Below are 72,089 nucleotides of genomic sequence, written 5' to 3'. Positions count from 1 at the left end.
TAGCTGTGATTTGTCCTGCCCTGTACTCTGAGGAACTTCTTTGGCTGTTTGCAATAGCATGATGAGTCATGCATTTCACAAGCATTTTTTGAAAAGGGGAAACACCTCCCGGCTTGAAATGTGACTCTCCTATGAAAAGAGACAGTGTCCAAGCTCCAAACAACTCATCCACTGACCGTGTTTCTTCGCCTTTCCTGACTGATTCTATTTTGAAGACTAGTTTGAACTGTTAGAAGCCTGAAATCCAATCGTGTTATAAATCAAAAAGTCAAATTCTCTTTGGGCTTATGTTTGAGCAAATAAAATAATGCCTTCTCTAATCTAAGGATCAGGTCACAGGGCAAAAGAAACATAACCTGCTTTGTGACTTCAGAGAGAAATGCGCTGAAACCGAGCTTTAAAAAAAAAAAAAAAAAAGGACAAAAAACTAGCTTTGTCTGTACCTTGTGAAATGATGACATGAAGATGGTTGGAATGCAGCTCCCCTCACCATAATCGTCATTATTAGCAATAGATTCCTAATGCATCATTTTTCCATAATAGTATCTCCACTGTTGTTTGAGTCTTGAGGTTCTGAAGGCATTGGCAGGTTGTACCTCAGGCACTTTCCTCTCACAAAGAAAAAGCCCTCAGGTTCCCAGTACTTATATTCTACTTGGGATTTCTTGTATGACTCTGAATTAATGTCTGCATCCTTATTCTTAAATCTGACTGAGGTTGGGCATTTTCTCCCAAGAGACAAAAGTGCAAGATTCAGGCAGATGTGGTATTAGCTGTTTTGGGTTAGATGACTCAGCCCCAGTTTGTGGATTTCCCAAGATGCTTTATGAAACTCTGTTGAAAATATCTTGTGTGATCTTGTAGCAAATTAAACAAAAGACAAACCACCAAGTGCCTGCCTGTTTGAATAGCCTAACCACAAAAACCGTGAATCACCGTGACCTATTGTGGAGGAGGAGAAGCTGGGGTTCACCAGTTAAATTGTAACGTTCAAACTCCTGCTCACCACATTCCTTGTGGGCTTAAATAAAAGAATGAAGGAGGGTTGGCTACCATTTTAATCGCCCTCAGGGTCATTACACTAAATATTTGTAAAGCTTTTAGGAAGTCTGCCCTGCTGAGCTGACTACACCAAGAGGTAGCCTTTGGCCAATTTTTGTTTTAAATATATTGGAGGATAGAGGATACATGTTTGTTTTTTTATTTTGTTTTAATCTTAGGAGATATCTCATCATTCTCATATATTCTCTCTGATAATGAAAAACGATTCCTATGGTTTTGTTGTTGTTGTTGTTCAGTTCTTCCGGACTGCACATGCCTGCATCTCTTTGCTGACTTACTCTGGGAGCAGAACAGTAAGCGGCGGAATCTGTTTTTCACCAGCCATGATCACTGGCCGGCTTTCCCGGCATTCTTCATGCAGATGGAATTTCAAACACACCCACTATTTCTCCCCTTCTTGTTGGTGTTGCTGTTGTCCTCGGGTGTTTTCCTCTGGGCTGAAGAGGAGGGGTGCTCTGTGCTCTCACTGTCTCCAGGGAACCACCATCACAAAGGATGCACAGCCCTGCCCAGCCTAGTTCTGGGGCTGATCCAACAGAAGACACAAACTTGCTCATTCACACACTGGACGACTTCCTTTTCTGAACAATGGGTCCCTCCCTCCCACTGGGAATGTGATTCTCCGGTGTCTGGGAAATGTCCTGTCCCCAGGTGGGTTTTGAAGTGAGCAATATTTTGTTGAGGAATCACAGTGACAGTATTATTTGCTCATCCTCATGAAGATGGTATTGCTGCTGCTAGTACTATTTCTCATTATGGAAGGGGAATTTCTGTCTTTAGAGAATTCCTGACTTAGAAGGAATGCACAGACTGAGAGAAACTTTACCACACACTGAGAGGAGGCGGGCAACTGTGTGTTTTGCCAAACACCATCTAGAATTTCCTGTTTTCCAAGCCTTAGATGTAACTTTACCTTTTAAGGTCAAGTTGTTTCTGTTCCTGGGATTCTGGAACTTTCTATTCTTGGTTCCTCTAAGTACCCGTGAAAGATATTCGAGGTGCATCTAATAAAAAGTTCAAAATTGCTTTTATAACACAATTCTTGGTGATCTAGACTCAGTGAACCTGAAACCATCTGAACTTAATTTCCATTTAAGTATTTGTCAGCTTACCACAACACTGAAAAAACCTCAGACAACAGTTTAAAGAATTTTATTTTATCCTTAAACAGAGAAAAAGAATTTTGGACACTTAATAGGCTGTGAGCAATTTAAAAAATTATACTAAACATCTTATATTTAAAATGACAAGTCAATAAAAAACAAAATAATTTTCATTTCATATAATTTTAAGACATGTATGAATGTTAGAATATATAATATGCATACATACTATATAATATAACACTTTAATATCACAGAGGGGAAAACAACAAATAGGTATTTTTATATCATAGAGAACATTTCTAATGGCTCTTCAAAGATTATATATATATATATATATATATATATATATATAATTATCTCTGAATAGAAAAATAAAGACAAACACTCAATGACATAAAACTGGATACTAGAGAAATTTCTAAAGAAGCCTGTCTCAAGTCTACAACCTGCTACTCCTTCGAGTCTACAACCAACTTAGTAGAAATGTAGCCTTTAAAGCAAGACTATCTACTTTTAAAATTTCCTTCATCACACTCAGAATCTAAAATAGAAATACTGCACACTTTCTCTGAAAAAATCACTCTCTAATTATTCTGAAAAATATGCAGACATGTCAGCTACTGTTATAGCAGTACAGCCGTGTTAAAGCTGGTGGTAATCTTCTGGCCACTTCCCTGCTTAAAAAGGGAGATTCAAACACTGTGACAATGCCATTAGCTGCAGTGACATGGAATTCTCCCATTTGCATTCTGTCATTCTTGTCTCCTGCATGGATCCTAGTGAAAGCTATAATCAGCTTTTACAGGAACCCTATTTATATACACTGGTATCTCTCCTGTTGAGTTTTTATTCCTAAAGTTTGCTTCTTGCTGGAGTTGAATTGTTAAAAGCAACATTAAAAAAGACTTTCTGCCTTAAATTTCAGCTTGCTGCTGCTGCATGCTGTACTCATGGGGCCAGCAGTACCTTTTTCTCTTTCCATCTCTGTCTTATAAGTATCAGATTGCTTTATATCTGTGTGTCCAGGAGAAAGTCTGTTGTGAGGAGGTTGTTTCCAAAAGTGCGTATCAGCTTAATAACTATAAGACTATAGTATTTGTCACTTCACCTGCTGATGACAGAATTAGAATTTGAAAAGTAAATCTTTGTTAACTTTTGAATTCATCCCATACTAGTGAGATATACAAACCAATCCCAGTCAGCTTCATAGCTCAGTTGTCATTCTATCTTCATGTTGCTTAGAAAAGGTAGTGTAGTGATGCTAACTGCAAGGTCAGTGTAGATAAGGGAGGAGGAATAGACATCTGTCCAAATGGGCAGGCAGACATACAGTAGAGTGAATGAGCAGTTAAGCAGCCATCAACAATGTTCTCTTTCCCAAGAGACACAGAAATTCATTTGTGAAGTTTCTATGTGTCACACTTTCCTTGTTGATGAAATGTTGATAATCATTTGCCTTAACAAATCCTGGAGAGGTGTCAAAAGAAACCCATGAGCTAATGGCTATGAAAGCACTTCTTGAAAATGCTGTGTGAACACAATGTTGTCACTGTTCGTGTGTGAGATCGGGGAGACAACAACCAGTCTCAAATACCAGTTTGATTTAACCTTCAATTAGAACTTCATTTCAAAGATATTAATAATTTCTGATCATTAAATGCACACACACACACATACATGACTAAAACATTTTTAGAAAAAGGTAAAATCATCTGAAGAAGACCAAAAGTTTTACCTTTGGTTGTTAAGAAACAAAAGAGTCAGAAAGAAACCTTTTGTCCCTCTCCCTTTTCCTGCTCAAAAGATTGAGATAGAAAAATGTGCTCCAGGAAGGAAATCTCAACATATTCACCTTAGTCTAATTTATATTAACTATGGTAGATAGGAAGGCATCAAGCAGGAGCCTGGTAACCAGATCACCCTGTGTCACACTAAAGCAAAAATTTGCTATGTATGTTCCTCTCTCCCTCAGTCACCTGTAAATCACCCGTTCTTACTTCCAAAATATAAGACTTTGTTCCTTCCTTTTTCTCCTTTGTCAAAAATTATATGTACCCAGTGTTACTTCACTGTCTTTGGAATTTTCATGCTTATGTGAATTCCCCATACACATATATGAAAATTTGATATTTTCCTGTTAACCTGTCTCTGTTAATTTATTAGCCCAGCTAGAAGAATTGGAAGGAAAAGTGATTGTTGTTGTTGTTTTTGCCTCCACACATTACTCTATAGAGATTTAAAATAGATATATGTTAAAAGTTTTATTTAGCTCACATGCTGTGAAGGAATCAGGCAGATCTGACAACCCTTCAAAGGAAGTCAAAGCAGTGTAAGTATATCTGAAATAAAAGAAAGTTGAGATCAATAACAAATGCGGACAAAACTGGACTGGATGAGATGGGAAAAGAAAGTTAGTTAAATCACAACCAGCAGAACAGGATTTGCATATTTATCAATTACCTATAACTTACGAAGAATTGCAAAAACAACTCAAAGGTAATACACAAAGTTGTACTCTAATAATCTTGAAGAATATGCTCTAAATCATGCATAGTTTCCACTGAAAAATGTATCTTGTTTTACACAAACAGAATATAGATACTTTAGGTCAGGGTTTGTCAAACTAGAGAACCTGAGCTAAATGGAACGCAGAGATTGTTTTTGTAAATAAGGTTTTATTGGAAGACAGCTACTCCCATTCATTTATGTCCCACCAGTGGCTGCTCTGGGTGTCACAGCACAGTTGAAAAGTTTCTACAGACACTGCCTGACTCATAAGAGCTAAAATATTTACTACTTAGCTCTTTATAGAAAAAAAGTGTGTTGACCCCTACTTTGTATCAATACATAGAGTTCTAAACCATATTAAACTAATCACATGGACTTATTTCTTGGTTAAAGAGTATGCAGGCAGGGCACTGGTATTCCCGTATCAGTGATTTTTTTCTTTCTTTTTTTCTTCGCAGTGGACATCTGTCTCCAGAAAGCCAAACATTTGTGATTATTATAAACATAATACTACATAAACACAGCTGCCACCAACCCTTTTCATTATTTGAGATTTTGTTAAATGTTTTAGTGGTAACAAGTTGGCAAACTAAGATATTGCTATCTGAGAACTATGGAGACATTTATCCAACTGGGGGATTTCTACTATGAATGGCCATGTTCAGGTAGTCCATCCATCTTAAAATGGCATAAATTATGTCCTTAAATATATGGTAGGTATTTGAGCCACTAAACATCTCTCTTATCTTCATCTCCCTGTCTTCTTCATTTTAATCAACTTTATATTTTTCTGTAGGAGAGAAAGAAGGACTCTAAAATTTCTACTATAGATGTCATCTAGATTACCAAGCTCAGAACAGATGCTTTTGGGGAAGTCAAGAGACAGTTTTACATTCTTGCAAGATCACTCCTAACCAATACAAAGTACTTGTATAAATTAGGGTAAGCTAGTTGCTATAACAAGTAGTCTCCAAAATATATAAAATAGGTTAAGCACAATAAAGTAACATTAACAGAATTTAGTCAGTGAATGTTGAACTTCTACAAAAGACTCAGCCTTCTTCCCACTTAGCTTCTCAGTCTCCAAATGACCATGCCCATTTCTGTGAAGAAATGTGGAAGAGTGCTCATGAAGTTTTCATGAGCCAGGTTCCAAAGTAGCTCACATTCCTTCTGCTCACATTCCTTCCCAGAACTCTTTAGGGTGGATGCCCATAACTGCAAGACAGGCTAGAAAATGTGATCTCAGTTGAGAACAATGTCCTCATGTGCAACACAGAGCATGAATTCTGGTGGGCAACTATCTCACTTCTGTCACATGCCCGCGAATGACACAGGCAAGTGTCCTGGCTCCCAAGCTTACCTAATAAATCTTGAGTGTTCTGTAACAGTAACACAAAGTCTCCAGTTCTACAATGAGCAATGCTGATTTTAAAATATAAACAGCCAGGAGAGGAGAGATCATGATTAGAAAATCAATCTCATTGTGATACAAATACCTTATTTTAGCCTCCAGTTTTGATGTGATGCTATAGATTTAAGGAGGAAGGAAAAAGTGCTGGGGGACAATTCTTCATGGACCCCTTGAGTTCCTGCACATCCTGTGAGACAATGTGTCCCATTGGTTCTGTTTCTTCGGAATAATCAGCAACCTAATGCATGTGCTGAGATTGCCTGGCCCTGTTCATGCTGCTCATGGGAACTGCAACTTTGAGGAACCTGCACAAGAAAAATGATGATATTCAGGAAACTACAATTTCTGTGAGTAATAAATTGTCCTTTACCTTTGACCTAGGAATGTTACATTTTCTGCCAGCAACTAAAGCTGCAACAGCTAACACTGCAGCTTGTAAGCTGGGTAAAATTGCAGACCCTTCACAGCTCTTGACAAGAAGAAATCATCACAGATATAGAAAAAAGAAAAAAAAGGTGACACAGAAGAGGTCTTTTTTTATCCAGAGCCAGACTGGCCACACACTCATTTTAGGATACATGTTTTGATGCATATTTTATCTGCACACTTGTATAAGAGCCTTTGCATAAGGGCACAGAAGCCCACGATGCTGCATATGTGTTACTTGCTATGTATTCTTGTTTTAGAGGCAGCCAATTACACAAGATTACTTATTTAAACCAAGACTAGTATTTTCATCTTTATATTTCTTTATTACAGTTTTATGTCTATCAGCTACACATAGGATTCCAAATTATTCTTTAGAAGTTAATGAAATTTTGTTGTCCATGATGCTTCTTAAGCATGGACCTACTGAAGAATATATAAAAACACAAAGGGATACACTAAAGCTTGGAATGGCTGTAAAACTACCTCACTTGCTATGCATATCCACCTTATTTGAGATGTGGGAACTAGATTTTAAACCAAATTGTCAATCCTGATTGTATCATATGTTGATGACATTTCATCAAAACAAGGATCACACTAAATATTAAAAGTATAAGTATAAGCTAGTAGTTAAAAACTGTAAAAAGGTAACATCACCGTGCCTGGTACAACAAATGTCATCTAACCAAGGTGACCCTGTGAAAACTCCTGGGCTCCTAGTGACAGAATTGGTTGGCTTAGAGTAACAGAAGTAAGGAATGGCTTCTTAGAGTCCTGTGGATTCAGTCAGTTAGTTAAATGGAATTCCTGCTGGGCTCGCTTCTCTAAGAATCTACTTGATATGTGTAAGGACAAGGAAGGTCATTTTCCATAAGTAGCTTCATTGCTTTGACTTTAATCTGAAACAAATTATCCCTCTTTAGTAAAAGTGAAGGGGTTTAATCATGCGGGGTACTTTTCAAAGTCAGATATATTATATTATGCCAGTGTATTAAAATCACATTTGGCTCATGTCTCTTGATATATTTGGCTATAATGTGGACATTTTCAGTTTGTGTAATCACTGGATAATGCAACTGTGAGCTAAGGAAATAGAACCAGGGCCTGATTATTGGTAAGTCTGGTTCTGAGAGTAACAAAGGCCTACAATACTCATTTGATCAACACACCCTTAGCGTCTCCAGCAATTATGACCATTCATCAGGACAACTTTCTATCAATGTCACCTTCAATGGGAAATAAACAGATGAAAGGGTTTTTCAAAGTCTATTGCCTAATTTTGATCAGATCGAATGCAACATCTCCATTTGATTGGATAGTCTATCCTGATGAAGTAAGGATTCTCCCATAAACCTGTGAAATAAATCCCCACATTGCCAATGAAAACTGAGATACAGAATGATGAACAGTGTCAAAAACGAGATTCACATCCATATTTTCTGCCTCCTAAGCAACAGGAGACTCCAGAGGGGTAAAAACAGTGATACCTCTGGAGAAACAGGAATGTGGTTTCAGGATGACAAGATGACAGATGACAAGATGACAGAAGAAAAACAGGTAAATAAGAAAAGGTAGGGAATTTAAATTTACATACATTTGCCACCTCTGCAGTTGACAGACCTCCCGATTTACCCATTGAAGGTCACCCTTTGAGAAGAAGAGAAGGCACTGAGTCACCAAAGACCAAGATGGCCCTTTGAAGGCAGCCTCCAGTCAGTGAGCTACAAAGGAATGGGTCTCACTTAGGAAATTTGGAGGGCATTGCTTTAATAAAAAGCAACATTACTCTGGTTAAATTCAAGTGTAGTCTGGAAATACATCCGATTGGGATTGTGAAGACAGCTCTGTCTGGAAGTGAAGAGTGCACTGTGCCCTCAGCCTCATCTCTGTAGGAGTCTAGGGCAGGTCATTATTCCCCAGGGTCTCTCAGAGGGACCTTTCAGAGGAGGTTGGGGGACCTGGAGGAAGAATTCAGCCAGGAGAGGCCTGGAGTAGCTCCACATGTGAATGCACTTCAGGATTACAGAAGTAGGGGGATTCATGTTTAAAAATTATAAAAGGGGAGCCTCCTATTCAGTGAAACTCCTTCACATGCTTAGAGAGTGACACACCATGCAGGAAGGTTGCAGATTGGAAATAAAGAGCAAATATTGTAATAGCCAGGTTATAGTGAGGTGAGGCGAGAGACAGCCCTGGTGTCTGATGCAGGGACATTTGCCCAGGGCACAATGTGACCTTCCTGTCTGGAAAGAGCTGTGGAGTTTGAATCTGAGGCAGAGCCATGAGGGCAGGAGTCACAAAAAACATAAACACATGCAACGTAATGGCAGAGGGACAAGAGAAAGCGACAGGCAGTTAACATCTAGGGTTTTCAAATCTCAGAATAAGCCATGATTTGGGGAATGACGGTGGCACAGCCAGTAAGTCACAGGACTGATTCAAGACAAGTCTCACTGCATTGGTATGCACCTTCCCCTCATCTTGGGAAGAAGAAACACTCCATAATCAGAGACACTTTCTCAACCTTCAGGAGCATTTTGATTGTCCAGTGGTGCCAGGAAATAATAATCAGACTTTACAGCTTCTTTGTTAACCTAGTCCTCATGGTTATTTTAAATCTGTTTAATTAAAAAAGAAAGAAAGAAAGAAAACAGTCTAGTTGAGATGTGAATAGCTTAATTTTTTCTAGAAATATTTCAGACACAAACCTTTTGATTTTTGCAGCCAGATCTAGCTACATGCCTCTGAGTCCCCCAGTCATAAACTCTGCCCTCATCTGATTATTGAAGACAATACAGTCTCTATACTCTGACAGAGGAGTTAATTTTCCTCTGTAAGAAGGTATAAAAGAGAAAAAGCACTTGAATTTATTCAGCATATCATTTTTTTTTCCTTTAAATGTGTGGAGTATTTTAAAAGCTTCATCTATAAAATTGGAGGAGGAGCATGAGAGCTACAAAAAGGTAAAAGAATCCATTGAATGGCATATAATTTGTGGGCTAACTCTGATTCAAGGATCACAGTAACTTTAAAATGTTTAAATAAATTATTATGTTTTGTTTATTTATTTTTATAGGGTAAATTTTTTACATTTAGAATTAGCCAGCTGAACTTAGGTTAGGTGACCTCAATTTTGGTGGCAACATCCAAAGCATCATAATTGGGAGCCAGTCGAACATATGTCTTCTTCTCTCCATCAGGCCTTGTCAGGGTGTTGACCTTGGCCACATCAATATTACAGAGCTTCTTCAGAGCTTGTTTGATCTGGTGCTAGTTGGCCTTGACATCCACAGTGAACACAAGAGTGTTGTTGTCTGTCTTCTTCATGGATGACTCCAGCATCAGAGGGAACTTGATGATGGTATAGTGGTCAAGCTTTTTTCTCCTGGAGGTACTCTTTAGATGATATTTGGGGTCCCTTTAACAGTATCTTGGGCCATCAGAAGGTAGGTGATATGCGGACCTGATTGTGGATTTCTCTCCGCACTGCTTTCTTTGTTTTCAAAGCCTTTGCTTTGGTCTTGGCTTTGGGAGGGGAGGGGCTTCCTTTGCTTTCAGTGTCATCTTCATAAAAAACTAAATGATTCCATTTTAAACAGCCATTTGAAGGCACTGTCATAGGGCAACATTGTTAGAATAAGTGTATACAGATGCTTTTCAACTTAAGATGTCTTCTGTCCCAATAAATTCATTCTAAGTTGAAAATATCATTAAGTCAAAAATGCACTTAATATACCTAATCTACCAAACATAATAGTTTAGTCTTGCCCACTTTAAGTATGTTCAGAACACTTCATTAATCCACAGTTGAGAGATGATCTTGAGTTTTACCTCTACAGTATTTGCCCTCTCCTTCTCACCAGAAGCATGAGACACAGATGGGAGTTTTATAGACATTATGGGAAGGGAAAACACAAAACACAGTATCCAAAAAATGCTGGCAACACAGTACACTGTAGAAGATAAGTTGTTGACCTATTTATTGTGTGGCTAACTGGAGGCTGTGGCTCTCTGCCACTGTCTAGCACCAAAGAGGATTGTGCACATATCATTAGCCAAGGAGAACACCAAAATTCAAAATTCAAAGTATTGTTCCTACTAAATACATGTCACTTCCACACCATCATAAAGTAACAAAAACATAAATTGAACTGTCATAAGTTATAATACATGTCCACAGTCCCCTAAGCAAAACCCTTGAGCCTATATGTGTTTCAGAGTTCACTTTTTGTCTAATTTTAGAAAAGTAATGTGTGTGTTCACCACATTTTATGACATCACCTGCAGGGATGGAGGCAGTATTCTGTTTTTAAAACACATTAATATTTCTATACTTAATTTTATACATATTCAGAATAAAGGACTTAAATGAGTATTAGAAATACACTCTAAATTCTGGTTAATTTTTGTTGCCAACTTAGTTTTTACAGGAATAGAACAGTGTTTTCAGACCTGTTTTGTGTCCAGGATTGTTGATGAGCAGCCATGATTTAAGTTTAGAATCAGGAGTTACCAGAGTTTAACTTTTGCCTCCCCAGCTAATGGCTATGTGTCCTCAGGCAAATTTTTGATTGGCTTTCCCCACGTGCAAATGGACATTGCTAATAAATGCCTCTTCAGGATGTTAAGGTGGGGCCAGAAGAAGCTAAGATGGTGCCCCTGTGTGACAGTTAATGTCTAAAGCTTTGGCCAGAGGTAAAAGTGTTGTGTTTATACATAAGAAGGAAATGACAGCTCTCCAGAGGATTTACTCCTTCTTGAACTAAGAGCTCTCTAAAATGACATTTGTGTATTTCTTGTTTGTACCCAGTACTACATACTCTAGATTCCTTAAATTAATTTAAATCAGATGGAAGAAAAAAAATTCAAACAATAGATGAAAAGTTTTCTAAGCATTTTTGAGCCTTTACAGAAGGAAGCCTGGTATCCACACAATAGTGTGTTAAGAATAAGGCTTTTCTATGCACCCCAATGTTTATAGCAGCTCAATTTACAATAGCCAAGTGCTGGAAACAGCCTAAGTGTCCATCAGTAAATAAGTGGATCAAAAAACTGTAGTATATTTACACCATAAAATACTATGCAGCGGAAAGAAAGAAGGAACTCCTGCCTTTCATGATTGCATAGCTGGAACTAGAGAGTGTTATGTTAAGTGAAATAAGCCAGGCAGTGAAAGACAAATACCATAAGCTCCCACCTATAAGAGTAACCTAGTGAACAAAACAAATGAATGAGCAAAATAGAACCAGGGACTGAAACAAGGAACAGACTAACAGTGACGAGAGGGAAGAGGGGAGGTAGAGAAGGGGAAGGATCTAGTCAAGGAACTAGTATAAATGACCCATGGACATGGACAACAGGGTGGGAACTGACTGTGGGAGTAAGGGTGGGGTAGGCAGGGCAGGGGAGAGCAATGGGGGAAAAAATGGGACAACTGTATAAGAACAACAATTTTTAAAAAGGGGAAAAGAAGAATAAGGCTTTTCTTGCTCAGAATGCTCCTGACAACTGCAGGTATGGCATCGGGCCACTTCTTTCCCTGGGTTTCTAAGAATTTACAGTTTCTGATCTTTGCAATAGCAGATGACAAATTAATAATAATAATAGTAATAAAATAAATATGATGATAATAACAATAATAACACTAATCCTAATAATGAAGCCAAAGACCTTCCTCAGAGAAGGGAGTTGCCAACACAATACAAATATATATATATATATATATATATATATATATATATATATATATATATATATCAGGTAGTTTGTGTGATTCACTTTGCACCAATTTTCTGAATGTCGTGTTTTACAGATTCTTTTCCCAAAGCTGGCTGTATTTATTGTCCTGCAGCTTTTGCCACAGGGAAAAAAGTGCTGATAAGGAACTGGGTCCCCTATTGGGAAAAGAGAACAGTCTCTGAGAGAACACTTCATCAAAGCAACAGTCCTGTTGCTTGTGAGATGTATTTGGGAGCTGGAAGCCCGCAGAAGCTCTCTGTAACCCAGCTTTCTGGCTGGATTAAACATTGAGCAATGCAGAACAGACCTCCAAATGTTATTGCAAGAAAAGCCTATTTTAATCTGCCCTCCTGACTCTCAGACTCTTAAATTTGACTGCAGTTTGGAAGTTCCATGCCTTTGATCTCCCCTCTCTGTGGACTTGCCCATTAAGCAGAAGCTGGACATCTTCCAATGTAATCTTGTACATCAAGTATGCTAAGCATCCTCACTGATAAGAGAGAAAAAAAGTTTTCATCCCTTGTGGTCCTGTGTTTATAACAGGGCATAGCGAGCAGAGGTCATTTTCCCTGAGAGTTCAGGGAAGGTGTTCAGGGTGCCAGCAGAGTCACTGAGCTCTCTGTGGCAGTGAGTGCACCTACTGTGTGATCAAACCCCTCACTGGCAAGTCACAGATTCTGTGTCTTGAGAGTGAACCATCACAACATGATACAGCAAACAAACCATAACAGTTAAAATGCAGGCTGATCCTTTATTGTGCTTTTCACAGTGTAGCCTCTTCAAGTGCTAAGGTTGTTGTTGAGATCTGCAGGCAAGGCCTCTTTTCCTGGGATGCAGGGAGAGTTCTGAACTAGAAATGGCAGAACTGAAACATGGAAATGTGAGGAAAGAGAAGGAGGGAGGGGAACGGGGTCAGGGACAACTTCCTTAAATTTGATATGTCCTGTGAATGTCAATCTTACTCCCTCGCATGACCCAGGAAGGTTGCAATCAATCTGAGGCTCTAGGTAGATGAACAGATTCTTCAAGGCCTTGTCGGATTTTACCAGAAGATGCAGGAAAGAAGAGTTGAAATCCTGACAGAAACTGCCCAGGGCCCTTTGTTCCTTCAGATCCTGGATAGTTAGGATACGTGGTGGTGCAGAAGTCATCATATTTAGCTCTATGAGGTTAATCTCACTATCAAACCATGTGACTCGGTTCATGCGTGTGTGACCTTCTGTGAAAAAGTGTTTGTGTTGCAGTTGTGATTATGGTAATGGCTCCTGCTCCTCCGTGGCCACTTTCATCTGAGGAACTTCAAGTGCCTTCTAGACAATAATTAGCCACACCACTGTGTGGCCTTGGAAATTGAATGAATGAGGCACAATCAGCTTGAACTCTCTGAATCTTAATGACTTGCACTTAGTCTTTAGTGACAAACCAAGAAGAACAAAGAATGCCAGTATCTAGTCCCTTAGTAGCTGAGAACAAGAGTAAATTGAAAAAATAGTATTATTTGAATCCTATTTTTAAAAATATGTTCCAATGACACAGTTTAGAAAGGAATGGTTCATTGAGTTTTCTCTGTCTAAAATGGGAAAAAGAGATGGAGACACAAGGGGAAAGTGAAGGAAAAAATAGCTTGGAGGAAGAAGAGAATGAGAAGTAAATGTAAATTGAATGAAAGGAAAGAAAGGAGGAAGGGAAGAATAAAGAAAGGAAGAAAAAGAGAGAGCACACCTCATTGGCTAGTTCTATCACATTCTAGCTGTTTTACCAAGTTATAGAGCCTCTCATAGTTTCTTTATCAGTAAAATGAAAATTATAGCAGTATCTTCATTTTAATTATATTTGGAAGTTAAATGAGATAATATATAATTTTAGTCTATTGATTGGCACACAACAATTTTAATTATTGTTTCTACCCATATGAACAATAATAAATATTATAATTAATAGTAGTATTTTAAATATTATAAATAGATATTTTCCTGATGAATAATTTTAACAGTACACTGTATAGCAGCTAAAAGTTAAAAGAAGTCCATAGATAGATTTTTCAGCAGAAACAGAGAGGCAGGTAAATGGAAAAACAATTTTGGTGGAGGAAGACTTCTTTTTAGCATTTCTCAACACTAAACAAATATAAAGTCAACTGTGAGAAGGAAAATAACACTGAACCAGTTAAATATGTTGTAATTAATAGTTCCAGCAAAAGGTTTTATAAGTTGAAATACATTATTGACTAAAATGTAATTCTGAGATATGGGTAGATATTGCATAACCTCTATATGCCTGGAATTTCAAAAGCAGACAATGATTCAGTGAGTGCTTTATATATACTTGTATATTAATTGAAAATTATAAAATTATGTAGAGATTTAGATATTCTGAGCATTGGAGCATCTTATCTTTTACTGTAAAGCTTCTCTAGAATAAAAAGACCTAGTTTTATTATTTTCTTTTTCTATTACATTTTATTTAAAAAACACCCTGAAACAAAGACCTAATTGGTGTATAGGTTTTCTTCTTGTTCAGGAGAGGCCAATATGTTTGAAATCACTCAATTCTGTGTTGTCATTGTGAGAGATTTCTGCACAGACATGGGTTGGCAGAGTTCTTTGCATGGATTCTCCTACTGCTACTGCACCCAGCTGCTATTGCAGTTTTAGTTTTACAGTCAAAGGTGTCCTACAACCTCCCTAGGAGAGACACAGCCAGTATCTCAAGACAATGGATTGACTTCCGGCCAAGATGGAAACCTAAACAGACACACTGCATCTCCCTCCACAACTAAGAAGGAACACAACTATCTCAAAACCAGAGACAACCAAAAGTTCCAGAAAAATGAGCTGCATGGAAGTCCAACACACAGGGATATAAAGAAAAAATACTCAGCCAAACAGGTAGGAGGGGTGGAGAGGACATGGTGTGGTGGCGGTGGCAGTAGCAGCAGTGGCGGCAGTGGTAGAAGACCAGTGGAAAGCACAGTCACAAGTTTTAAAAAGTAGGGAGGGACACCTGGGGAGTGCTCCCAGCACCAGACCAGACTGCACAGCTCATGGTTCCAGTGCCAGGGAAAATTAAGCCTCATTGCTTCTTACTGTGCAAACCACTGGAGGCTGGAGCAGAGGAAGAAACTCTCAGTCTCTCAGCAGAGTCTGCCTGTTTAGAGGCTCCCATGGTCCTAGGATGTCCGCAGACCAACCCACTCTGGGAACGACAGCCAGGGAAACAGCTAGAGAAGCACCAGTCCCATATAGAAGTGGGAGAAGTGCCTGGAAAAGGAGGGAGTGCAAACCCCTCCCCCACATACAGTGCCAAAATATGGTGAAACTGGTCGCTCTTCACTGATGAATACCTAAGGCTCCACCCCTTATAACGTAACAGGAGCAACAGCTCTACCTAAGACACAGAGGCAAACAAACACAGGAGCCTGTCAAGATGAGGAGACAGAGAAGCATGGCCTGAAAGAGAGAACAAATCAAGGTTCCAGTGATAGAACTAAGCAATGAGGACATAGCCAACCTAACAGACATAGAGTTCAAAACATTGGTGATAAAGATGCTCACAGACTTGACAGATATGCTTAAGTATGGCAAATGCAGAGGGAAAGAAGGGAAGACTATGCTAAATGAAACAAAGCAATATCCACACAAAACCAGTGGTGAAGGGAAGAAAACCAGGGTTCAAATCAATGACTTGGAACATAAGGAAGAAAAAAACAGCCAATCAGTACAGAATGAGGAAACAAGAATTGAAAAAAAATGAGGAGAGGCTTGGAAACCTCTGGGACAACTTTAGACATGCCAACATCCAAATAATAGGGGTGCCAGAAGGAGAAGAGGAAGAGAAAGAAACTGAAAGCTTAGATGAAAAAATAATGAAGGATGTTCCAAATTTGGTGAAGAAAATAGACATACAAGTGTGGGAAGCACAGAGAGTCCCAAACAAGCTATACCCAAAGAGGACAAGACACATCATAATTAAAATACCAAAGGTTCAGAATAAAGAGAGAATCTTAAAAGCAGCAAGAAAAAAGCAGAGCGCTACCTACAAAGGGATGCCTATAAGACTGTCAGCTGATCTCTGAAAAGAAATTTTGCAGGCAAGAAGGAACTGGCAAGAAGTATTCAAGGTGATGAAAAGCAAGGACCTACAACCAAGATTACTCTATCCAGCAAAGCTATCATTTAGAATGAAAGGGCGATGAAGTGCTTCCCAGACAAGGTTAAGATAAAGGAGTTCATCATCACCAAGCCATTATTATATGAAATGTTAAAGGGACTTAAGAAAAAGAAGATCCAAACTATGAGTATTAAAATGACAAGAAACTCACAACTATCAACAACCAAATCTAAAAATTGAAAACAAAACACAACTAAGCAAACAAGAATAGAATAAGAATCATAGGTATGGGGATCATTTGGAGGGTTTTCAGCTGGGAGGGGGAAAGGTGAGAAGTAGGAAAATGGTGCAGGGATTAAGAAGCATAATTAGGGCACACATGCTCCTGCCTGGCGGTGAGCCCGATTCTTCAGACTCATGAATAAATGCCTCACTTTGCTGCTCAAAAAAAAAAAAAAAAAAAAAAAAAAAAGCATAGTTAGTTGGTACAAAATAGACAGCAAGAAGTTAAGAATAATATAGGAAAGGATGAAGCCAAAAAATTTATATGCAAGACCCACGGACATGAACTAAGGGGAGTGGGATTGCTGGAGGGATAGGGTGTACTGGGCAGAGGGGAACAAAGAAAAAAGAAATTGGGACAACTGTGACAACATAATCAATAAAATATAATTTAAAAAAAGACAATAGATTAATTGGAGAATGTAAAGAAAGCTTAGGTGTGTTTCATGACCCTCTCATTGAATTGGGGTAACTTTTTTCTCTTTAACTGTAGAAGGTGGTTAGTGTAACTCTCCTTTATGAACCGAAACATCTTTTGACCTCCTAATTGTAGTTTTCTTCAGCTGTTCACCCCCAAATGTTTTCATCCAGATGTTAACCCTTGCATTTCAGAATGCTAAGCAATCATGAGCTCACTGTTGCTCCTGTCTGAAATTGCCAATTTCACAGTGCAAAACACAAACCTACAAGTGAACATTTTTCATCAAATGCTATTAGCATTCTTCATTAAAATCTATTGTTTTCAATTTTAATAATGCCATTATGAACAATAATCAGCTATACTGAGGCTATTTACAGTGTTTGTGAAGTGTTCAAAGTCTCCTCTAATAACGCATGAGCACTTAGCCACCTGGAGTCCTGTCAACAACAGCAATTAGTGGGAATATCCCTAATAAACTACAGCTAACCCATCTCTAGCCATGTGTGGGAATGGGCTGTTAGGAACTTCACTGACATTCTGTATGATGCTGCTAGTGCATGTTTCAAACCAACATGTTCAATGAGGGAGATCTTGAGTTTGGGGAGCTTTATATTTATTTATTATTAGAACATGAGCAACCTCACACATCTGGGCTACTTATAAAGAATGACTACCTCTGCTTTATGGGTGAGAAAGTGGAGATCTTAGTCTCTTCTTGATTTTATCATTTCTTTCATCCTTTGTAGCCAAGTGGCCACTTCCTGTCATTAAAGCCCAGGAGGCTAGAGCTTGCTGAATGAGGGTGAGAATCCAAGGGAAATCAGGGCTACCTGGGGGTACCAGAGCAGAGAGTCATCTTTGAATAATGAGTCACCCCTGGAAACCACATCCTGATGCTGTGTTAGCAAGGCTGTACTAGCTTCCCAGTGCCAATGATCCAAAGGACTAAACACTGCTACCATCTCCACCTTGTTTCCAATTCATTTGGATCAGCCATACAAGTCACTGAACCATGAGAGACACCTGGGAAGTCATTGTTTTATGCTGTTTTATCATATTTTAAAAGACATACTGTTAATCTGCATTGTAGGGAGCCATGGGATAGGATTCAGGCAACTGAGTTCAAAGTTCACCTCCACTTTCTGACCTGGGCAAGCCTCACTCTTGTGAGCTGGAGAACAGAAATGGTCACATCTTCCTGGTCAGCCTTATGGGATAGCTGTGATGAGCAAATGCAGAAATGTATATTCCAAAATGTATATTGATGCATATTCAAAATGTATATTGAAAAAATCATTAGCCATTAAACAGATGTGAAGTCTCGTTTATGTTCTTTCTTCTGAAGAAGGACTGAATATACCACCTCAAAAAATATGTCCCTTGGTCATAAGGGTTATTTTAAGATAGGCACTTAACAAAACATTTGGTGCAAGGAGGGTGCTCAGTTCTTGCTCTTCTTTTTCTTGAAAGCAGGAGATAAGAATCCTGCTCTCTCCTGTACTAGGAAGAAAGTAGCATTTTTATCACCGAGGAGAAGAAATTGAAATCCAGAAAATTCTGTGCAAACAGATGTTAAAATTATTGTTTACCTTCAGTTTCCCCATATATTTTAGTTACTTTTCCACAATTGTTTCTCTGTGTTAAATCTAGTATAAAAGCATTTAGATTCTGCCACTACTTTGAGTCTTCATTTCCTTATGAGGGCTCCTGTGTCACATACAATCAATATTAAATGGACCCATATGCTTTTCTCCTATTGATAGGTCTTGGATTAATGTAATTCTCAGTCCCAGGTGAAAATCCTATAAAGTCAGAGGTTAAATTTTTCCTCCCTTATGCTTCCACCCCTTCCTCTCAGAAGTCTCAAAATTTCCATTAAACCAACTTATATCCTTTCTCCTCATAGAGCCACATCCACCCCTCCTACTTTCCTATCCCGCTCCTAGCTAGAAACTGTTGAAGTTAAAATGGAAACAGACACCTAAGGGTGAGACTGGCACAGCCAAGTCCCCAAAGCCCCCTTGGGGCACTGTTGACTCAGATAGTCCAGCATTGAGGCTATTTTTTGCTGTGCAGAATCAGATGCCTAGCTTAACTGAAGGCATCTTTCTTCAAGGGCAGACTCATGTCAATCAAACTCTTAGAGGTTGAGGTGGATACTGCCTTACTGTCATAAATATCATATGTGGCACAAGACCTCAGGTCCAGTCAGGCTGATGTACAGTAATGTATGTGACAGTCAACAGGTGGTTTGGGGGACACAGAATCTGAGCAAGATGGGGGAGTTTTTGGTTCAGCTGTAAGTGGCCTCCTCAGGTGAGCCTCCAGGACCCCAGTGGAGACATGAGTTCCATGGCAAACCATGCCCACTCCCTAGTATTCACAGCCAGCCTATGATGGTCTCCTCTGCACAGTACCCTGGGCTACAGTTTCAAGGGGCAGATACCTCATCCTCTAAAATCATAAGGTGACCATCTGGGCCTATTGCTTTTCAGGGAGACAGGCTACGAGAGGGTGAGGGGAGGGAGGGAAGGAACCACTCCCTCTTTTAATCAAATGCCACCATGTACAATTACAGGCTTATAGTCTTCTTGCTTTTGATGAAAGTATTAATTGACTCATTACTGCCTGGAAACCTACCTTCTTCTTTCAAGATTTCTGTCATCACCCAGCTTCAATGAATGTGATACTTGTTTAAAATGAACAATAATATAGCTGTGAGTGTTGAATGTTGCCATGTCCCTAACTTTCTTATTGATCTCTGAAAACTACTCTCTGAGTGGGACTCTTTTGGCAAGTCTCTTATTAACAAGCCTATATTTCTCTTGAGAAGAGCTTTAGAATGACCTGTATTGGATAGTAGCCCAAGTTCAATTTTAATTAGCCTATAAGTGGTAAATATTTGCTAATAGACTTGCAGTGAATAATTAATTAGTACACAACTGCTATGTACTGACAATTTATATGTCTTAACTAATAGATGAGCCCAAATAAAGTCTTAGTAAAATGATCTTTCCTAACCTAATTGTTGAAATTTTAAGACAGCTATAAAACCATTGTTTAAAAAATAATTGTGTGGTTTAATTTTAAAAAGTTATTCACATTTTAATGGCTTATATGAAGAAGATATCTTTTTTTTGTACAAGACTTCTATCACTTAGCATAATATTTTCAAGGTTCATCCAAGTTGAAACCTGAATAAGTAGTTCATTTTTATTGCTGAATAATGTTCCATTATATGATATTATAAGTTTTGTTTATCCAAATTACTAATTGATGCAGATTTGAATTGTTTCCACTTTGGGGCTATTATGAAGAAAGCTTCAGTGAACATCTTGATGCAAGTCTTTGTGTGAGTATATATTTCTGTTTTTCTTGGACAGATTCCTAGGGTTAGAATTGTTGGATCTCATGATAAACTTATATTTAACTATTTAAGAAACTTCCAAACTGTTTTAAAAAGTAGCAGTACAATTTATATTTCTATCCATAATGTATGAGAGGTTTAAGTTTCTCCACATCCTCCCCCAAATTTGTTACTGTCTGTCTTTTCGATTGTAGTCAGTCTAGAGGGTATGCAGTTGTTATCTCATTGTGCTATTAATGCTTATTTCCCTGATGACTAATGATGATAGACATCTTTATATGTGCTTGTTAGTCATGTTATATCTTTGGTGAAACACATATTCAGTTATATTTATATAGTATTAGATAGACATTATATTAATAGCATCTCATATTCCAGATATTAAAAATGCATTGAATTATATCTGAATTAACATTTACTGTGTGCAACATCTAAGGCTAGTTGTAATATTAAATGAGCATCTTCTACATGAAATGTGTTGAACTAGTTGTTTAGTCACATTAAAAAACAAGTCCATAAGTTCTTGAGAAATAACCCACATCAAAAGGTAGACATTCATGAATGCTGAGGGCTATAAGAGATAATTCTATAGAATGTTTTGGTAGTTCAAAGGAGGAAAAATATTTCTTTCATCTTGATAGGAGAGAAGTACCAAGGAAGGCTTAGAGAGGAGGTAGCATTTGGGCTCTATTTATAGAAAGATTAGGAATTCAGATGAATGGAAAGTGAGGTGGAAAGAAAGTGTGTGCCAGATTGAGCAAGTGACAAACCCAGAGCAGGGAGAAAACACTGTGTATATATGAGAAAAATAATAATTCAGTTTAGCTGTGATACAGAATATACAGAGGGAAATTGTTAAAAAGTTATACAGGTGTGATTTTGAAGTACTTTAAATGCTAAGCAAGGGAGTATATATTTTAGTTTTAAGAATAGAGAGATATTCAAAGATTTTCAGCAATTGAGGGTCAATAATAAGGTTGTTTTTCTGGAATATTACTCTAAATTTAAGACTGGCAAAGGAAGAGAATGGAGAAAGACACCACCTGAAAAGGCATGACTTATAGAGGCTTTAATGAAAAAAAATAACAAAGAGACAAATGGGATAGAGGTTGGAGTTATTGACTCCACAGGACTCCGCAGTTGATTGACTTGTGAAGACAAGTGATAGGAAAGCCAAAGAAAGCTCTGGTGTCTGAGTGGTTGGTGAGAAACTGAGTACGGTATTGAGTTTATAAAGGAAGACACCATTAATAAAAGTTTGAAAAAGTAGGGAGAGACATGATGAATTTGGTTCGGAGCTCTTAGCCTTCAGATGCTAGTGAATCCCACATCTCTGTTGAGTGACACCAGAATCCTGGAACTACAGTTCAGCAAAGCCTTCAGGGTGCTGACACTCTAGAGAGGAAGTCATGGAGGCCACATGATTGGGAGAGAATGTGTCGGTGAAGAGCAGACCCCAGGCCTTCCTTCATCTGAAGCCCAAAACTCCATTTACACCAGATACTCTCAATACTTTTTGCCAGAATCTTAAACTCTAGGACATTCTTAATTTTCATGTGTTAAGCATCAAGATGATAATTTTCCTCTCTACTCTTTTCACTCTTGGGGAATTGTACATAACCCTTGAATGCTCATTGATACATTTTCCAGCATCTTTGTCTAGTGTTTCCTTGACCTCATCTGTTCTAACAGCTTCTATTTCCTCTCTAGGTCAGCTACCCATTGTACACAGCACCTTGGAATTGTTATGCTATGTATTTTATTCTATTTTCCAGGGTAGAGTCTTCTAACATCTCCTAGGTCCAAGTAATCAAACTAAAACCCTCCCTGGTCTGTCAGTGTTTGAAATATAGCCATCTGTCTTAAAATGTTTATTGTTGCTCACACTTGACATGAAGATGAGCATCTATGAGCATATATATACATAAGGGTCCACTATGTGCCAAGAACAGTGCAAGAATTATCTCATGAATATGTCCTCCATCACTCCTGATAGCAACCCAATGAAGATGTATCACATGCATTTCCTGTCCATTCATTAAAAGTGTGTGTATGAATCAACTATCGTAGTTTCCCTGCCTGGTACTGCTTACTGAAACTGGTTCTGGACTTCAAGGTAAAATGGGATCTAATGTTATCCTTAGTGAAACCCCGAGGAATCAGTTACTGTAATGAGGCCCTGAGAGCCCAACTCAGCTGGTGAATTTCTCTTTGGTGTGGAACTTCTTAGGCTTTCATCTGTGCCAGGCAGCTGTGTCTAGGGTTTACTATGGCACCAAGTTTTCACTAGCTATCCTTGTCCTCTTCCTAACAAACCCTCCCCAAAAAAAGAGCAAAGAAAAAATCAAGAGAGACTTCTGAATCTTGGTCCTACCTCCCAGAGTTGTAAGGATTATTTGTAAACTGTAAATTGATAAAGTGCTATAACAAATTTCCAAGTATTATTCATTACATCTGATAGCAAAACAGTCACTCTTGGTGTTAATTTCTGTATCAAGGTTGTTAGTTGCAACCAACAGTAACTCTGAGTAGTGTGAGAAGAAAACAAATTTTTGACAGGCTATTTAGGAAATGGGCGAGAGCAACAAAGGCTCAGCAGCCAGAATCACAGCCAAACTTGTCCTGCAGGTGGGCCTAGGGAGGCACTTCCCAAAGCACCCCAGCCCGTGGGCACCTCCAGCACTGCCCACAGGAGGCTGCTGGTGGTGCTGTGGCCCTGGGACTAAGTATTGCCACTTCTGCTTCTACTAAAATTCTTTCTCTGTTCTACACCTTGCATCACTAGCTGTATTATTCTGCTAGGGCTGCCATAACACAGTGCTTTAGACTGAGAAGCTTAAACAACATAAGTTTACTGTCTGCACTAGGAAATCAGAAGTCAGAAATCAGGTCATCAGCTGGGTTGGCATCTGAGAGTTTTAATAGAGAACCTGGTTCAGGCCCCTCTTCTTGGCCCTGTGTCTCTTCACATTGTCTTCTCTCTGCATTTTTGTGTCCAAATTTTCCCTTTTGAAAGGACACCAGTCATATTAGATTGACCTCATTTTAATTACCTTGGTAAAGACTATCCCCAAACAAGGTCACATTTTGAGATATAGGGCTTAGGACTTAAATATGTGAATTTGGGGTGGAAGGTCACAATTCAACCCATAACACTATTTTTATTTACAAAGTGTGCAATGGGGCTTATATAACTTTGTTCCATTTCCCAGTTTGAGGAGGGTAGAGTGAAGAAAGAGTGGATGCAGACTTTGGATCTTCTTTAGTGTCCCTGACACTCACACAGGAGGAATTGCCTGGCCATTGGAAGGAGTCAAGATCCTGGATGGCTAAAATTGTATATGTTGGTGTGTGTGCTAGTGTATATTGTCTATTTGTGTGTATTGCCATCTAAAAGAATGCTTTAAAATAAAATTGCTAATGGTGGGTACACTAACTCCTCAGTCTCATAACTCAGGCATCATTACATTGTCTTTCACCAATGGTTGGTAAAATCAGTGAGATACACAAGAATAAAATTTATAAAGCCACTGAATAATGCAGCTATTAAAACAGAGTAAAGAAATATCATCAATAAAATGTGTGCTTGACAGTAAAAGGTGTGGGCCAACTTTATGGATGCTTCATAAATGTCATTTTAATTTTTAGTAATTATACTGTAGGTAGCCAAAATTCATTGTGATCCTAATACATTTTTTTTAAAAAGCATATTTATGTCCTTTTTGTGTCTTTGATATTACTGCCAATCTCAGCCTGATTGGTCATCTATATAAGGAATTTAGTCTCCCAAAGAGTTTTCAAATTTACATGCTTTTTTTCAAAATACTATTAACATTATGATTCCAGTGAAAGCATTATTTTGCCAAAGAATAATGTGTTTCATCATGTCTTCAGGAAGCACGTATTTTGTGCACAGCCCTGGAATGCTGGCCTTGGGTTACAGATTTATCAGAGCAGGAACTTCATGCCAAATCAACATCTTGTAACCAATTCTTTCATCAAAAATATACCTGAAGCATGACAAAACAAGTACAAGATAACATGGTACAGAAGGTCACTCATATGTCAAGGTCAGAATCAATAACAAAAATTACTAAAGAAATGTGGAGTTGGTCCAGGAAGACTTGTAGAAGTTTTGAGCTGGATTATAATAAAATATATCACTGATTAAATGAAAGTTGAGGGCAGGGAGAGTCATGGCTTTGTTAAAATAGCTCCATTTTTTACCATTCTAAATCCCACCTGCCTGTGAGAAGGCACATTCTTCGTCTCTTTCTGACATAAGCTAAACATAATCCTAAAATAGTTTTTGATATTTACAGATTTCAAAACCTGGTCATTGCCCAGACAAACATTGACCACCCGTGCGGAACACTGTCAACTTCACTTCTCAACAAAACTTGGCAAAGTCCCCATTCTTGCCCATTGCCTCCTAGAAATGCCTTTTGCATGGCATCTGGGGACTGAAGTGCAGGGCACCTTTTCTGGGCCCCTGAAATATGACAGGAACTGCTTGGGTGGCAGCTAAACCAATTTTGAGAAACCTAATGTGGGTCAGTAATTTGAGGCTAGTTTCAAACCTTTTAGTAAACATCATTACTCCCTACTCTAAGAGAGAGAGATATATGGTTTCAGAAAAATATGTAAACATGTTTTTCCCTAAGAATGCTGTACTTCCTGTGTCCAGTCAAGCCAGAAATACCACAAGTGCAGCCTTTCTCTTAGTATTTTTCCACTTCTTGGTCGGGTCTCAGCCAGAACATAAGAGAGCAGAAAAGTGCAATAATGATAAAAACTGGACCTCGTCCAGGAAATGTGTCAAAGGAATCCAAACTGTTCTCCCTAGTTCACTAGCAGTAATGATTATAGTAGAACTGGCCCATGTCATCTCAGTCAGAATGTCTGGGAAAAGTGTCAGCAGAGAAAACATACCTCTTTTTCATGCCCCACAGATCCTGTGTAACTGGAACGTTGGTCTCTGTGAGTTTCTAAGTCCAAACCATGCAATGTTAGGGACCTGAGGTCCAGAGAAATAGACCTGAGATAAAAGCCAGGCCAGGGAAGGAGGCTCCTGGCTCCTGGCTCCTGGCTCCGTGTCCAGGCCGTTCTCATGGGTCAGCCCTTCGGGAGCCACACAGGTGAAGAATAGCCTGCAGCTGCCACTGCAGCCACCGCATCTCACCTTCCTTGAAGCCCTCTCCTGAGATGTCCAACATGGATGGGATCTGTTCTCCATGCTGCAAGGGACTGAGCTTACTGGTCCAATTTCATCTGACCACTTAGAAATTCAGAGTTTAGAAGCAGCAGCAAACATATGAGCACTTTTTGTTTTCCTATTATTACCAGGCCATTCAGTCATGATGACACTACCGTGCACTCGGCATTTAGCCTCTGTTACCTGATCTATAAGATGGTGGAAATGATGGAACCCACTTCATACAGGTGAGGTGGCTCAGCGCAGCACCTGCATGCATCACCATTAATATTATATTAGCATTAGACATTGTTGGTATTTTTCCATAGATAGCATTTGCTGATAAACTGTGAGTAATGAGTCAATGATAGAAATGCATCATTACCAAATAAGCAGGAAGAGTTCATTGTCCTGGGTTCATTGGAGACAGTGGGTGAGGAGTCAGCAAGAGATATGGCTCATGTTGCCTTCATTCAGCTTTGGGTACTTTCTGGAGAATCTGGAATTCCCATGGCCCATGAATAAGTTCAACAGAAATCTCTTCTTAAGCATTTACTTTTGTATTTTGGCACTTAAAAGAGAACTATCAGGAAAAATGGGTTGTATACAAGCTAGTCTTTTTAACACATTTGAATGCTCAAGAAAAAAAAATCTACTTATTCCTTGAAACAGTAAGAGTAGAAAGGTAGATATTTTCAAATGCCAACAAAACAAAGTAAGAAACTGTGAAACTTTCTGCTAGTGTGTTTGAGGTAATCCTATTACTGCTGAGATTTCAAAGCACTGGCTCTGAACAGAAGAAAAACCACCTGTCAGGGAAGTTCATCTACACACACTGAGCTGAAAAAGTCATGCTCTTTCTCTCATAAAATTCCAAAACAGATGATTAATACAGCCAAGAACTGAGTTAGATTAATTAATTTGGCTAATTTGAAATAATATGGCACTTTGACAGCATAATTTAGTTTCAGCTCAGTGATGAAAAACGGACTTCGAGATCTTTTCCCAAGTGTTCCAGTCCTGGAATCATTTTAATTTTATGTTCACCTAATTAGTAATTCCAGCCATAGGAGGAAAGGAAGAAAAATACATTTCCTGAGTTCATGGTCAATAATTTTGTGCCCATGTGGACATTTGTGCTCCTGAGTGTTCACTGGGGGCTGGACTGCTTCCATCTGATAATGGATGATAATGGATAGATGGGGCTTTCACACAGCTTGCCGTTCTCAGAGGAGTTGTTGCAGCTGATGACTCCTGGGATGGGAGAACTTTTCCCAGCACATCACTCTGCCTCCAGGAGCACCTCCTCCTGAAAACAGGCAGCTGTGGAGTTTATTTATGATCAAAACAGGGTGTGTCCATCATCTCCTTCAATGTTGTATGAAAAGCCAAGCAGAGATATGGTCATGATCCAGGAACGGGACGCAGGGCATGAGTCCTGGAGGCGTGATGCAGGTTACACATGGCGGGGGCCCTCGCTCCCAGACTCACACGGTGACACAGGAGAAAGATGGCTGCATGAGCCTGGGGGCAGTGGTCAGTACAGGAAGGAGAGTAGACCAAAAATGTCAGCCAACATCAGTGGATAAATAGCAGTGTGGCAAGGAGGATGGGATTTCACAAAAGGGCAACCGGCAGCCTGAGGGACTGAAAAGAACATGCCTGTCAGTGCTGCTGTATTTCAGACAACTGTCCTATCCCGCCCTCCCAAAGAGGGAGCTGTTCATCTGAAAGAAGCCTGCAGAAACAGCACCTGGTTGCTGTGCACGAGGGGCAACTCTTGGAGATGCCCCTACTTTTGCTTTGCTTCTCTACATGTTGTTTAAAGTCAGAGGAAATTGCTTGTTTTCAGGCAGTTAGAAAGCTTTCATAATACCTGAGAGTGAAGAGGCCATGAATATCAGCCATCCCAACTCTTATTTTTACCTAAGCTCACTCTGTCCCTCTGGACCTCCTGCCTCTTTCCCAGAGGCCTTCCTATGGGGCTTCTCCCACTTCCTTCTTCCTAGGAAAGAGCTGATGGCTCCCCCAGAGCAGTGCTCATGCTAGTTTGCTCTGTGTGCCCCTGCTCAGCTTGGGGGCGGGGTTCAGTTTTTTCTCTTAAGGCCTTCAGCTGATTGGACGAGGCTCACCTACCTTGGAGAGCAATCCACTGCACTCACAGTCTACTGATTTAAATGTTCATCTCATCTAAAAAATGCCTTCACAGCAATGTCTAGATGCATGTTTCACCAAATACCCAGGCACCGTGGCTCAGCTGAGTGGACACACCAAATTATCACAGGTACTCACCTCATGACTCCCAGGTGAACCAGGCTAGATTAAAGGGCTACATCAGGACACACAGTCACATGTGCCTCCTCATACCTGTCTGGGCTCTGTGCATTCTGCTCCTGGAGCTCTGCCTGCCCCTGTTAACCACCTAAACTAGTCCTGTTTTCTTATATTTCTACTTTCTCACACTTCCTCCCTGAAGTCCGTCCTGTCTCAAAAGCCTTAAATCTGTCTCTCCTCTGAGCCTCTGCAGAACTTACAATCTGTGCCACTCCTAAAGCCCTTGCCACTGACTGAGTCTTGGTGTGTACAGACTCATTTTATCTCCCCACAGAGTGGGCCTGAGTTCATATCTTATGTATTTGTGAAAGCATGTAGCCCTTGGTTCTCTAAACGTAGTACATGCTCCTGCATACTTGCATTGAACTACTTGATTGAGTCTCAAATCATCAAAAAAAGTAGAGAGGTGTTTGCACTGGCCTGAATTTATCACATTGTTCCTTTTCCAAAGGTACTAATTAACATTAGACCCTGGGAATCACTCTAAATAACTCAGATACGGTAAATTGTAAATTGTACCTGTGACCTCAGGAAATGTTTAAAATACCAAACAAGGACTGTGCTGTTGGTAGTAAACAAAGAAAACCATATTGATTTCCTAGGAGGGGCAATCCAACTATGGCTATATTTCAATAAAGATTTCAAAGGATCTAGTCTGTGTAAAAAGACACATTTGAAAACCAGTGACTATAACCTGGAACAACAGTGCAAACAGTGATGTGTGTGGGGCTGGGTCTGTGAGCTCTGGTCATTCAGCAACATGAGGACTGGTGAACAGCAAGGAAGATATAATAATACCAGAATGAAGAGTCCACAGTAAAACTCACCAATAGTGTCCTGGTAGAATATGCAAACCCTACTCCAACACATCACACAGTTTAACCTATATATTCTGGTCTTGCTCAGGTTAAAGCTTTATTTATGTGCTCCTTTTGGTATTATCAATATTCCTTTTTCTTCTCCTCTAAAACCTAACAGTTTATCTCAACTGAAGTTAGTGTCCTTTCATACAAAACATCTATCCATTGTAATCATCCTTTGGCCTATTTCCTAGGATTATATTAATGCAACAGTCAGATAAGAATGTCTTTATAACACTAAAATAGTGGTGACAATAAACTTCAAATTTCAAAGGAGAAAAGAAAAGAAAACAAAACAAACAAAAAGACTAACTTGTTTGTTCTGGAACTATACACTGAGTCTTTCCTTATCTTTTCATTGTGAATAATACCTGCCCGACAAGCTTTGTGGCAGAAAGTTGAGCAGGAGGAGTGAGAAGAGCAGACTTGTTGAATATTCAAGGCAATTGGCCCTAGTCATCCACCAGCCTGGACCCCAGGCTCTCGCCTCCATGCATCGTACCCAGGAGGAGCACCCTGCTTTTGGCTTTCCAGGCCTCCCAGGGCAGGGTGAACCAGGCTCCTGCTTCCCCACCCTATATGCAGGGCTGGCCATGCTTCTGCCACACTCAGTGCTAAGGGATCCTGGTCACACCTAGAAAGCCAGTGGTCCCCTAATGGGGGGTATTAAGGGTCTCACCCAGAACCTGATGCTGTTGCTGCCATGGTCAGCAGGCCTGCGGTGTCTCCCTGTCAGCCTGCTGAGTGTGCTCCACACCACACACTTCTGTATGACCCACGGCATTTCACTGCTACATGATGTTCTGACCCCTTTCTCTCTGCAACCAGGAAGGGAACAGAAGAAAAGGAAGTTTCATTGGTGAATTTAAGGGCTACCTCTCATTTCATCCTTCCCAGGACTAGGGAGGCTGGAGTTATTATTATATGGATGTTTGCTTACAATGAGAAAATTGTGACTCAGAGTGGCTAAGGAATTGGTATACCAGCTGCACAATTAAGTGAAAAAGCTAAGCTTTGGGCCCAGAACTAGGTAACTCCCATGTCCACAGAGTGTCATTCTCCATGCAGCACCCTCTCTGCAGGGCTCATGCTCTTGCAGCTGTGAGCCAGCTGGTTAGGATACCCAGTGAATTCCTCACAAGAGCATTTTCTGTCCTTACTCCAGGCCCACACCACAGCCCACAGCCACATAAACATCCCTAATCTTCATTCCATCTCATCTTCATGTGATGATCTTCACTGGCCTTTGGGGACATGTTATGTTCTGGAGGTGACAGGAACACTGCTGAGGCTGCAGGCCTCACTGTGAACAGATCAGAGGCACTCCTCTAACCAGCAGCCTCACTCTGGCTGGAGGAGGCTGATGCTCCACCCACAATTCATGCCAACCACACCAACCAGCCCAACTGGCACCTCTTCCTGGCTCACTCCTGCAGGAGATACATCAAGAATCAGATCCAGAAATTTTTCATTTCTTATAAATTATGTCCTAGATTAAAGAAAGACCAGGAGTGGACATGTTGCCCATAAGAAGACAATTGTAAACCAGGTCGTGTCCTGCACGTGGTCAGACCCCACCGCAGTAAGCATTATGCAGGCCTGTGTGAGGAGCTGAGTCCTGGTGCCTTCTATGGGTGAGATGAGGCATTTCTTCCACAGCAGCACAGGCCTAATATCCACCCACGCCTCTAGATCTTGGTCCACCACTGCCTTATGTTGTGTGGCCACCATTCAGGAGCCACCACTTGTCCCACAGCTGAGTGCCTCTCCATGCTTTGCTCAATCAAAAGGACTGTGCTCCAAGAAGCATTACCCAACCACCATTGGATATGGAATGCAAGCACTGCCTTACCTCAGTGAGCTCCCCTGGGAGCTGTGGCAACTGCATGGCCATGTGTTATCTCCTGCAGCCCAGGTGTACATCCTTTGCAGCTTTCCAGGTGTTCTTCCCCAGGTGTTTCCCGTGAATCAATAGCAGGACACCACCTGCAAGCTTGTTAAAAATTCAGATCTCTGACCTCACTCCAGCCCTCCTGAACCAAGATCTGAATTTTATCAAGCTGTGACTTGGACCAAAAATTTAGACACATTCTTGAAAAATGCCACTAATAGACAAGGTAAGATAAAATAATTATGCTATCAGCTTTTTTTTTTTAATGGGCATTATTTCTAAAAACAATGTCTAGTGTTTTTAAAAAAGTAAGGCAGACATAGCACATTGCAAAGCTGTTTCTTAATTTGGGTGAAAATATAATTTAACTTTTTTATTTATTTGTTTGTCAAGTTGACCTGTCATAATTTCTGCTTGGCCTGTGTGGCATTCTCACAACAGAAAATACTGCAGAATGCAATGAATAGCTTGTGAGTTCCTGTGGAGCAGGAGAAGAAAGCTTCAATATAAGGGAAGCCTGCTGCTGTCATGCCTAAACCATCAGTCAAGTCCAATCTCACCAAAGTTTGAGCTTTTCAAATGCTACTGGAATATTCCACCTCTTTATGAGTTCCTGGAAAAGGACTATCAACTTGATGATCTCTTACGGCTGTAAGAACAACTGAGATTCCAGAAGAGATTTTCTGTGAGCAGTATCTCTGCCCAACTACTCGGAGTCTACATGGAAGAAATTAAAGAAAGTATGTGTGTGTGAGACAGAAATTCACAGGGTGGGGAGATTTGAGCAATCCACTTCTCATCTCAGTTTTTATTCTTCAAAACCTATATAAGAAAACAATGATAACTCTTACCACGACACTGCCACTTTTTCCTTCTATCTCTGAGGGATAGACCAGCAATTTTCAACCTTTTTCATCTCATGGTACACATAAACTAATTACTAAAATTCTGTATCACATCAAAAAATATATGTTTTGCCAATCTGACCAAAAAACTGGTATAATTTTGGCTCATTCACACCAGACAGCTATTGTTGTGTTGGCTGCTGTCATTTTTTAACTTGACAGTCTAAGGGAAAAGAGGTCAGTGCCCCTGACTAAATAGACAGATACTGCATGTTTTAAAAATTCTGTGGCATGGTGAAAATAGCTGGGATAGACAATAGATCAGGGTAAGAAATTAAACTAAAAAAGTAGAAAACATGACCTTATTATGACAAGATTTATCTCCCATCACCCCAGTGGCTCAAACCAGAAACCTAGGAATCATTCTAAATGCCTCTTATTTTTTCCTTCTCCCTCCATATCACAGAGCTTTGTTGGACCTACATTCTCTCCAGTCCATCTGTTTATCCTCATGCATGGGCACCCCTTCATCCCTGGATGGCCATATTCATTATCCAAAAGGCAGGAACCTAGTTCATGTCCCTGCTTCTACTTGTGTCCTCTGGAACTTATTCTTTACGCAATTTATAAAGCTTATAAGTAAGGTCCTATTAGCCACTCCTTCAAAAAGTATTTAAAGGGGACCATTAAAAGGGACAATAATTCTAATAAGAAGTATTAAGTGCATGACTAAGCAATTTCTTCCAAATGTGGAGGGATATTTTCTTAAATTGTGCATGTAAGATGTGTCTGTCCCTTTGAGAGTCTCCAATCATCTTACTGGAGAAATAGGACTATAATTCAACAAAACAGATTCTAATATAAGACACCCCCAAATAAGTGTCAAAGTTAATAGGAGATTAGAAAGACATTTCTCAGTAGGACTATGAGGTGTTCAGGCTGAAGTAGTAGAATTGGATACAAGAGTGATGTTGGTGTCCTTACCTAGAGCAAGATACTGAGGGAGGTAGGGCCTTACTCCTGTGTGGCTTGGAGTCTGGACTTGGAGGCAGTTTGTGATTCTAAAAATTATATTGGCCTTACACTTGTGAGAGGTCTTAGAAACATAATATTTTAAAATTCCACAGAGGCTAACTGAGTCTGGTGTAAAGTCCTTTGATGTTGTACATCTGTGCTCCTGCAGGCAGGAGGCTGGTCTCAGCTACCTTAACATGCTGCCCCCTTCCCTTATCCCAACATCAGCCACACCCTCAGCAAATGCAGTGGGAGAGAAGGAGCCAGGAGGGGTCCTGACTGAGTCAGATGTAAACTGTGCAAATGAATCTAGAGAGTCATTTCCACTTAAATTTTCAATATTCCCAAAGCAGTTAAAACTAGGGATTACCTGGATTTCCCTCCTTTCCCTCTCCTTTTCAGATTCACACCCATTTCTATTTTTTACTAAGAGAACACGTTCATATGCTCCAGAGAACAGTATCTTTCTGAGGAAAGCAGCAGTGTCCTTCTGGCTTATGATAGTGAGAGACTGATGCTTCTTCTCCTTTTTTTGTGGTCACTCAATAAACTCAGAAAGTACTTATTAAAGGTCTGATTTATGCTCTGCATTAACAACTGGCTAATTCAAACCCAATCAGACCAACTTAAGCTATTAAAGTGGGAAGATTTGGGACACTGTATCAGTATCATTATTTATTAGATCTAACTCACTTTTTGAAGGTGGATAGGATGTCTCAGTAGGAGATTCACCTTGTAGAATGGTGATGATGCAAGTCCTCTCTGAAGCCTCTTCTAGAGCATCCATATCCCCAACTCCCAACTCTCACTGCTGCTCAAGAGAACCTTCCAGAAGCCTAGCCATGTGAGCTACAAGCACTCAGCAAATTGGAGGATAAACTTGGTCTTCTGAAATGCGTGCTTTTCCTGAACTATATGTGAGCATGAAGGAAATCACCACATAATAGTCACATAAAGGCAAAAGCAACATGGGGGGGGGCAATCTCATTATCTAGCTAAATTAGACAAAAGATAGAAACAACCTTTGTCTCCAGGGTGGTGTTCAATTCTTCTCTGGAGATGCATCTGCCATGGAGACTCACTCCACTACCAAGGAGCAGGCATCCATGAGAGGAGCATAGCGACTGTAGTTACTGGAGATGCCAATCACCCTGCTCCCAGTTGGTCTCTGTTACCGTAAGACAGGATCCAAAGGAAGGAGAGAATAAAGGAGGATAAAGAGCTTATTTGATGATGATGTAAAAGCAGAGTATCCATGTCATCTTCGTCATTCAAAGGTTTGTGATGTTCTTTTAAAATGAAGGACAGAAGAGATGCTGTTAAGGGATGAACTGTGTCATCCTAGAAAGTATATATTGGATCCTCACTGCCCAGAACTTTGGAATGTGACTATATTTAAAGAGGAAATTAAGGTAAAATGAGGCAATTGGGGTGACCCTAATTCAATGTGACTGGTGTCCTTACAAGAAAAGGAAATTAGGACACAATTATGCAAAGAGGGATGACCACGTGAGGACACAGGGAGAAGCAAGCCATCTACAGACACAAAGAAGAGAAGCCTCAGGAAACAAACCCTGCTCACACCTGGTCTCCAATTTTCTGTCTCCAGGACTGTGACAGAATAAATATCTGTTGTTTGAGCCCTTTAATCTGCAAGGTATTTGTCATGAAGCAGGACTGACTAGCACACCTGGACTAGGGACAAAGACCAAGTGGTCTGGAGTGGCCAAAAGGAGAAATGTCTGAAGTCTTGGTATCTTCATTGATGAAATAATGATAATTCCTACCTCACTAGTTGCCAATGAAAATAAAAATAAATGACTTGATATTTTTGAAAAATTAAATTTAGTGCTCAAACAATTGATCACATACCATAAGATCCAAAACGTAAGTGACTTGGAAATTCAACCACAATATAATGTCGTAAAATAGTCTTTTAACCACAAGCATGATCAAAACTCATAGTGTAGAATCAATCTTTAACTGCAAGCTGTCAGAAGGCAAAGCAATGATGTCTTACACCTAAAATAGAAATTTAACATTATGCCCCCTTCTTAATTCAGTTTGTTTTAAACAAGGATCAAGTTTATATCCTGTGTCCATCTTAGCTTAACAGCTTTATTATCCAAATTTTAATTATCATGTTTTTCAAAAGAATTTTATTAAGAAGCAGAGGATAAAATGCATATATACAACATGTGCGCATGCACACAATTATTCACTACATGGTACCCATCAATGTCAGTTCTATCCTAGATTCTCTTTGGAAGAGTAGTCACAATGGAAGTTAGCAGCTGGCCATGAGTAAAATGCATCTTCCTCATGGTGTTAATTTTATAAATCAGGAACCCACAATAGGATGAAAAGAACACTAGCAATGGAGTGAACCATAGCAGATTTGGGTTCAGTTTTGCTTCCAACCCACTGATCAGTTCTTGAAAATCAATTAACCTTCCTGAATTTAAGTTTCTTCATCCTGAACACCCCTTTAACTTACCATGGTGTTGTTAGGATAAAATAACATACATCAAAGCACTTTGAAAATGTAAAAACTATACAGATATAAGCCATTTTCAAATATATGTGTGCACTTCAAGTATGAAATACCCAGGTAAAAGATATGTTTAACATTATAAGAAAAAAGCAAAGACCAGACTCTAATTCCTTGGCCCTTCATCTATTATCACTCATATTATAAATGGTATGAGTTCAACAACTAACTTTCTTAATAAAATATCATACCTGGTAATTACTCTAATAGCTGCCCCTCTAGATGGCTGTAAACCTGCACCTTCAGAAACACTTGGAAAACATTCATGTGCTTACTGCAGACTAATACAGGCTGTGATGAATGGAAGCTATTTGTTATAAAGCCTCCCTCATTAAAATAACTCACAGGCTGCTCAACACCACCTTTGCATTCTCCCTTCTGTAAGTGCTGATGGAAATGGGAGAGGGAAGTAGTGCTTATTATATACCTACTTGATGCCAGATACCACTCTGTTCATTTTATACACGAGCCCATACTGATCTTGTGGTATGGAAACCAAGGCTCAGAAACCCTTTGTCACCTGCCCAAGCCCCACCCACATGAGTGACAACACAGATTCTAATCCCCATATGTACTCCTTCAGAGCCCTCTCTGACTCCCAAGACTAGAAATAAGTAGACACTTAATATAGCAGGTATTTATACAGGGTCAAAAACATTTCTGCAATGGACTGAGGATCTGTGTTCCCCCAAAATTCGTATGTTAAAACTTAACCCCAGTGGTATAATGTTAGGAGGTGGGGTTTCTTGGAGATGATGAGGTCATGAGGGTAGAGTCCCTATTATAAGGTTAGTGACCTTATAAAGGAGACTTGGGGAGCTCCTCGGTTCTCATGAGAGGGCTCTCACCGGAACCCACCGTCCATGCTGGCACCCTGATCCTGGATTTCCAACCTCCAGAAATATAAGAAATAAACTTCTGCTGTTTATCATTCATCCAGTCTATAGCATTATTTTATCACAGCCTGAATGACTAAGACAATTTGTATTATTCAGTTTGCCCCTCAAGTTGTCATCACCTTTTTTCCCCTAGGATTCTTAGATAGATGGGGCCAAATACAAGAGGCCTGTCCAGAAAGTATCCAGCCATGTAATATGAAAAAATAGAGGTATATATTGAAGACGATACAACAAACATTGTTCAGAGGACAATGATGCTTCAGTCCCCTTCAAGGTAGGCACTTTGGGACCTCACACAGTTCTAGTCACCATCAGCTGCCCCATCATATTTTCCTGAATCTCATCAATGGTCTGAAATCTCTGCCCTTTTAAAGGTGATTTTAATTTTGAGACAAGCCAGAAGTTGCAGGGCACCAAATCTGAGCTGTAGGGGAGCTGAATCACCTGGGTGATTTGACCTTTCACCAAAAGCTTCTGCATAACATGTGATACATGCATGGGCATCTTGTCATGATGAAGCTGCCAATCACCAGTTGTCCATAGCTATGGTCTTCCAAATCATCCAGATAGTTTCTATGGAGGAATGTTCAAGCTTAATGTAAAATATGATGCAGATTCATTGCTCTACTCCCTCAGTATTTTGAATGTGACAGTCACACAGTACACATGCTCGCTCAACGGCCTCTACCGCACCCACTGACGAGTACAGTGAACTCACCATTGTTCACATGTGCGCATTCCAGTCCACTCTCCTTGGCTGCCAGGTTCCATCGAGTCATGCAAACCATTCTCATTATATTAACAATGGCTGGACTTTTTCCAGAAAAACCTCGTCATATAGTCCTAAATCTAAATCCCAAGTAGTCCTAAAGCTAGACAATTTTTCTCATTAACCCAATAAATAAGAATAATCCAGAAAATCCTATTTTTTAAATTCAATGTTTCTCTTGTTTTTTCTTGACTGCTTAATATAAGAGGTCACAAAGATTCTTTGTTGGGCCATCTTCCAGATTTTGGCTATATAAAATTTGGTAATTCATGATAAATGTGAGAATTTTGAGCCACTAAAGTTGCACAGTTCCTTCCCCATTGGCCTATACTCCTAAGGCAGGAGAGCACCTAGATTCTCTCCCTATTTTGTTCACTGGCTAACCAAAGCCTGTGGACCGGTGGCCTGGTTGGAGGCTGCAGTTAAAAACTGTGGGTCCATCTAGTCACATGCGTGGAAGAGACTGGACAAAAGGCCAGGAACCCTGCCTAAACCCAAATGAAGAAGCCAGATTAGAGAGAGGGGCTCCATTCAAGACATTCTAGTTAGGGGGTCAACTAATGAGGTGCATCAAGAAGGGTAGATGCCTGCTTTCTAGTTGGGCCAATTGTCTCTTTGGAATCCTGACCCTGTTTACTGAGGTTAAATACGGGGCCACCTCTTTTACCAGGAAGGGCAGCCTACTGAAAAAGCTTTCCTAGGTTAAAAGACAAATTCTCCATTTAACAACTAGGCTTTAGCCACTAGCAATTTACTGCCTTTTGAACTTAAATTAAAACTTTGATACTTATTTCTTTTTATGAAAAAGCCACCATATAGAACATAATCACCATAATGAAGGTGCACACTTTTCTTTGGGGACTTATGCCAACTTATTCTGTTCAATTTTCTGAGGAATGTCAGAATGCAAGGAGCAGGGTAATCCCTGAAGAGAAACTACCAAAGATAATTCTTAAATAGAAGAGATGAAACAGGGTAGGAGGATAAGCAATTATCTGCAGCAGTTAAATCTCATAGATTCTAAGATAGGAGTACAATGCTCTTGTCAGTTGAACTGGGTATCCATTAAAGAGCATTTTATTTTTGCTTCTATTGATGGTGTCTCCTAATAAAATAAATAATTTGAGTTTCTATTGTGCTTTTCATCTCCTAGGACTTTATAGATGCTGAATTATTCAGCTTCTTCATAATTCTGAGAGGTTCGTGTCTTTACATGCTAAACTGAGACACTGATAAGCTACCTGACCTCCCAAGGACAGAGCTCAAAACAGACCAGGAAGACCAGCTTAATCCTGCTCCATTCCTGCTGCCTTGTTTGTGATGATTAATTTCATTGGACTATTTTTCTCACACACAGAGATGGTTCTCATTAAACTCCAGTTAGATATCCCCCACTATTGTGTGTCACAGAGAATTATAGCCAAGGAAATCCCTCTGGAAAATAGCATATTTTATATGGGATTTCTTTTCCCCATTTTCATTATTAGCAAAGGAATTACCTACCCTACTCAGTGGCCCCCCTCCTGTGGTTGCTCTCAGAAGGCTGGAGAACTAGGAGAGAGTCTGCAGTCTCATTCCAGATGCACACCACTCAACAGCCGCACTAATCTGTAGTTCTTTTTTGCATAATTTTGTTTCATTTATAGGAATCGTTCAGGATTGTGTACTCAAACTTTATAATCTCTATTTGGATAACAGAATAATAATGCCAGACACAGTTTTATACTCAACCTTCCTGACCTGGATCACCCCAGTTGGTCCTGTGACAGGGTCTGTGAGGCAAAGAGAAGAAGAGAATAGGGTATGAAGGTTACAAAGGCTGAAAAGAAGACATACATTTAGTGGGCGGGCCAAGGATGACAGAACTAGGGTGTAAGAGCAAGAAACAGGTTTTCATTTGCTAACCTAACCTTTTCCCCAGAAGATGTTATAGCGTCTTTTCCAAAAATGATTTTTACTTAGCTCATATTTCTAAAGAACAAATTTAGGCTCTTAATGGATTCGCACCAGATCCTAGGTTCTTACAACTCCTATTGTGAATGTTACTTTTCTGGTTGGAGTTTAAGAATAGATGTTATAATATTGGTGCCACTTAGTTGTCTGAGATGTAACCTTGTACTAAAATGGCCCTAACAAACAGTTAATTACCCCATAGCCTCTCCTTTTGAGAAGCATGATCCATGTTGGTGAGCCAATGTCCAGCATGAAGCCTGGGGATAAATAAATCTAGTGTCCCCAGGGCACTGGGCAGTAAGTCAATATTAACTGTTGAAGGGAATTTAGTTCTAATCAGGGTTTATCAAATATTATCAGTAAGAACAATTTCACTGTACTTTTTGCAAATCACTGAATACAGCAAACCAAGAATAAAGAGAGGACCAAACACTCCATAGCAACCCAGAGCTTCTGCTCCTCTTGCCTTTGTTCCTCCTCCCCACCCTCAGGAGGATAGCTGTCTCTGGAAGTGGGACAGGGTCTTGGGGTCACACACAGTTCTGAGTACTGGTCACAGGAAATCCCTTTGTCAGGAACATAAAATTGCTTACGGCTAAAGGGCTTCATTTGCCTGACAAAAATGTTCTGGATGTGATGTAATGAGATGTATTTGAAAAAAATCTTTACAGGGGCATGAACTTCTTTAAATGAAAAGAAGGAAATTTTTTTTCAAAGGTGAGGTCTGCTTCCTCTGAGCACAACTTCAGGGCTCTCTCCAGCACTTGGGACAGTGATACCTGAAATAAGAGCATGCTGGGGTGGGGGTGGGAGACTGCTGGGTACAGTCTGGGGATCCTGCTCTCCTCATCTCCATCGTCATTAGAGAACTCTCTGCCAAACTTTCTCTACCATTCTCAGATATTTTCCTTGCTGTAGCAGTTTCTAAGTTTGCTTTCTTATTTATAGACCTTGATGGTAGGTGCTGTAAACACAAGTACATGCTGTCCTTGTATGGTTGGATTCAGTGTTCAATTTTCATCAGGCACCTCTGCCCATCTCAGATCAATACAATTTCACAGATTGGTATTCTAGAGTCTAGGAAGGCATTGCCCAAAAGAGCCTATCTTGTGTTAATTCCTCTTTCTGAATATCACCCTTTTAACCTTTTACCCTTTTTTTTTTTTTTTTTTTTTTTATCAACACTCTCAACAAAAGAGAGATACAGTTGAATCAGGATTTGAGATTTCTGGTCTCAGCATGGATATCAGTCCCTTTATGGTGTCAGGTACAGAAGTGAAGGGAGTGGAGAAGTTTGGGCTCTTTTTTTGCACAAAAATCAGCTGCAGGAGTTCATGGTTGACAGAAGCATTATTTAGCCCACTGGTCTCCAACCCCAAATACACACACACACACACACACACACACACACACACACACACACTACATTAAGGCCCATGAGACTCCCAGAGTGTCTATGGTCTTTCCATATCAGGCACCAGGAGCCAGGTGACAGCATCAGCAACCAGTAGTCAGGACGCTGGGCTTCCCACTGACTCCCTCCACCAGGGCACAGTATTTGATGTCATGACAGAGCAACTTCACTAAAGACATTGCATAAATGAATTATTAATTTATGAGGCCTCCATGTAGCAGGCAAAGGTTATCACTGGTCAGTGATTCTCAAGTTATAGAAATGTCATTTTGTCATCCCCACCCCAGACTTGAAACTCTGTTTTAATGAGGCCTCCAGGCGACTCTGATACATGCTCAAGTTTGAGAATAAAGGGATTAAAAATTACATCAAACTGAAAACATCTGAATAACTAGCAGACACAGAGAAAAATGTTATTTAAATTTAAGCATATATTCCCCCAAATCAGCTGCCATTCACTGCCCCCGAGGAAGTCCCTGTTTGGAAGAAGGCTAACTTAGCACCTGGAAGTGAGAATTCAGCTCCTGTCAGTTTCAAAAAGCCCACTAGAATCTTCCATGTGTTTTCCCATTGAAGCCCTTGGAAATTAAACTTGATTTCTCCTGTTAACCTCTATTATCAGTTAATTTTCAAGCCCCCATCACTGAACCTAAATAGTAGAAGCTTACACACTAGCAAAACCTAATAGTTTGGGACTCCATCTGCTCATCTGAAATATGTTCACTCCCAATGCCCATTTTTCAAGTCAACTGATGAAAGTCAAGTGAAAGATGGCATAAGGATCCACATTTCCGGGACGAGCTAGTACTGCCCTGGAAATCTCACCTGAAGGATTTCATCTCGTCCTCACAAAGGCCTTGAAGGTAGAAATTGCTCACAACATTTTATTCGACAATGGAACAGATTGACAGAAGGCAAAGAGCCAAGGAGTTTGGATAACTGTTCACTCCTCACTACTCTACAATTATATAAGAAAAATGTTAAGGACTTTAATAAACCATTTAGGCAAACTAGGCAATTTGTCTCCATCTATCTCTACTATCACTTTAGATTAGGTAACTGATATAGATTGAATGTGTCTCCCCTAACCATATGTTGAAACTTAATGCCCTATGTGATGGTGTTAGGAGGTGAATGAAGCCTTTGGGAGGTGAAGAGATCGTGGGGGTGGAGCCCTCACGATGGGATTAGTGTTCTTATAAGAGATCTCAGAGAGCTTCTTAGCCCCATCCTCCATGTGAAGTCACTGTGAGAAGACACTATGAACCAGGAATAGTGTCCTCACCAGACACCAGATCTGCTGGTGCCTTGATCCTGGACTTTCCATCTTTCAGAGCTGTGAGAAATAAATGTCTGTTGTCCATAAGCAACCCAGTCGGTAGCATTGTTTACAAATCAAACATCCTTAATGGCTTCAGTGTCACTAAGGTCTTCTCTTTTCTGAACTGGGACCAAGTTAACAGCAGCAGGAACAATCATGGGTAATGGGAGAGGCATTCAGTAATTCTAAAGGAGATAGTTATTTGAACACTTCCTCCAGAAGGAAGCAATGCTTTAGTTTATTGATGGAGCAACACTGCATTGACACAGAGCCAGCAATGAGTGGCAGAGGCAGGGAATTCACCTGGAGGCTCCAAACCTGCCTTATAATTGGGAATGTTTCCTCTCACCACTGGACTTGGCCACATGGGTTGAAATGTGCCATGCATAGCTGCCTTTGCTGGCATTTCCCCCACGAAGTGCTGAGACACAGCCTGGTGCTAAGCCCCAAAAGGGAGGCTTCCCTTGGGGATTAGAGGGCCTGTTTCTGTTTCTCATGTCTTTTCTGTCCAGGGAGATCATGAAAAACAGCTCAATAGATATCAGAAGGCAGGGGCCTGAGAAGGCATTGCTAGATACAACCCCATTTATCCTTCCTGGCACAAGACTCAGCTCTGATGGGTGAGTCAGAAACCCTTTAAGTGGGATCAGCTGAGGAGAAGGCATACCCACACCCACATTGGTGCCTTACTGATTTCCCAGTGCACAGACTTCCTCTGAGTGGAGTTGCACTTCTGACATTGGTTATCTCCCTGAAGTCCAGGTTAAAATTAATATTAGGCTCCCACCATCTAGTCATTAGGATGCAGAGTCCTTCTATGCTTGGCACATGTTTTGAATCACAGAGTGTCATTATGGCCAAGAAAGATGCCAGAGTGTCAACAATTACAGCAGCTATACTAGGCAAAAGGAAAATGGAAAAAACAAGAACTAAAGGGTATATGACAATCCTCTTTAAAATTATTTTCCCAGAAGTTCTACCCAGTGATTTCTGTTAACATTTCTTTGACTAGAAAAAAAGAAAGAAGAAGAAAATTCCAAAGGGATGGTTATGAGAAGGCACTGCTAAGTCCCCACCTCTAGGCATGTGATGGCCACGTGGTAGTTTCTTCCAGAAGATTTTTGCTCATAGAGAATCATATTCTTCCTATTTTGTACAAATATTAGGCTATATTTAAAAATTTGAAACAAGGACTAGGTTACTCATGTTTATCTCCCATACGGGAGTTAAAGCTAAATTTGTATATACCTGGGTGGTGGGTGGGGCAGGACATGCTTTATTTGAAACATGGAGTGCCCAAGAGGGATGGGTTTTAGCCTTTATTACAAAATGAAAATATACCAAAAAGGCTGAGAGAAGGTAAATATCCAAGACCATCCAACAGAGCCTGCTCATTTTCCCTGGAGTGCTTCCAGAGATCCTGAGGCTGTGTAGACACTCACACTAATGGCTGCAATTCTGAAACCTCTTTTACCTCCTTATCCCAGAATATGGTAAAAATGTTCCACAGTCTCCATTAGAAAGAGAAAACCTTAATGTTGTAACTTTTGAACAAGGAAGGGAAGATAACCTACACCCTCTTAGCTTAGCCAGACTCTCTAATCTGCTCTCAAAGGTTCTTCAAAGGTCTACAATTCAGGTCAGACTGGTGATGCCATTGCCAGCGACATCTGATCAGAGAAGCAGATCCACTGAAATATACGTGTCTGTACTTAAAGGATGCAATAGAAGGAGTTGAGCTTAGGCCATTGTGCAGGCTGGGTAAATATTCAGGGTGAGACTCTTATTTCTGTATCTGTGAAATGCCTAGAGCAAGGAGCTGGGAAGGGGAGATGAACATGAAAGAGGGTAAGTGAAGTCTTGGCCTGTGTGGCTCAGTGGATTGAGTGCTGGCCTGTAAATCAAAGGATTGCTGGTTCGATTCCCAGTCAGGGCACATGCCTGGATTGCAGGCCAGGTCTTCAGTTGGGGCCGCGTGAGAGGCAACCACACATTGATGTTTTTCTCCCTTTCTCCCTCCTTTTTCCTCTCTCTAAAAATAAATTTAAAAAACCTTTTTAAAAAGGGGTGGGGGGGTGAAGACCAGCTGAGACCCCTAAGGCTGAGCTGCAACTCTGAGGACAGACCTCTGAGGACAGATTGGATTCCACCTTCTTCCTTACTGTCTCCAACCTTCAGAAAGTGGGGGTGTCCTGGCAGAATTAGGTATCCTTCAACATATAGCTAAGCACATACCTAGCCTAGAGCAGAAGAGATGATGCAGAACCTTTCATGGGAACTGGCAGGGCTATAGGCCCACCTTCCCTAGCTGCCTACCATTTGGGCCTTCAGCTGAGCAGCAGTGTCAAAGAGGAGCACTAGCACTTCATGCCCTTCCCTGATCTCCTGCACACAGAAAGCACATGCTGCTTCTTCATTGACTATTTTTCAATCTTGGTTGGACTTGGATCCTTCCCCAGTTGAGCCCTCAGGTAAGAACCTAGCCAGACCAGTCTTATGAGACCCTGAGTCAGCCAAGCCACACAGAAATCCCTGAACCACAAAAACTGTGAAATAGTAAGTGTGCATTGTTTCTACTTGCCAAGTTTGGGGCCAATTTGTTACACAACAGGAGCTAATGAATACAGCAGCACTCTGGTCTGTTTGTCAGCCTTTGAACACATCACATTGACACCTTTTTTCTGTTTTCTTCATGAAAATTGCCATCAGTTTTGATTAGTGTCCAGTGTCCATTTCTACCTGTTCTTCAGTGCCCCAGTCAGTGTCTATGTTCTCTGTGAGCCCCTCTGATTATTTCAGTCAATGATGATTTCTTTTCTTACACATGACACAAAACTTATTTTCTCAGGCTAGAATCTCTTTAAATATTCACCCCTGGCCTTGGGTGGCACAGGCCAAAACAGAGTACAAGCTGGGATAAATGGCAGGTAAGTGGGTTGTCAACATGAGTAGGATTCACATTTCTTTAGAAACAAAACTGGGTAATATTTGAGGTTGAAAATTCAATCAACATTAGTTAGCCAAGTAGGATAAGCCTGAGCCTGAGAATAAGAAGAGAAGCGTGAGCAACAACTCTTAGAAATCAGCACTAGGGAGTTGATAAAGAGACAGAAATCCTAAGTGAGGCAGTAGACTATTGGAGATAATAATTGCTTTGGTGGGAGTTTTTCTTGAGAAACTTTTTCACCTCATCTGAGAGTAATACACCTCTACTGATCTCAAAGCAATGCTTTAGGTCAGGGGCATTCTACATTGTGAAACTGCGTGTGTGTGTGTGCTCGTGTGTTCTTTATGTGGCGCTGGCTCCCTGAGGAAATGGCAAGCTGGAAGAACGCAGTGCTCTACCTCCATACAGCAACTATTCATTGAGACATCCCACAAAAAGTGATCCTTGTTCATCCTTTTCTTGAAAAACAAAAACAATCTTTGTATGCATGAGAAACCATCATTACAGAGCCAAACCAATTTCTAAAGATAATAGAGCAAAATTAAAATGGGCTACTTTTTAAAAAAATCAGTTTATTTCTGTGACTGTTTAGACCTAGTTTATATTTCATTTAACAGGGGAAAACAAGAAATTCCAGTAGCAATAGAAAGGTATTATAAACCTTCTAATCAAAAGAGGGTTGCTTTCAGGACTTCAGAACAAGATGGAGACCTAGACAGTCACGTTGCTTCTCCCTCCATAATTAAGAAGAAATACAACTACCTCAAAACTAGAGGCAACCAGAAGTTCCAGAAAATCAAGCTGCATTTAAATCCAACAAACAAAGATATAAAGAAGAAATACTTACCCAGATAGGTAGGAGAGGTGGATCCGGGGCAGAGAGGACATGGTGTGGTGGAAGCTGCGGCAGTGGCAGTGGCAGTCACAGTGGTAGCTGGCAGAAAGCACAGTTACATGTTTTAAAGAGTCAAGAGGGACACTTGGGGAGCGTTCCCAGCTTCTCATCAGACCACCCAGCTCACCATTCCAGCACTGGGGAAAATCAAGCCTCATTGCTTCTGACTGTGCAAACAAGTGGGGGTTGGGGCAGAGGCAGAAACTGCTGGTCTTTCAGCAGAGTCTTTTTGTTTAAAGGGCCCCCACAGTCCAGGAACATCCACAGGCCCACCCACTCTGGGAACAACAACCAGGACAACAGCTAGAGGGGCGCTGGTCCCATATGGAAGTGGGAGAAGAGCCTGGAAAAGGGGCAAGTGCTGGGCAAGCGGCATTGTTCCCTCTCAGACCCCTCCCCCACATTCAGCATCACGATGTGGTGAAACAGGTCACCCTGTACTGATGAATCCCTAAGGCTCCACCCCTTACAGCATAACAGTAGTGACAAGTCTACCTAAGGCACAGAGGCAAACAAACACAGGAGCCTTTCAAGATGAGGAGACAGAGAATTATGGCCCAAAAGATAGAATGGATCAAGGTTCCAGTGGGAGAACTAAGAGACAAGGAGATAGCCAACCTAATAGATGAAGAATTCAAAACACTGGTGATAAAGATGCTCACAGGTTTGACATATATGCTTGAGTATGTGAAACACATAAGGGAAGAAGTGAAGGCTATCTTAAATGAAATGAAGAAAAATCTACACAAAACCAATGGTGAAGGAAAAGAAACCGAGGTTCAAATCAATTATTTGAAACATCAGGAATATAAGGAATATATACAGCCAACCAATACAGAATGAGGAAACAAGAATTGAAACAAATGAGTAGAGAGGCTTAGGAACCTCTGGGACAACTTTAAACGTGCCAAAGTTCAAATCGTAGGGGTGTCAAAAGAAGAAGAAAAGCAAGAAATTGAAAGCTTATGTGGAAAAATAATGAAGGAAAACTTCCCAAATTTGTGAAGGAAATAGACATATAAATCCAGGAAGCACAGAGAGTCCAAAACAAGCTAGACCCAAGGAGGACCACATCAAGACACATCATAATTAAAATGCCAAAGGTGAAAGATAAAGAGAGAATCTTAAAAGCAGCAAGAGAAAAGCAGAGTTACCTACCAAGGGGTGCCTATAAGAGTATCAGCTGATTTCCCAAAAGAAACTTTGCAGGCAAAAAGGGACTGGCAAGAACCATTCAATGTGATGAAAAGCAAGGACATACAACCAAGATTATTCTATTCAGCAAAGCTATCATTTAGAATGGAAGGGAAGATGAAGTGCTTCCCAGAGAAGGTAAAACTAAGAGTTCATCATCACCAAGCCATTATTATATGAAATGTTAAAGGGACTTAAGAAAAAGAAGATCAAAACTATGAACACTAGAGGACAACAAACTCATAACTATCAACAACTGAATCTAAAAATTAAAAACAAAATCCAACTAAGCAAACCAGAATAGGAACAGAATCATAGGTATAGGGATCATTTGGAGGGTTATCACCTAGGGGGGAAGGGGGAGAAACTGGTAAATGGTGCAAGAATTAAGAAGCATAAATAGTTGGTACAAAATAGATAGTGGGAAGTTAAGAATAATATAGGAAAGGGTGAAGCCAAAGAACTTATATGCATGACTCATGGACATGAATTAAGGGGGGTGGGATTGCTGGGCAAAGGGCATACTGGGAAGAGGGGAGCAAAAGGGGAAAATTGGGACTACTGTAACAACATAATCAATAAAATATACTTTAAAAAATGAGGAAAGTGAGGTTATAAGAAGTTAAATAACTTACTGTTGTTATACATACAATAGGTAAAGACTCTAGGGTTTTAACCCAGGACTTTCTAACCCTGTAGTGTTTATGTTTCCCATCCCTTTATGAAACCTCTTAGGTATTCATAAACCTCTTAGGATGCCAGTCTGACATCATTTAAGGATTGATGAACAAAGCCTCATTGAAAAAATTTTATGCAGCACCAGCTCAAAGAGCATTCCCTCACACAGTCCCTGAACATCTTTGAGTGCTTTCTTCATCCACAGGTGCCATCCTCACACTATACAAGAACCAGTAACTCTCCACATTTGCAGCTGCCTCCAGGAGTGGACGGGAAGGTTGATTTCAAATGTCATTTCAGGGTGCTGTGCAAATAATAGAGTACCAGAGCACCATTGTTCACTTTTTCTTTCTGTTCATTGATGATTCCACCATTCTATGCCGCAGCTCTGCCTTACCTCTTCTAAAATGCAGAGTTAAGCCTGTTTACCCTCTAGGAAAGAAATACCTTTTATTTTTGTTTTTGATGTTTTTGATGATTTAAGCCTTGGTTTTTATGGGCCTTTAAGTTGAGTCATTCGGATTAGAAAGGAAGGGAACAGGGTATTTCTTGAGTGCAGATTGAAGAGTGATTAAGGTTGGGAGGAGGAGAGACAGGCTGAGCAGTGACAGGATTACTGAGGGGAGTCTTCAAGGGCATGGTGTGGTATTGAGCAAGACAACTATGGGGGCAGAGGCCATTGCCTGGAAAATACTAAGAACATGCACAGACAGAAGAACCAATGTAGGATCTTTGCTCACATGCCCAGAAGCTTCCAGAATCCCAGACACACATGCCCCAGCCCGTCACCACTTATCTTACAAGTTCTCCTCCCTGGGAGTAGAACTATGCCTCATGGCTACTGGAGGTCACGTGGATTGTCCATTAAGATGGTCCTTGGCTGAGCTACGAGCTACACAAAGTCTTATATAACCTTCTATGTGGCTGCCCCTCCCTGTACAATGCCCCAAAACACCCAAAACAGGATGTCAGGGCACCTGAAAAGTAGGCATGGTGGTGTTCCTGAAGCCACCAAGCATGAGACCCCAGTGCTGGGACATTGGGAAGTTACATCCCCCCAAAGTATCAGCAGTGTTTGTTAATTATTGGAGTAGAGACAGTATCATGCCCAGCTTGTCTTCAGAAGTGTTATCCAGGTATTTGCTCTTGTGTCACAGGTTGAAATGAAGCAGGGCAATGTTTTATGGTACAAAAGTGTGGGGTTTCTCAGCCAGTCCCTAAAGCTGTCCTTTCTTACACTCCAGAGGGTGGAACACATGTCTGCCTATCAGCGATGTTGGTTCACTGGATTAGTCATGGGTGTGCGTGTGTGTGTGTGTGTGTGTGTGTGTGTGTGTTATGATTTGGGGATGCTTTCTGAAATGGTCCCCCACAGGTGATTTGCAGTCCCCACTCTCCCTGGGAACCTTTGCTTTGTAACTAACCTCAATATAAGCTCAGATCAGAGGTAACCAGATAAGGTCAGTTAAGTTCATTAAACCACTTTCTTGTGAGAATGAAATGCCAAGCACTGTGCTAAGTATCACAGACATATGAAGAGAAGCACTGAAACCCACCATCAGTTTCAAATGAGAGGAGCCTTCCTTATCCCTAAATATACACTTAATATAAATGTACCCCAATTTCTCCTGTCCAAATGTTAATTGGAGCATGGAAGGCCTATTGAATATGGCATAAACCGTGCCTGTCCCTTGTCTCCCGCTCACCCCAGACTCTACTTGCACATAAACATTTCCTACTGAGAGTTGAAAGATGGTGTACAGGAAACTAACCCAGTTCTACACCTTTTGTTGTTGATTGTTTGACACAAGTGTTTGTGAAAAACTAGAGTATTGTCAATACTTGTGCTAAAAGTTTTACCTACTGCTTCAGCTATTCCTTCCTGCATTCATTTTTTAAATATGCTTTATTGATTATGCTGTTACAGTGCTCCAATTTCTTTTCCCTTTGTTCCCCTCCAAACAGAGACAACCCCCCCCTTAGTCCATGCCCATTGGTTGTGCATATAGTTCTTCTCAACATCTTCCTATCTACTCCATTCCCTCCTACTATGCTTCTTAATTTCTGTACCATCTCCCTCCCTTTCCCCCCTTCCCCCTCCCTGATGACCTCCCCTCATAATGTTCCCCATACCCATAATTCTTTTCCCAGTCTTGTTGCCTACTTTGTTTGCCTTTGTTTCGGTTCCCTAGCTTCTGTTATTCGTTCTTGTGATACAGTTTTCATTTTAATGTTCATAGTTTTTATCTCTTTCTCCTAAACAACTCCCTTTAAAATTTCATATAACAGTGGTTTGGATATGATGAACTCCTTCAGTTTTATTTTGTCCTGGAAGCACTTCCTCTGCCCTTCTATTCTGAATGACAGCTTCACTGGATAGAGTAATCATGTTTGTACGTTTTTGCTTTTCATTCCCTTGAATATTTCTTGCCAGTCCCTTCTTGCCTGCAGAGTTTCTTTTGAGAAATCAGTTGAAAGTCTTATTGGAATCCCTTTGTACATAATTCTCTTCTTCTCTCTTGCTGCTTTTAAGATTCTCTCTTTATCCTTAATTTTTGACATTTTGAATATAATGTGTCTTGGTGTGGTTCTCCCTGGGTCCAGTTTTTTTTTTTTGGAACTCTCTGTGTTTCCTGGATCTGTAAGTCTATCTCCTTCCCCAAGTTAGGGAAGTTCTGCTTCATTATTTCTTCACATAATTTTTCAATTTCTAGTTCTTCTTCTTCACCTTCTGGCAACCCTATGATTCAGATGTTGGCCCACTTATAGCTGTCCCATAGGTTTCTGATCCTTTCCTCATTTTTCTCACTCTTCATTTCCTCTTTCTGCACTGGTTGATTGTTTGTTCCTTCCCTATGTTCCGATTTGTTGACTTGATCCCTGGTTTTCTTTCCCTCACCACTAGTTTCATATGTGTTTTCATTCATTTTAGCAGAGCTGGCCTTCTTTCCTTCCCTGTTTTGTTTCAGATCTGCTGTTAGGTCTGTAAGCATTCACATAACCAAAGCTCTGAACTGTGCCTCAGAAAGATTTCTTATCTGCTGTTTCATTAGATTAGATATTTGCTGGCTGGTCAGCTGTGTCACCAGGATCTCTATCATGATCCCTGCCCTGAGAGTTTTGTGTTTACATTTGCTTCCTGGGAGGGATTGTCACACCTCCTACACTATAGGGGGTGGAGCTCCGTGCACTCATCACAACCAGACGGCCCTTCTCACCACACTGTGGCACTTTGTGTGGGTTCAGGGTCCAAGATGGACTCCTGCCTTTCACTCTCTGCTGAGAGACCAGGAGCCTCCGTCCCCATTCCCAAGCCCTCCAGCCTCAAAGTTTGAGGTAATGAGAGTCTGCCTTCCCTGGAGTTGGAATCGAGAGCTGATGGGTTTGGTTTGCAGCCAAGGGTGCTCCCCAGGCACTTCTCCCTTCCCCTTAAATACAGGTGTCTGTACTTATCGCTGTTCCGCCACCATTGCCGCAGCTGCTGCCAACAGCACAGCTTGACCTCTCTGCCCCAGCTTTGCCCCTCCTACCTGTCTGGACGAGCACCACTTCTTTATAACTTCATAGCTTGGACTCCCATGCAGCTTTATTCTCTGGAACTTCTGGTTATTTCCAGTTTTGTGGTAGTTGTATTCCTTCTTACTTGTGGATGGAGATCGAGTGTGTCAGTCTAGGCCTCCATCTTGGCCGGAAGTGAAAGGAAACTCCATTCTTGCATTTATTTAATAAATACTGAGTGCATACTGTGTTCTGGGCACTGTCTGAGGTGCTAGGAGAAGTTTGGAGACATTCAGAAATGTGACCCAGGTCCAGCAGTTGTTCCGAAAGAGCAGGATTTGAACTCCTGTCTGTCTGATGGCAACATTTTGCCCATACTCCCTGTACTGTTACAGAAAGGACTTGACCACATCTCAACAAACAAGTGCAACCACAATTACTAGACAGACTTATTCTGATCTGAGTAACTAAGTTACTTGCCATTTTAAAGAACACATTGTTATAGAGCACTTAAAAAATACATATATTAGGGAAAATAACACAGTAAATTTCCATGCACTCATAACCTGTCTCTGACAGTTTTCAATGTTCTCCTTTCAGTTTCATGAATCCCTACCACTTTTTAACTATAAAACTTCAAAGCCCATCTCAAACATCACTTCATCCATAAATCTTTTATATTTACCAAAAATCATTTTTTACACTTAACCACATTCCATTATCACTCCCAATAAAATTGGCCATAACTTCTTAGCAATACCTAATGCCCAGTTTGTGTTCAATTTTCACTGATCATCTCAAAATAAACATCTTTTTACCATTGGTTTGTTTATAACATGATCCAAAGAACAACCATGCATTGCATTTGGTTGGTAAACTTTCTTCATCTCTTTGAATCCGTAACAGTTCTCATCCCTCACTTCATCTTTTATTCATGGCATTTATTTGCTGGGTCAGTGGAGAAACTGGCTCACTTGGCCTATTGAATTTCCCACAGTCTGGGTTTGGCTGACAGTATCCCTCTGGCTCTATAACCAGGTGGGTCCAAGTGTGGGTCTAGAATCTGATCACGGACAGTCTTCTCCATAGTAAGAATTCTATTAGGCATTTCATTCTGTAAATAATATTACACATTATATATTCAATCTACATTTTAGCAGAGGATTTTCTGTAATTATCTTATAAAGATAATCTCTGTTTCTTACTGTACTTTCACTTGGGCACTAGATAAACATCATCCTTTCTCAGTTTTAACCTTAACAATATATAAATAAAATCAAAGTGTCTTTATTCCAAATTCCAGCTTCCACTTTAGGCTGGAGTATGGGACAGATAATAGAGCATCTGAGCAATGTGGGGTCTCCCTAACATCAGCTGTATGCCCTCTTTTCCTCATATAGTCTTTTGTCTTGAAAATCTATTCTACCTCACCTCTATATGGCAAATGTTTATTTTCAGAACTGAATTACTGCAGATCATGTCCACTTTCTAACCACCTTCCTGACTCTTCCTTTGAAATTTAAAGTGACTATAAAAAAACTCAAATACAATTTCTAGGAACAAAATCTCACTCTAAAATTCCCACTGCTTATCAGTGGAACCATCTTCTAAAGACTGAAAACCTTTAAATAATGTTTTCTTACCACATCTAGTTATTCATAGTTGCTTTATTAGCCTTTTCTTTGCACATATTGGGAATTCATGCACCAGAAACAAAGTAAAACAAACATTGAGAGAGTTGGAGTGTGCCATCCTGTCTCCATATATTTGAGAAGGCCTTGACTCTGAGAGGTTGTAGAGATGGGGAAAAACTCAGAAGTCCCAGGCTGCTGTTTAACAAGACTAGCAGAGCCTGAGGATCCAAATGAGGGCCGCCTTTTAAAAGACTTAGTTGGCCATTTAATTCAAGAGACTTAGCTCCAGATGACTTTTAACTATTTGCAGAAACTAAACTCAATTTCCAAGACAAAGACTTTCTATTATTGATATGGATCTGAAGCATGTACGCAGAGTTCTAAAAGTAGTTTCAAAAAAAATAGTTCCGAAATATTTGGACTAATTCTTTGGAGTAAATTGTCCCAATAGGACAATTGTAAATAGCTTATATTCTTCCTTAACAATTTGTGATTCAAGATTTGGGGTATTTACAACTATTGTCAAAAATCAGTGTTTCTCCAAATGAAAATATAATGTGAGTAATATTGTGTATTAGATGGTCCTAGAGTTAGACAATATTGCTTAGGAGACTACTAGTATTCAAATACAGCCTCACTTTTGTGCAATATTATGCATATTTTACAAATTATGATATTACACCTTTGAATGCTTTGATCTCAACTATGATTTTTAAGTGCATACTTAGATATATTTTGGAAACTATATACGCTTGTATGACCACCACCACAGTCAAGACATAGAACAGTTCCATCACTTAAATGTTTCCTGTTTCCCTTTACAACTGATTCCCTCCCCCTACCCTGCTGCAGACCAACACTGATCTTCATTATGTCCCTCTAGCCTTGCTCTTAGAGAATTTTATATGAATGAAATAATACAATACGTAGTTTTCTGTGTTTGACTTCTTAAGTTAGTGAACTGCTTTTGACATCCACCCACATTGCGGTGTATATCGCTATTTTGCTCTTTTCTAGTAGTATTTTATTTGGGGGATGGATATTATAGTATGTTTTTTCTTTCACCAGTCATGTGGGTTAATTCTCATACTTGGCTATTAAGAATAATGCTTCTATGCAAATTAACATATATGTTTCTATAGGAGATACCTAGGAGTGAGATTATTGGGTCACAGATAAGAGAATATTTAACTTTGTAATATTCTGCCTTATCCTTTTCCAAAGTGACTGCCTCATTTTTGAACATCCACCAGCAATAAAAGGGAATTCCATTTATTTCACATCTTTACTGACACTTGAAAATGTCAAGTATGTTTAGTCAGTGGGTGCAGTGGTATCTGACTTTGGATTTCATTTGTTTTTCTCTTATAGCTAGTGATGTTGAGACTCTTTCATGTATTTGTTAGCCATTCATATATCTTTTGTTGTAAAATGTCTATAAACCTTTTATTATTTTTAGTGGGATTTACTTTATTTCTAAGAAATTACTATCTATATATTCTTTATTAGAGTTATAGTCATCATTTATTATATTTATGTATTTATATTTATATAATATATAACGATTATGTACCATTTATAAATGTATATATGTTATATAAGTATAAATATAATATACAATAAATATGAATATAAATATATTAGCATATGTAAAATATATTATAATAAATACTGTGAATATTGTGCAAATATAAATATATATTTATAATAAATTACTTAGTATAAATATATACATCTATAAAAAAGAAATAAAATATAAATGTATATGTAAATACAGATACATCTCTTTGTGTTTTCTGGGTAGAACCTTTTGTTGGATTTATGGTTTGCTCTCCCCATTGACTTCTTGACCACCAGCCACACTTGACTTCACCACAGTCTAGTACAGAGGGCTGTGTGCACCACAAACCCAGAGGGCATGTGAAGTGCCAGGTGTGTGGATCCACATTTACTGTCCCCATGGTTTGCTCTAACTGACATCAGGTAAAGACCTAACTACTTGTAGTTTCATTTCAAATCACTTGGATGGTCATATTTAACGTGGTTAGGAGCACAAGTAATGCAATCCATTGCGGGTTTTGTTTTTATTTCACTATAAAATGTTTCTTCTATTTATGAGGACAGATAACCATGAAGCCAGTAAACTTGAGCTTTGAACCCTCTAATGTCCATGGGCCCACTTTCAGATACTGCGAAGAGCTCCACAATATATTTATATGTTTGTCCTAAATAAATATAAGGTGTATACTTCATTTTTTTAAGTTGCACATTCTTACTTTAAAGAAGACCCTCCTAAATGATATATTTCAAGCTCTACAAAGAAATGAGGGGTGAATACTTTCAGCCAAGATGGCAGCCTAGACAGACATGCTGCATCTCTCTCTACAACTAAGAAGGAATACAACTACCTCAAAACTAGAGAAAACCAGAAGTTCCATAAAATCAAGCTGCATGGAAGTCCAACAAACAAAGGGATAAAAAATAAATACTCATCCAGACAGGTAGGAGGGGCAGAGCTGGGGCAAACAGGATGAGGCGTGGTAGCGGTGGCAGCAGCAGCAGCAGCAGTGGCAGGCTGGAAGGAAGTACAGTCAAACACTTTAAAAAGTCAAGAGGGACACCAGGGGAGAGCTCCTAGCAGCAGACCAGACCCCAATAACTCACAGTCCCAGTACCAGGGACAATAAAGCCTCATTGCTGCTGACTGTGTAAACCAGTGGGAGTTGGGGTGGAGGAAGAAATTTCCAGTCTCTCAGTAAAGTCAACTTGTTTAAAGCACCCCACAGTCCTAGAACATCCACAGACCCACCCACTCTAGGAACAACGACCAGGGCAACAGTTAGAGAGGTGCCAGTCCCACATGGAAGTGGGAGAAATGCCTGGAAAAGGAGTGAGTGCTGAGCAAGTGGCATTGTTCCCTCTCAGGCCCCTCCCACACACACAGCACCACAACGTGGTGAAACAGGCCACCCTGTACTGATGAATACCTAAGGCTCCACCCCTTACAACATAGGAGGTGCGACAGCTTTACCTAAGACACAGAGGCAAACAAACACAGGAGCCTGTCAAGATGAGGAGACAGAGAAGTATGGCCTAAAAGAGGGAACGAATCGAGGTTCCAGTGGGAGAACTAAGTGATGAGGAGACAGCCAACCTAAAAGATGCAAAGTTCAAAATATTGTTGATAAAAATGAACACAGACTTGACGACATGCTTAAGTATGTCAAACTCATAAGGGAAGAAGTGAAGGCTACGATAAATGAAACAGAAAAATACACACTAAACCAATGATGAAGGGAAGGAAACCAAGGTTCAAATAAATTATTTGGAATATAAGGAAGAAAAAAACAGTCGACTAGTACAGAATGAGGGAACAAGAATTGAAAAAAATGAGGACAGGCTTAGGAACCTCCGCGACAATTTTAAACCTGCCAACATCCGAATCATAGTGGTGCCAGAAGGAGAAGAGGAAGAGCAAGAAATTGAAAACTTACCTGAAAAATAATGAAGGAGAACTTCTCAAATTTGGCAATGGAAATAGACATACAAGTCCAGGAAGCACATAGAGTCCCAAACAAGCTAGACCCAAAGAGGACCACACCAAGACACATCGTAATTAAAATGCTCAAGGTTCAAGATAAAGAGAGAATCTTAAAAGCAGCAAGGGGAAAGTATGAGTTACTACAAAAGGGTGTCTAGAAGACTGTCAGCTGATTTCTCAAAGAAACTTGGCAGGCAAGAAGGGAATGGCAAGAAGTATTCAATGTGATGAAAAGTAAGGACATACAACCAAGACTACTCTATCCAGCAAAACTATCATTTAGAATGGAAGGGAAGATAAAGTGCTTCCCAGACAAGGTTAAGCTGAAGGAGTTCATCATCACCAAGACATTATTTATGAAATGTTAAAGGGATTTATTTAAGAAAAAGAAGATCAAAACTATGAACATTAAAATGACAACAAACACAACTATCAACCACTGAATCTAAAAAAATATAAACAAAAACAAACCAAGCAAACAACTAAAACAGGAACAGAATCAGAGGTGTGGGCATCATTTGAAGGGTATCATCTGGGAGGGGGGGAAGGGGAGAAATGGGGAAATGGTGCAAGGACTAAGAAACATGATTGGTTGGTACAAATTAGACAGATGGAAGTTAATAATAATATAGGAAAGGATGAAGACAAATAAATTATATGCACAACCCATGGAGATGAACTAAGCGGGGTGAGATTTCTGGAGGGAAGGGTAGTACTGGAAAGAGGAGAACAAAGGGAAAAGAAATTGGGACTACTGTAACAACGTAATCAATAAAATATACTTAAAGAAAAGAATGGAGGGGTAAATTGGCTTGTTATTTGAATGATCTAAAAGCTCAGTTACAAAGACAACTTCCTCAAAATGGGAGAGTAAGGGTGTGTATGGGTGTGTGTAGCAGCATATAAAGTGTTGTGCATCAAACTGCTTTTAAAAGCACCTGCATCATTTTATACTCCACCAGATATATATGACAGTTTTAATTTTTTTCTGCTCTTCAACTTTACTCATGCACACTTGACTTAATAATATCTAAACTTAATCAGTTAACTACTTTTTCCAAAAATAATTCCAGAATCAAAATAGATCACCTTAAATAGATAACATATTTCTTTCTTACATGTCATGGTTGGGTCATGTTTTTCTTTCACCTTGTTTTCAGAACCTCCAGAATCAGAATTTGTTGTTTTTATAGTAGTCAATTTAGGTTTCAATTCTAGTCATGTTTGCCTATCTGGTTTTTTTGTTTTGTTTTGTTTTGTTTTTCATCTTTTTCCTGGAATCAATTTCTTTCTGCTTTGGTGGTTTTTGCATCAAAGTTCTGAGAGTGATAGAGTTCCTTCCTTCCTTCCTTCCTTGCCCCCCCCCTTTTTGGTCTAAAAATATATTTATTATCTGTTCATTCATAAATGATAGTATAGGCAAGCAACAGAAATTTAAATTTATAGCTTTTTTTAAACTCAGATTGTCTCCAGAACCCTTTAGAAACAAGGGAATTTAGTATCTTACCCAGATGGCTAATAAGACATCCCTCACTGTCCTCCTCACTTGTGGCTTCCTTGTTTCTTTTGGCCTTTTCCATTGATTAACCATTCAACTACACGACTGATAAAGCTGGTGTCAGGTCTCCACACCCCAATGGCTGGTTGACCTGGGGTCACTTCTCTATGGGAACTTTTTTGGGGTTGTCTCATCTCCATTCATGTCCCACTGATGGATGCATCAGATATTTCTACAGTGTAGTCCCAAGCCTTGAGAGTCAGCTAACCAAGAACCCATCCAGTTCTCCAGGAGTATTTACAAGCTTGAGCCTGTTTGTCTGACCTAGCATGAGTTCCATAGCAGAAGTGATTTTTCATGAGAGGGTGACCAGAGACACTTCTGGGTTTTTAGAGCCTTTCCTAGAAAGATCTGAATTTTGTCTAGCACTTGTCTCCCAGCAGAACTTCAGATCTTTCCCCAGGAGAGTTACAGAGTTATCAAGCTCACCAACAAGACCACATAGCTTTTGAAAAGAAAGATTGATTAACCATAATCTTTTCTAAGCTTATAATTAGCACCTTAGTTACTGTTTTACTTGAACAGGATATCAAGGCTCTGAGGACAAAGATATGGAGAATGCCAATGCCTAGAATATTCTTTAAAAAAAAACCCACCTTCTCATAGAAAATGATGATTCTGTTTTGCACCCACAACCAATAACCCAATCTGTTAGGCAAATATAATTTAAATGTTTAAATTATTTTCCCCACAAAAATTCAAACTGAAGGAACTATTTTAGAGCATAGTGATTAAAACTGAAAAGCAGAGCCTCTCACTCAAAAAATTTATGGTTACTTAAATCTTAATAATTACTAAAAAACTGTTGACAGTCCTATTTCTCGACTTTTATCCTCAAGTTCCTTTTTTATCAGTTTATTTCATTTCCCCATAAGTGTTTCTCTTGTAAAAAAAGAAATTCCCTTTATGGTCACTTAAAAAGGTAATAGAAGACTTAGGCTTCTCTGCTTTGTTAGAAATGTGGGTTTGATTTCATAAAGAAATTCCACTCAGGGAAAGGATGTGAGAAGAATTTGGAGGCCTGAAGATACTCTCTACCTGAAGTCGTGCCTACACAGCCCCCTGCCCCTCTCCTTCCTTTGGCCACACTAAGACTGTTACCCAGATGCCAGCACATTTCTGCCTCATTGAGGTACAGGAGTACCACAGGCAACTTCTTATGGTGACAAGCAGAAGGTTTGGATTTGCCGTCGTCCATGTTAGCCTCCCTGGAGCTCTGCATGGACACTGCTTGGAGCATCAGACTGGTCCTCACAATCTTTCTTTTCACTTGACAATTCCTCCTTTTCTGTAAGATCCTTCTCAGTTAGCTTCTGCTGCATAATGAATGAGCCACTCCCAGTGCTGTCCCACAAGGGCACTGTGTCCTGGAGGAGGTTTTTGCACTCTTACAAAGTACACAAGAAAGGATATCTACTCTTCCAGCCTCTCGCAGTTGTAGTGTGAGGATGTGATGCTTGACATGACAAGAGGACGTCTTGGGGCCTAGAAGGGAGAACCCACTATAGACATCAGCATGGTGGAGGGGAAAAGTGGAGGTGTGGTGACTTTGGTGCTGTCCTCATGCTGTGAGTCAGCCAGCCTTGGGATTGGCTCTCTGACTCATCTTTCTTGAGGCAGCGCACTCCCTGTACTGCTTGAAATGGTTCTGATTTAGCTGGTGTTCTATCACCTGCAGAGCCTACAGCATTTATGCTTTGTAGTCACTCAGCATAGCAGGACCTTCTTTTGAAAGCAGACATCAGGACTACCAGAATGGGGACATCCTTTCTAGAAGGTCCTGCTGCCCCTTTCGCTGTTCTGGGAGAGGACAGGGGCTGCAGGGAGAAATCTAGTAAGACCTCCTTTTGCTTTGTTTGTAAGACAGAAAGATAACTTGACAGGTGATCTATTTAAGGAGGCAATCATCTTAATTTTTTTAGAGCCTAAAACCAAGGCCTCAAGGTAATTTGTGTCTGGTTTTCACTCTCTTGCCTCTGCAAATGTGGTGCCGAATTTAGTGGAGCAATAACGTCCTTTCTTTGGAACAATGGCTTGATAGTTCACCCAGCCCCAACCTAGGACAATTATTGTGTAGGGGCCCAGGAAGTGCAGATCTGGACCATGGGGGGCCTTGCATAGGAGCCCCAGCTTCTAGCAGTGGGACTGGTCTCAATAGGTCAGACCTGGGGTGAACTGCATCTGTCACAGAGTCAGAGAGGGAGATGAGAGACTGGAACATGTGTCTGCATCATTGGGAAGTAGGTCTCCACAGGATTTTCCAGTTATTTTTTAAAATTTCTCAGTAAAATATATACCAAGGGAACAAAACTTTTTATGCCAGTAGGTTTAATGTCAAGCTCTTCCTTCCTGGGAAGAGTAACACCTGAAATTATTGCAGGAATATGGTGATTCTCTCATTACCTCCTCTTATTCTCTGTTCCCCCAAACACAATGATTATTCACCAGAATAGAGGTGTCACAGCAAGTTCCATTCACTTAAGGGGTGAATCCAAAATCCTTGCTGCACAGATGGTACTTGGGCCAGTGACCTGTCTCAGGCAGTAAGAAAAGTCACCTCCCATACAGTAAGACTAGGGGGCCCATCTCTGCAGCTGACCCCAGCTTTCTCCTACAGGTAGCAGGAGCCCAGGCATGGTGTGCATGCTCCCTTTTCCTCCATCCATTGCTGTGGTTTTATATTACAAGAAAGTGAGGAAAACTCAGCTGAGAAACCATGTGCATCCGTACTGGAGAAGAGCCCTCAAACATAGGGAGATTTTACATCCTGACCTCCATCTGCCCCATGCAAAGCTTTCCAGACACATTGTTCCTCAGTAGACACTCAGCTTGACAGAGTGAAAGTGGAATATTAGCAGCAACCAAAGCCTTTAGCTCCATCACTCTTATTGGCCTCATTAGGCAGAATAATTATCCTTGAAAGCAATTTGTTTTTAAAAGTCCTAAGAATCAAATTGCTCTTATTCAGTAAGAGCATAATTGGAACAACCACCTGAACATGTGTGCCCAATTCTACAGAGCATATTAATATTGATTACCATGAATCCCACTGCGTTAGAATTTTTGTTTTATCCATTGGAGATGTTGGTATTCAATTGAATAATGCCATCTTTGTAAAAAGTAGGTCATGCTCATTTTTATGAAATATTATCTCTTAGTAGGGAATGCTGGTGTTACAAACAGTTTCTTACCAAGCTACTCAAGAACAGGATATGATCAACAAATTGAATGACTTTCTCTTTAACACAGAATCATCTGTCTGCTTCCATAGAAATGGCATTCCATTTTTCCTGGAGTAATGGCTTCCTCTTTAGATGAAGTGAGCCTTTCGTATGTACAAGAAAATGTGTATCATTTTGGCTGCTGGCTGATATAACTTCACAACGTTCTGAATTCAGGTATTTTTAGAGTGTATGTGCAGCAGAGGCTAGTAAGTAATAGGCTACCAATTGGTCCAGCCTCGTTTAATCACAAGCTGTATAATAAATCATAAGGTGCTTTGCAATTAGTAAAATCCATACGGAATAACATAGTGCTGTTATCTTAGTAACCTTAACCAGTATGAATCACAATATCACGGAATAATTGCTGCGGAACAGATGTACGTGTGTAGAACTACTCTCCATCATCACTGGGAGACTTAGGTTTACTGGCTAAAGGTCACTGTTGAAATGCTCAGCTAATATCTCTAAAATGCTTGTTTGTCCTCCAGGGATTTTCCATGTCACCTTTGTGTTTTAAATACCAGCAGAGCCTTTCCTCTCCTTCTCCCCACAGGTCATGCGATTAAAGGCTGTGCTTTCAAGGGTGCTAGCCAGCATTAGGGCCCTTACAGGGTTTTCAGCATTCCTGTTAACAACCCCTCATAAGTGACCAGCTGGGAAGTAAACTCAAACCAGTTGGGGACAACACCAGCATAAAAAGACTTTCGCCTGAGAATGGATATTCTTTTTATTAAGAGGTTCCCCCATGTATTCTTAAAACACAGAGAATGTCTTTATTTACATTTGCCATCTATTTCATAGAAAAAAGACGGAAGAGAATTGTGTTACTCTTTTTATTTTGACCTATATTGCTTCTACAAAATAAGACACTGGAAACAACTTTATCTTGGATGACTGCTTAGTTATTAGGATTTTTTTCTAATGTTCAATTTGTGTCTATTGTAGAGATGGAAGGGAACTTCAGGTCATCTAATCCAACAGTCACTTGTGAGATGAGGGAACTGGGAAGAAGACAGGTGAATGACGACTGTGAGGACAATGGAATCTAGTCAGGCTTTCTCACCCCTGATGCCCAGGCATGGGCTCCTAGAGATAACATTAGACAGGCTTGCTCAGTGCACTGGCAGTTATATAAGTATTAATGTCATGTTTTGGCTAGTGGCCTGCTTTATTTATACATAATAGAAAAGAGGTGTAACCCCCTTGGGAGTGTTTGTTCACTCATGTTCGTGTTGGAGCAGTGAGTGAATGCAGGAGCGGCACTGAGAGGCACCAAGCGCCAGCGGGCACCGGGCGCCGAGCGCCGAGCGAGTGAACGGCAGGGGTACAAGTGTAGATACTGTAATGGCTGCAATAAAGGAACTGTTAGAGACCCCAGCTTTACCTCATGTATTTCATCTGATTGCCAGACAAAAAAGGAATCTGCATTTGTTTGCGTGACAGTGACGTTTAGAACATACCACCCCAAAATATGCTGCTTTGGTGTATTGGGCTGAAGGCACCTGAAGAGCAGCAGACACAGGGAGAGACTTTGGACTCCCCTATTCTGCCTAAAAGCAGATCCTTCAAAAGGAACTCTGGTGCCACAGGTGCCCTCGAGGGAGTCTCGCCAACCAGGAAGGTTGACTCTTGTCACAGGAGAGAGGACTAGAAATCAGCACCATGCCCAGACAGACTATCATCATACTATCTGTTCTTCAAAGGGCCCAGTTATCTTCCCTAAAAGTCACTTATTCTCTCTGCAGAGGCTCTCATTCTCTTTCCCCTGTTAAGACAATATATAAGGTCTCAAATCTCACTGCACTTTGGGGTGTTCACTCTTTTTCTGTGATGCCCTAGAGCTTGTAACATTAAAAATGAATAAATTTCTATAACATTTCTCCTGTGAATCTGCTTGTTGTTGGTTTAGGTTTATCTCATAGACCCAAGGAGGTAGAGGGAATTCTTTCCTCATGTACATAACTTCCCAAGGTCATTGGCATTGGAACTACAGAGCTGAGATTCAAATGCAAATGTGTACATGGGACCCAAATTCAAATTACGTGTGGCTGATTCTAAATGATCCCAGCCTGCAGCACATCTGGAACTTTTCTCCAAGGCACTTCTCAGTTATGGAACAAGATGGGTAAATAAGCCAGCCATATCTATGATGTACTCTCTTGTTCATCAAAAATTACCTTATAAATATCACTATTAGGTTGTCATGTTTCAATTACTGAGAAGGAGGCAAAGCAGTATAACTCCAAATAACATCTTTCACAATTCAATGTTGCTTTCATGATGGAGTGAGGGAATATATATAACAGCATTTAATAAAGTGTTCTCAATGTCTCTATGTAGAGTTCCAATGACTTAAACCATGTGTCATTTCACGATAATCATTATCTTTGCACTAGATATTGATCCATTTTACTGTCCCTGTGTTCCATTCTGATGTGGCAGCTTATTATTGAGTGTAGTAATATTTGCAAAGTTCTGTCTCTTTCCTAAAACAAATCTAGGAGAACGATTTGACTGTCATTCCCAACCTCTGCATTCGATTTGTTATGTCAGATGTATTTCTTATAATTCATGAATAATTCAGCAACATGAAAATACTTTATGCAAATAACAAAGATGTCACAAACACGTGTGCCTGATATTGAATTTTTGAAAACATTTTTATACCTATTATCTTATTTTTAAGATAAGTATTTTCATCTCAAGATTATTGATAATGAACTATAATCAAGAGAACTGAAGATAGCACAGATATTTGGTGCCAGAATTGGAACTGACATCTGCTTTTTTGGTTCATTGTTTCTTATTCTCCAATAAGCTGGTCACAGGTTTTTTTCCCTACTGAGTCCAGAGACCCACTAAATGCAGCCATCTGGCAACGCATATGCAGAAGACTTACATTGTTCCTAAATTAAGAACTTTGGTAAATTTGGTCACTTCAGATCTTGCTATATTGAATTTGCCACTCATATGTGAAATTATAACTATACCAATATAATATACGAGGTCTGTCCAGAAAGTATCCAGCCATGTGCTATGGAAAAGAGACCTTTTTTGAAGAAGATACATGATCCAAGAAACATTGTATGTAGAACAATGATGCTTCAGTCCCCTTCAAAGTAGGCACCTTGGGACTTCACACAGTTCTCCCAATCACCATCAGCTGCCGCATTGTATTTTCCTGAATCTCATTAATGGTCTGAAATTTCTTCCCTTTCAAAGGAGGTTTTAGTTTTGGGAAAATCCAGAAGTCACGGGACATCAAATCTGAGCTGCAGGGAAGCTGAATCACCTGGATGATTTGATATTTCACCAAAAACTTCTGCACAAGACATCATGCTTCAGCAGGTACATTGTCATGATGAAGCTGCCAATCACCAATTACCAGCCTTCTGAATCATCTGAATAGTTTCTGTAGAGGAATGTTCAAACTTAACACAAAATTTGATTCAGCTTCATTGCTCAACTCACTTAGCCATTTTGAATGTGACAGCCACACAGTACGCATTCTCATTCAATGGAATCTACTGCCACCACTGCTTAGAACAGTGAAATCATCATTGTTCAGGCATGTGCATTCCAGTCCTCTCTCCTTGACTGCCAGGTTACCTTGATGTCGCACAAACCATTCTCCTTATATTAACAATGGTTGGACTTTTTCCAGACATAACTCTTAAAATCATACTAAAAAGCTGGATTGCCCGTATAATTTTTCAGCTCACTTAGGGAGCAAGTATTAAGAATTTGTGCCAGCACTATGGAGGACACCATGATGAACAAAACATGGTTTCTAAATACTAGACATTTGTAGCCCAAATGGACTGGGATGTGTCCTGGGGAGGAAGAAAGCTTAACTTACCATTAAGTCAGAAGTCTATATTCTTATTAATAAAAGTACTTACAAACTGAATTATTCATTTAAGTGAGTAAAAACAAGTTTTATTCTTTTTTCACAGGTTAATAAATTAGAAGTTAAAGACTACTATGGATATGACAGAGGAGGCCAGCACTGCTGCTTTGTTTCTATCTATTCTGGGCTCCAATCTCCGGTGCTTCATATATATGATCCCATTTAAAAGTAATGGGAGTCACACTTGGGTCTTGGAAAGACAATATTCCCCTCTAGAATTTGCACAGAAAATTCCTAAGGGAATAATATTTCTTAAAATCAAGTAATTGTCCTATCAGGACCCAACAAGTTACTCTGCACAGTAATTAAATAAGCACAACAGGAAAATGCAGATTTCAAGATTCTGGGTTTTACGGTTACAGATGTTCTTCTCAACATAGTCTGTTCAGCAGTTCCTTGGTTCATAAATGTTTAATTTTTAATCTTTTTTTTTTTGTCATTTTTGTGTAATGCAGGCTGCTGGTATACGAAAGGAATTTTTACTAGTATACTTTATGTATGGAAAGTTGGTGATAATAAAAGCTTTAGTGAAATAAAATAAGGTATGTTCCCTTAAGAAGATGAACATTGTTGTAGCTCAAAACACAGGTGAGTGTTCTTTACGCAGGACATGGACTGTATGGATCTCATTTATAATATTGTTTGTGAGTGACTGTCTATTTGCAGACTTCATTTTATCCTGGGAAATCACATGACTTGCAGGTGTATTACTGAGATCACATTGAGTTACATCATCTATTTGCACTGTAAATGTCCTTTGAAATGATTCAGGGACTCAAAACAATAGTCATTTCAGGCTATATTTATTTTTATGACTCAAACAGCTGCCGCTTTTCAGAAGACCTTGTGATAAAGACAGTATGTGCTAATGCAAGGTAAATTGTTGTTATAGTACCACAAACAAGAGCTGATGAAATCATCAGGGCATCACGTGTTTACATATTTATTAGTAGCTATAAACCTGAATTTTAGTTGCTCTGAAAACATAATAATCATTGCACTATTAGGTGAGAACCCCCTGGCTGGTTTGGCTCAGTGGATTGAGCGTCGGCCTGCGAGCTAAGTGTCGCTGGTTCGATCTTCCAGTCAGGGCACATCAGAGAAGGAAAACTCTGACTCCAAAAAACCTCCGCTGCCTTGCGGCATACCTCTTCAGGGGAAAGGCTAAGGGAGTAAACCCCGACAGAAAATCCGGAGCCGGAGTCCCTATGGCGGTTTGATGTTGTAGTCAACACCGGCAACTCCTGCGGCGCACCTGAAGCCAAGCTGTATTGACTCCGTCTTTCCCTTGGACCCTTCAGCTGCGAAGAGAGGTGGGGGTCTGCTGCATGGGCAACAGCAGACCCTCCATATTACCCTGCCCAGGCTCTGTAGCTTCAGCTTCACTGGAGAGGACACTCCAGCGTCATCGCAAGATGTCGATTCAACACCGGAGGAGACAGATACCGTGTCACTCCCGAGTCGGATTGCACAGCCATTCTCGGCGGTGCAGATAGACTCTTGAGAAGCTACACCATCGTCTCTCGAGACGGACGGCTGCCGACGACGACGGATTAGGTGAGAAACTTTGAGGTGAAATCCTCTGTTGGGTATTTACCATACAACACAGCACAGGGTCTGACAATTTTTAAATGAATGTATATCTCCCTTTAAACTTGATATACCCAAAACCTTTTCTCAATTTCTCCTTTTGGTAGGACTGTCTGGTGCACTAACAGATACAGCAGATTAATCATTACTTTTTGGCAAAACAGACTTATTGAAAGGGAAAAGAGACAGCAAGATCTTTGATCAAAGACACTTGTAGCAAAGGAGTGAGTGAGCATTATCCGCGACTGAAAGAGAGAGGTTGGCCCCACCCAACAAGCTATGGTCAGACTGTGCTGTAGTTGTCCCCAGCACATAATTACATGTGAGTCTAGGTCAGAACCCCCTTTAGGCCCTCTTCATGGCTGCCATTGCTCGTGACTGTGTCTCCCTGTCTGTTCCAGAATTTCCTTTGGAATATTAAACCAAATAATCTTGCTACAAACCAACAAAATCCCATTTTTCCTAAAACAAAAACATCATCCTCTCAGATCCACAACTGAAGTCAATTTCCACCATATTTGCCATGGGCTATTGACTCTACCCTATCTATTGAGCTACTTATGCATAGGAACAGGCTTCCTTTGTTCTGGCACTCACTAAGAGTCTCGTGTGCCTTCAGCAAATTAAAATGTGGTCTCTTCGCCGTGGAGTCCTTGTAGGTCTGTGCCTTTCTCTCTGCTCAGTGTTCACAGTGGAGTCTATCATTTTAAACTGACTAGCTGGTGGGAATTTTAAAGACACTGTAAATAATAATATTATGGCAGTTATGGCACTTTATCAACTTACAGTTTACAAATAATTCTTACAACTTTAGGAAGTAGAACTGAGATTTAAAGATCTGTATTTGAATTCTAGCTTGTCGTTAGTTGGGCAAGTCAGCTGAATTTGCTGAGTCTCCTCCTGTGTCCATCTCCATGGTAACGATGTGAAAGTGCTCAGAATGGAGGTGGAGCTCAGAGAAAGTATAACCTGCTCTTGAATATGCTACTCCGTGTAAAAAAAAAAAAAAAAGATATTTTTACCACTAGCTTAAAAAGACATCAAAACTAGTCGGTTTGGGACAGAGACCACAGCTCTCTGGCATTAGTACCGGGAACCTCAAGACAGTTTCAGGAAGACTGTCAGGTCAAAATTATTTTTATAAATATTCCAAGACTCTTTTGCCTTTTTACTCATGTTCTCTTATGAATGTATAGTGTATTCCAGAGGTCATGTGATATATGCTATTGTAACAGATTGAACATTAGCAGCAAATATGAAAACCCAGCTGCCTTGAGTTAAGCCAGACATGAAAGAGAATTGCTGTTTACTACAAAACACAAAATAATGCCATTCTTCTCACTAATGTTTTGTGGGAAACATAGCTATTTTTCATTAAAATACTTATAACAGTAACATGGAATGTATTCATTATTCTGATTTTTAAATGAGGTAATAAATATCTTTAAATTTCCACAGCTTAAATTTCTCCTTTGGTAAATATAGATAAGCATAAGCCACATAAACAAGAACTCTTGGAAAACTGTAAGTTTTAAGAATGTAAATGGGTCCCAAGACTAAGACATTCAAGAACCTCTGGATCTGAGCAGTATGACACATACTTTAATGGGCAAATAAGTGGCCTGGGGACTTGTTAAATGCCCGTTCTGGACAAGCAGGGACAGGTGAGGCCTGAGGACAAGCATCTCTAATGCATGAGCGTGCGTGCGCACCTTAGGTGTTGCCTGTGCTTCTGTTCCACAATTTGACTAGAACACTGTTCTGCCTTGGTAAAGATAGAGGGTCTCTTCTTGTCTTGTTTATTGTAACTACAGCTATTTGCTTCCAGAGCTGGGATACATGGTGAATTAATTCACACCATGGCCTATGGGCTAAGCCTAAGCCTATGAACATTCTCAAGGGTCCAGCAGTGGCCTTGTGCATCAGGTCACCCAGCGAACCCTCAGGTGGGGGTGAAGAGTGAAGACCAAGTCAGCAAAGACAAATTGGTTTCAGGATTGGGGAACCTTGATTATCCTGGTCTTTTGAGAAATAGATCGACATATTGGGGTGTGGAGGAATTATTAGTTTGGATGTTGGCTCTTTCTATTCTCATTTACTTTGTTGACTGTGCCATATTCCTTCTTATTATTGTTCCTCATAGGGCAGTGTTCATTATAAAGCATTAGTGTTTCCTCATTTATTTTGGTTTATCCTTCAACTAAAAATTATGTCAAATCATTATAAATACAGATATGTTGCCCGTTCAAAATTCATGATCCTGTTAGTAGAATTGTTTTATAACAAAGTGGGCCTCAAGTTCTAGCCCACTAAGCAGATCAATGTGAAAGATGTTCAGGTACCCAAAGAGCATCTTATAACCTCTCAGGCAGTGCTGAGAAGGTGGGAAAAATGGAGGTTTTTCATCCAAAGGAAAGAACAGTGTGAGGGTTGGAGAAGAGACACCAAACTCACATTACTCCCATGTATTGGCTACTTCATGAACATGTGATGTTCGCAGCATGTTCTCTGTCAGCTGATGGTCCCAAGTCAGGATTCTTGAGAACAGGGTGGGGGTGGGGTGGGATAGGAACTGGTCCCATGTCTGCACTGGCACAGGCAACTGTGAGGATACCAGCCAGCCTCTCCAAGTAAGTGCAGACACAAAATAGGTGAACAGAGGGAGCTGTCACTTGGACACATTGAGTTTATTTAGTGGGAAAATATTTTGCTCCTTGTGGAATAAATCTCTCTACTGAGAGATTCAGCGCATTGCTCTCCAGGAAGTACCTTATTTGCTGCATTTTCATTGTAAATATCCCTTTTGTGTGCTTCTAAAACTGGCTTGTTTTAAAAAAGAGACGTATTTGGAGAAATTACTACTCTTGAAGTTAGTTTTCTGTTTTGCTGACTGAGTTTGGGGGAGAAGTGGCATTTCTGTCATTCTGCTGGAACAAGGTGTTCATAACTGCAACTGCCACCACACACATAACCCTTTATTGTAAATATGCCTCAGGTACCACATTGCAATGCAGTTTTCACGACTCAGTGCAGTGAGTGCCCTAACAGCAAGTTTTCAGTAGATAGAAACATTTCTGTGCAACGAGTAAACTCAATGTTCATGCTTTTTAATTTCTACTGCTTTTCAATATGAAGCTTTTAAGGAGTATTTTGGAAAAGTAAAGGAAAGAACCTGATTTAACTAATCACCTTTGTAATAATTCATATTTATTAAATTTGAAATCAAAGGAGGGACCATGAACTTGGGGAATGTCCATATATTAACCCCCCCCCCAAAAAAAAACTGCCTCTGAGCTAAGGAAAGATAGGGTGTGTAAGTGCTTTAGGAATAGAAAATTGGGCTGGAAGTAGAAAAACTGAAACAATGGGAATCTGGGCTAACCCTTACAAGAGGAAAGTGTTTAGGGATAGCCCTATAATCAAGGTCTGAACTTTGGAAAAACTTTTTTAAAAAGAAAAAAGCTAGTAGCAACATTACAGCTTTCTAGTCCAGACCCTCACCAAAACACCCTGTATTCCCCACCTCTCCCAGCTAACCATTCAAGGCTAGTGTACTCCTTTCTAACACATCACGTGAGATTACACTCCTCAAAAAAGGATCTGTTTGTTGTTAACTCATATCATTGTTGAAAAGAAGTAAAGATACATAGAAGTTTTAAAATAAAATGTATTAACATTTTTTAAGTGATGGTAAGGCTGGCAAATCAGGAGACAACTACAAATGAAAAGTTAGTTTGTTACTCATGCAGGGCCACATGAGGAAGCACCAGGGTCTTTCAGAAGGGGGAGGGGCAGAGGATATGGTCAGGAGTCTTCCTCGTGGTTTCCAAAGGATTCACTGGTTTGATAATTTCCACAGGGGCTATCTCTCATTATCTGGTAACAGCCCTGGGTGACTAGAGCAGGGGAGAGTGGTCTGGAATGTGAGAGCCCCATAGAGGATGGATAGGTATATGGGCTCTGGACTGCTTAGCTTGTGTTTAAAAAGCATGCCCAAGTATAGGACACCCCAAGGAAAAGAAGTTTAAGGTGTGGTGACCCGCATATGTTATCAGTTTGTCCAGAAAAAAATATCAAGTTAGGTATATGGTCAACACAATGGCATTGATAGAACAGTTGTTAGGGAATACAGAAAAAGGGACAAGGCAAGACAGTTGTATGAATATAACTACGTCACCACTAATAGGTGTTGGTACCAATGTACTATTAAACCAGTAGGAAGCTACCTCTTTTAGACATACGTCATCAAGCCTGCAAGCCTGCGCACCAGCCTGTTCTGGCTTTGGCCTAGATTCAGAAGCCAATTTGCAAAGCTAGACGAAAGTAACAGGTGACCAAATAGACCGTGATTGTAAGTGAAATTAAATGTAAGTACAACATTAGCCTATAACTGTGGTAGTAAAATAAAATGAACTGAAAGAAGCCACACTGTAATAACTATTTGATATTCACCAGATCATAAAGCTAATCTAGGAGGAATCATTGCACAGGCAGGAAGAAAATTATTGCCCAATAAAATATGCTGTGGGATACATCTATGGTCACCTAGAGAACCCCCAAATCTGAAGTGATTTTTATTTAAAATGATGGCCACATCCTGGTGGTACTTAAATACTGTTACTATGTTGTCTAGGAAAGAATGGGCATTGCCTGGTTCAGACACATCTTAATATGGAGGATAAAGTGACAGGAGCTGATCAATTACAGGAGGAGATGGGCTTTGGTGACCTCCACCTGTGCATATTGGATGGACTGGCTGAGAGTCAGAGACTTGGGTTTTAACAAGAACCCTAACTCTAGGTGGCTGTTAGATCTTGAGCAAGTAACTCAAACCTCTTTTTTTTCTTTATTTTTTTCAAAAAAAATTTTTCTTTTTATATTTCTATTACAGTAGTCCCATTTTTTCCCCTTTGCTCCCCTCCAGCCCACCCACCCCTTCTCCCACAGTCAATCCCCACCCCATTGTCCATGTCCATGAGTCATTTATACATGTTCTTTGACTAGACCCTTCCCTTCTTACCCACCTTCTCTCCCTCCCCCCTCCCCCTTTGTCACTGTTAGTCTGCTCCTTGTTTACATGCTTCTGGTTCAGTTTCGCTCATTTGTTTGTGTTGTTCATTAGTTTCCTGTATTAGGTGATATCATATGATATTTGTCTTTCGTTGCCTGGCTCATTTCACTAAGCATAATTCTCTCTAGTTCCATCAATGTTGTAGCAAATGGTAGGAGTTTCTTCTTTCTTTCTGCTACATAGTACTCCACTATGTAAATGTACCACAGTTTTTTGATCCACTCATCTACAGTTGGGCATTTAGGTTGTTTTCAGCACTTGGCTTTTGTAAATAGTTCTGCTATGAACATAGGGGTGCATAGGTTCTTTTAAATTGGTGTTTCAGGATTCTTTAGGTATAATCCTAGCAATGGAATCACTGGTTCAAAAGGCAGTTCCGTTTTTAGTTTTTTGAAGAAATTCCATACTGTTTTCCACAGTGGCTGCACCAGTCTGCATTCCCACCAACAGGGCACTAAGGTTCTCTTTTCTCCGCATCCTTGTCAGCACTTGTTTGTTGATTTGTTGATGATGGCCATTCTGGCCAGTATGAGGTGGTATCTCATTGTGGTTTTTATTTGTATCTCTCTGATAGCTAGTGATGTTGAACATTTTTTCATATGCTTCTGGACCCTCTGTATGTCCTCTTCAGAGAAGTGTTTGTTCAGGTTCTTTGCACATTTTTTAATTGGGTTTTCTGTCTTCTTGGTGTTGAGTCGTATAAGTTCTTTATATATTTTGGAGATCAATCCCTTGTCTGAGATGTCATTGGCAAATATGTTTTTCCATATGGTTCATTCCTTTTTCATCTTGCTGACATATACTTTTGCTGAGCAGAAACTCTTTAGTTTGATGTAGACCCATTCATTTATTCTTTCCTTTATTTC

This window comes from Furipterus horrens, unplaced genomic scaffold (assembly GCF_987537825.1).
Source record: "Furipterus horrens unplaced genomic scaffold, mFurHor1.1.pri manual_scaffold_2, whole genome shotgun sequence".
In the NCBI taxonomy this organism is placed as follows: domain Eukaryota; kingdom Metazoa; phylum Chordata; class Mammalia; order Chiroptera; family Furipteridae; genus Furipterus; species Furipterus horrens.
This window is presented reverse-complemented; position numbering follows the sequence as displayed.